The sequence below is a fragment of the Gigantopelta aegis genome, chromosome 14, assembly GCF_016097555.1.
Source record: "Gigantopelta aegis isolate Gae_Host chromosome 14, Gae_host_genome, whole genome shotgun sequence".
NCBI lineage: Eukaryota > Metazoa > Mollusca > Gastropoda > Neomphalida > Peltospiridae > Gigantopelta > Gigantopelta aegis.
This window is the reverse complement of record NC_054712.1, coordinates 43,623,789-43,685,566: the sequence shown is the minus strand read 5'-3', so window position 1 is coordinate 43,685,566 and position 61,778 is coordinate 43,623,789. Positions and strand designations below refer to the sequence as shown.

The 61,778-nt window shown below is 38.4% G+C and overlaps 1 protein-coding gene across 1 annotated transcript; it reads right to left on the bottom strand.

The window, feature by feature from the left end:
• Positions 1–1,651: 1,651 nt before the first annotated feature.
• LOC121389277 (sodium- and chloride-dependent betaine transporter-like) lies at positions 1,652–36,579 on the bottom strand. The gene is made up of 13 exons (XM_041520872.1): positions 36,327–36,579; positions 22,459–22,590; positions 17,889–18,249; positions 16,337–16,469; positions 15,047–15,181; positions 14,015–14,118; positions 10,766–10,890; positions 9,602–9,714; positions 8,923–9,054; positions 7,278–7,377; positions 3,562–3,662; positions 2,955–3,122; positions 1,652–2,031 (listed from the first exon to the last, which is right to left on the bottom strand). The coding sequence occupies exons 1-13, from the start codon at positions 36,577–36,579 to the stop codon at positions 1,930–1,932; spliced, it is 1,959 nt and encodes a 652-aa protein (XP_041376806.1). The 3' UTR covers positions 1,652–1,929.
• Positions 36,580–61,778: the final 25,199 nt, after the last annotated feature.

Sequence of the window (61,778 nt, the reverse complement as noted above, 5' to 3'; positions counted from 1 at the left end):
GCCCGGTACCGGCTCCCACTCAGAGCGAGTTTTAACGACTCAGTGGGTAGGTGTACGACCACTACATCCTCTTCTCTCTCACTAACCGCTAACAACTAACCCACTGTCCTGGACAGATAGCAGAGGTGCGTGTGTGTGTGTGTGTGTGTGTGTGTGTGTGTGTGTGTGTGTGTGTGTGTGTGTGTGTGTTTGTGTGTGTGTGTGTGTGTGTGTGTGTGTGTGTGTGTGTGTGTTTGTGTGTGTGTGTGTGTGTGTGTGTGTGTGTGTGTGTTTGTGTGTGTGTGTGTCCAGGACAGCGTGCTTGAACCGTAATTGGATAAAAGCACGAAAATCAGTTGAAATGAAAGGGTTTTCAAATATAGGAAAATATTATAAATAAAATAAATTTTGGCAAAACAAAAAAATAATAATGAGTTTATAGATCGAACCTTACACATGTAGAAGGTGGGGAAAATCTAAACATAGGTTAAATGTGTGGTTTTTGAAACGCAATAAAATGATTGTTCCTCAACTTAAAAAATATATAATATTCGTATGCAGTGTTTTATTCTCATAAAGGTCATATCTTGAACAGAAGTAGAAATAAACGTCTTCAAATTTGGGGGGAAAATATAATAAAATAATTTCTGGGACAAACAATCTGAAAATAGGTTATACGTGTGGCTGTGGAAGGCAGTAATAAATGATTATTTCTGAACTTTGGAATATAAAACCAGAAATATCCGTATGCAGTGTTTTGGGTCAATATCAAAATTGGTAACATTTTGGGTGACCGGCTCTAAATTATATTATTTCCCAATTTTTCAAAGAATATTACTTTGACATCAATACACAAAGCCACACATATTTGTAATATATTTCGGACATTAATTTTCTAAAATCTGTATTTTATTTAAGAAATTATGCCGAAATCTCATGTCCCTTGCAAGGGGTGAAGTAACAGTATGGACTATAATATGGACTATGGAATATAATAATTTTACAATATTTTAGCAATTATGTACACACGGTCAAGGTCAAATGTAGAATGCCTGGTTGGTACATAGTGTGCTCTTAGACAATATAATTTCCTTAAATGTTTTAAAATGTAATTTCTAATTTTGGCATATGCTAAGATAGTAACAGTATGGATGCTCAAAATTTGTATGCAAAGATATATACTTACTTGTTCAAAAATTGGTGTGTTCTGGTACAAGTTACTGAATTAAGGCCACATTCAAATGATAAGACAGAAAGTGGAAGATCCTTTGTAGAAAGTACAACAAGACCAAGTTCATGGAGATCCAATTATGAACATTTTATGATGGAGGTAACAGTATGGACATATATATATAAGGAACACACATATTTAGTAAAAAAAATGTGTAAAATATAATTATAAAAAATAGAGTATAATAGCACAGTATTGTTACTTAATATCTCATTATTACATTTATGCAAAAAATGTTAAAGAATAATATATTTTTTGACACAATATTAAACTTTATATAACTTCACCCCTTGCAAGGGACATGAGATTTCAGCGTAATTTCTGAAATAAAATACTGATTTTCTAAACACTAATGTCCGAAATATATTACAAATATGTGTGGTTTTGTGTATATATGTCAAAGTAATATTCTGTGAAAACAATTGGGAAATATATACATTTTATAATATAATTTACAGCCGGGACACAAAATGTTACCAATTTTGATACTGACCCTTTTATTCCCAATTGCCTTGACAAAATCACCATGTCAGTATTAAAAATGTTGAAAAAACACACGTTTTAAGTGGAAAACAGGTAAATCCAAAATGACCGCCATTTACTTCAACTAGGTCGAAATTTCGGAGTATTGTGAAAGAGCGAAATACGCAGAGGTGAATGAAATAGTGTGCGTCATCAATGAACCTGTCAACCCACTGGTCAAATCTGAGAATCACTCCTTAGTAAACTTCTAATGTTTGTCTCTGTGTGACATATTTCTGTCTCGCGTCCATGCTCTTCGGACACCAAGTATTATTTGGTAGTGTGGTTTGTCTAAGTCTCTGAAACGAAAACAAATAATGATAGTACAGTCATTGTTATTAATTATTCTATCCTTATTGTAATCATCATGCATATGACTACTTTTATTACTCAAAGCACAATTACAAATACACTACTATAGTAGTAGGTAGTAGTAGTTGTATAGTAGGTACTACTACTACAACTACGTCAACTATTTCTACTACTACTACTACTGCTACTGCTACTGCTACTACTACTACTACTACTACTACTACTACTACTGCTACTACTGCTACTGCTGCTGCTGCTGCTGCTGCTGCTGCTGCTGCTGCTGCTGCTGCTACTGCTACTGCTACTGCTCCTGCTCCTGCTACTGCTCCTGCTGCTGCTGCTGCTGCTGCTGCTGCTGCTGCTGCTGCTGCTGCTGCTGCTACTGCTACTGCTCCTGCTCCTGCTACTGCTCCTGCTGCTGCTGCTGCTGCTGCTGCTGCTGCTGCTGCTACTGCTACTGCTACTGCTACTACTACTACTACTGCTGCTGCTGCTACTACTACTACTACTACTACTACTACTACTACTACTACTGCTACTGCTACTACTACTACTACTACTACTACTACTACTACTACTACTGCTGCTACTACAATTCTACTACTATTACTGCTTCTACTACTATAACTACTTCGACTACTACTAATACTATTGCTTCTACTACTATTACTACTACTACTACTACTACTACTACTACTACAAATAAAAAAATACTAATATTATTACTGATTCATGATATCGCCGAAACTGAATTAATTAATTACGTTCATTCATTATATATTAAATAAATAGATAACTAGTTTAACGTTCTCGTATACCACTAGGTTTTCGAACACACCATTCCAGAGTCTGACCTCCGATAAGATCGGCGGTGTGACTCGTGGCAGGCTATATATTAGCCGTAGATTACCTGCCAGATGGGTCCCTTGGCTTTCCTGAGTTCCAGAGCCATGCAGATAGGAATCGGTAGTAAAGGTAGAAGAGCTAGGCTCCACCCGATAATTTCGGCATACCCGGGGTAGATATAGTCTCCATACGAGGGTGGTTTGTAGTTCGTAACGGTAATAATCATCCCCATCTGAAAAAGAATCAATTTTATCATTATCTGTCTCCTATTATCTGAGTAAATGTAAAGCACTTGGCTCAAGTGTTTGACTAATTATCTGACTTATTAAATGGTGAGACAGACTGTGACTGAAATTAGGCTGGTAACATATACATTTTGTTGAGCCGTCTGTGGGCTCATTGGGCTATGTCTCTTTCCAGCCAGTGCACCACGACTAGTATATCAAAGACTGTGGTATGTTGTATTCTATCTATTGGATGGTGCATGTAACATACCCCGTGCTACTAATGGAACAACGTAGCGTGTTTCCTCTTTTAGACTATATGTAAATTAGCAAAAGTTTAACGTCTAATAGCCAATGATTAATAAATCAATGTGCTCCAGTGGTGCAAACTTTAACTTTAATTTAGTCGATCGAAGCGGTACACGGAAATAGCTAAATATACGTTACCACCAGCATCAAGGGAGAAACAAAACGCCAAAGCAGTTTGATGATTAGCGGTGGTCGCCTTCCTAACATCAGTTCAATATCATCACCAAAGCGGTCCGCTCCTGTTGAAGGAGGAAATAAAATTAATTAAAAGGCTCAAGTCAAAATGGCTGAACTCCTACACGGGGCAGGTGTGCCTGACTTTTAAGTTGATAACAATTCGTAAATACAGTAGCCTACCCTAGAACCTCCCTAACCACAATCTCCGTACCTAACCATTGAATCACCATGTGCTGCCCTAGTGTTTCCTACCCAACCTTGGTGTCCATACCCTAGCCCATCCTAAGATCGATCTCTCTACTATGCCTTACCCTAGAATGTTCATACCTACTATAAAATTTCCTTATCCTAGAATCCCATTACCCTTTCCTAGAATGTCACTACCCTTACCCAGAATCATATCCTAGAACCTTCCTAATGTTCCCTAGAATCTCCCTACCCTACCCTAGAATTTCCATACCCTACCCTAGAATTTCCATACTCTAACCTAGAATCTCCATACCCTACCTTAGAATTTCTATACCCTACCCTAGAATTTCCCATCCCTACCTTAGAATCTCTATAAACTACCATAGAATCTCCCATCCCTACCCAAATCTCCCTTCCCTACCCTAGACTATTCCTACCATACACTAAACTTTCCCTTCCCTGCCGTAGAATCGTCCTACCCTTCCCTAGAATCTCCATACCCTACCTTAGAATTTCTATACCCTACCCTAGAATTTCCCATCCCTACCTTAGAATCTCTATAAACTACCATAGAATCTCCCATCCCTACCCTAAAATCTCCCTTCCCTACCCTAGAATATTCCTACCATACACTAAACTCTCCCTTCCCTACCGTAGAATCGTCCTACCCTTCCCTAGAATCTCCGTACTCTACCCTAGGATCTCCATAAATTACCCTAGAATCTCCCTTCCCTACCCTAGAATCTTTCTACCCTACCCTAGAATCCCCATACCCTACCCTAAAATCTCTTGTCTCTACCCTAGAATCTCCATAAACTACCCTAAACTCTTCCTTCGCTACCTTAGAATTCTTATATCCTACCCTAAAATCTTCCTTCCCTGCCCTAGAATCTCCATACCTACCCTGGAATTTCCATACCCTACCCTAGAATCTCCCTCTCCTACCCTAGAATCTCCCTTCCCTACCCTAGAATCTTCCTACTCTACACTAGAATCTCCCTTCCCTACCCTAGAATCTTCCTCTCCTACCCTAGAATCTCCCTTCCCTACACTAGAATCTCCATATCCTACACTAGAATCTCCCTCTCCTACCCTAGAATCTTCCTACCCTACACTAGAATCTCCCTTCCCTACCCTAGAATCTCCATATCCTACCCTAGAATCTCCCTTCCCTACACTAGAATCTCCCTCTCCTACCCTAGAATCTCGCTCTCCTACCCTAGAATCTCCCTTCCCTACACTAGAATCTCCCTCTCCTACCCTAGAATCTCGCTCTCCTACCCTAGAATCTCCCTTCCCTACACTAGAATCTCCCTCTCCTACCCTAGAATCTTCCTACCCTACACTAGAATCTCCCTTCCCTACCCTAGAATCTCCATATCCTACCCTAGAATCTCCCTTCCCTACCCTAGAATCTCCATATCCTACCCTAGAATCTCCCTTCCCTACCCTAGAATCTCCATACCCTACCTTAGAATTTCTATACCCTACCCTAGAATTTCCCATCCCTACCTTAGAATCTCTATAAACTACCATAGAATCTCCCATCCCTACCCTAAAATCTCCCTTCCCTACCCTAGAATATTCCTACCATACACTAAACTCTCCCTTCCCTACCGTAGAATCGTCCTACCCTTCCCTAGAATCTCCGTACTCTACCCTAGGATCTCCATAAATTACCCTAGAATCTCCCTTCCCTACCCTAGAATCTTTCTACCCTATCCTAGAATCCCCATACCCTTCCCTAAAAGCTCTCGTCTACCCTAAACTACCCTAAACTCTTCCTTCGCTACCCTAGAATCTCTATATCCTACCCTAAAATCTTCCTTCCCTGCCCTAGAATTTCCATACCCTAACCTAGAATCTCCATACCCTAACCTAGAATCTCCATACCCTACCTTAGAATTTCTATACCCTACCCTAGAATTTCCCATCCCTACCTTAGAATCTCCATAAACTACCCTAGAATCTCCCATCCCTACCCTAAAATCTCCCTTCCCTACCCTAGAATATTCCAACCATACACTAAACTCTCCCTTCCCTACCGTAGAATCGTCCTACCCTTCTCTAGAATCTCCATACTCTACCCTGGGATCTCCATAAATTACCTTAGAATCTCCCTTCCGTACCCTAGAATCTTTCTACCCTACCCTAGAATCCCCATACCCTACCCTAAAATATCTTGTCTCTACCCTAGAATCTCCATAAACTACCCTAAACTCTTCCTTCGCTACCCTAGAATCTTTATATCCTACCCTAAAATCTTCCTTCCCTGCCCTAGAATCTCCATACCCTACCCTGGAATTTCCATACCCTACCCAATCTTCCTCTCCTACCCTAGAATCTCCATTCCCTACCCTAGAATCCTCCTACCCTACACTAGAATCTCCCTTCCCTACCCTAGAATCTTCCTCTCCTACCCTAGAATCTCCCTTCCCTACACTAGAATCTCCATATCCTACACTAGAATCTCCCTCTCCTACCCTAGAATCTTCCTACCCTACACTAGAATCTCCCTTCCCTACCCTAGAATCTCCATATCCTACCCTAGAATCTCCCTTCCCTACACTAGAATCTCCCTCTCCTACCCTAGAATCTACCCTAGAATCTCCCTTCCCTACACTAGAATCTCCCTCTCCTACCCTAGAATCTTCCTACCCTACACTAGAATCTCCCTTCCCTACCCTAGAATCTCCATATCCTACCCTAGAATCTCCCTTCCCTACACTAGAATCTCCCTCTCCTACCCTAGAATCTCCCTCTCCTACCCTAGAATCTCCCTTCCCTACACTAGAATCTCCCTCTCCTACCCTAGAATCTTCCTACCCTACACTAGAATCTCCCTTCCCTACCCTAGAATCTCCATAAACTACCCTAGAATCTCCCTTCCCTACCCTAGAATCTCCATACCCTACCCTAGAATTTCCATACCCTACCCTAGAATCTCCATAAACTACCCTAGAATCTCTATACCTTACCCTAGAATCTCTATACCCTACCCTAGAATCTCCCTTCCCTATCCTAGAATCTCCATATCCTACCCTAGAATCTCCCTTCCCTACCCTAGAATCTCCATAAACTACCCTAGAATTTCCATACCCTACCCTAGAATCTCCATAAACTACCCTAGAATCTCCCTTCCCTACCCTAGAATCTCCATACCCTACCCTAGAATTTCCATACCCTACCCTAGAATCTCCATAAACTACCCTAGAATCTCTATACCTTACCCTAGAATCTCTATACCCTACCCTAAAATCTCCCTTACCTACCCTAGAATCTTCCTACCCTACCCTTGTTGAATTATATTAGAACATCCCCTTACTATTCGTAAACAACAGAGAAGTTGGTATATGTGTTTTGTTATTTTAAAAAGCATTTCCATTTTTATTTGACGTGAAGCCAAACTGGAATTATTGACCACAATCCACTGAAAAAAGCCCACTGAAAACGGTGTTTAGTAGGACACGTGATATTAGACTGCTCACCGTAAATCCATCCGATTATCACCACCTCAATAAAGCCGACAAACATCAGGTTGAAAACAGCCACGTACCAGTCTATTAACTGAAATATGTAGACTCCTCCCTGGAAGTTTGAAAATAAAAATATTTTTAATTAGAAATATAACAGCCACTTAAAAAATAGGCAGCGGCCTCCGAATCGGGGTGGTGTTTAAAAGCAGACAGGTACTGTGTTCGCATCTCGGCACCGATTCTCACCCAGAAGGAGTTTTAATGAATCAGTGGCTAGGTGTAAATCCACAACACTGATTTGTCTTTTACTAATATCAGATATCTGATATATATGCCCAGGACAGCGTACTTGAGATATAATTGGATATAAGCACGAAATAGTTTTCGAAGTGATATAAAAACAACATGGTTATAAACTAACTTTTCCAAACATTTTATTTCGTTTCAACTTATTTTCGTGCTTCTATCCAATTAAGGTTCAAACACGTTGTCCTGGGCACACACCTCAGCTAACTGGGCTGTCTGTCCAGGAAAGTGGGTTAGTTGTTAGTGGTTTAGTTGTTAGTGGTTAGTGAGAGAGAAGAGTGTAGCGGTCTTACACCTACCCAATGGGTCGTTAAAATTCGCTCTGGTTACGAGCCGGTACCGAGCTGCGAACTCTGTACCTACTAACCTTATGTCCGATGGCTTAACCACGACAACACCGAGGCCGGTTTTCCAAACAAACAGATAGCTTAATTTTGCCTCTTGTGAACGTTGATAACGCCGATCGATGATAGCAAGAAAGCTTGGAAACTCAATATTTGGTGGGTTTTTGCGTAGCCTGATCATTTCTACGTGTGTGCAATTTGTTGTTATATGCAACCCGTACACTTGAACGATTAATAGGGACATGCTAGAATTGTGCTGCAGGCCAGTGGTAGAGTGCTCGATCTTAATACGTCTGATTGATGTTTTGCACGGGGGTGGGGGGTGGGGGGTGGGGTTATCCGTCCTAACTAGTCCCCAACAACTAGTAAATTTGAGGACAGTGTATGTACTGTCCTGGCTATGGAAAAGTGTATATCAAGGGTCCCTCGCTGATTTGTCGGAGGAAATAGCCATTTTAGCAGCAGCGGGTTTCCTCTCTCTCTCTCTCTCTCTCTCTCTCTCTCTCTCTCTCTCTCTCTCTCTCTCTCTCTCTCTCTCTCTCTCTCTCTCTCTCTCTCACACACACACTCTCACTCTCACTCTCTCACTCTCACTCACTGTGTTAACTAAGTATCAAAATACTCCTATAAATACCCAAGTTTGAAACTAATCTTGAAGTGTCCTTGAACCAATTTTCCTTTATTTCCTCAGGGGCGGGAGGTAGCCTAGTGGTAGCCTGATGCACGGTCGGTCTGGGATCGATCCCCGTCGGTGGGCCCATTGGGCTCTTTCTCGTTCCAGCCTGTGCACCACGACTGGTATATCAACGGTTGTAGTGTGTGCTATCCTTTCTGTGGGATGGTGCATATAAAATGTCCATGGCTACTAAAGGTTACCATTTTATATGCAGCGGGTTTCCTCTCTAAAACTATATGTCAAAATTACCAAATGGTTGCCATCATATAGTAGATGATTAATTAATCAATGTGCTCTAGTGGTGTCGTCAAACAAAACAAACTTTACAAACCTGGAAGGATAGAGGCAATCCAATAAGAAAGCAGACGATACAGATAACCGCCGTCATGAGTATTCTCTTCTGGAGTAGCACGTGTGGGAAGCTGTCGACTATAGCCGTGATCACCGTCTCAACCGCAGCGAACTATAAGCACGAAGGTTCTTTGGTTATTTATAATATCAGGCACTATATATTCTGTTTGAACTGCCTGATGTTTGTAGCAGCGCAAACTGAATTTTACCGTCTACTATTTTCATATGTACGTATATAATATATTAACAAATAGATTAATGGTATGAACAATTACAAACATTGGGTCGATCACAATCACATCAGTCATAAGAAATGCATATTGTAAACAAACACTAATGGATTTAATATGTAATTTTCGCTGTTGAATGTTATATTTTAGTCGCTAACACATTGACAAACTTGAAAGACAGCAAACTGGGATATTTGTCTTAAACATTGACATTATACAAGTAAGATTTTGTAGGATGACTGACAATACCACAGAGTCGATACCAATGGTGAGCTATTAGGTAACATGTTGTAAGATGATCGACAATACCACAGAGTCGATACCAATGGTGAGCTATTAGGTAACATGTTGTAGGATGATCGACAATACCACAGAGTCGATACCAATGATGAGCTATTAGGTAACATGTTGTAGGATGATCGACAATACCACAGAGTCAAGACCAATGGTAAGCATCATCAGGAAGAACAGGATCGCCCACATCTGAGGAACCGGAAGTTGCGCCAAGGCTTCTGGGTATGCAATGAACGCCAAACCTGGACCTGAAAACAAACGTTACATGGACATGATATGTTATGGCTTAACTGTAAATTAATCTGTAAATTACACCAGCTCTCTTTAACGAAAGCCACGCCCAGAGTAAATATGGACATCTAGACCTTCACTCACGTGCATGTCGGCAATACGTTTACGATGCTTAATATAAACACCTGCGTTTAAAAAAAAACAAAAAAAACTAAGAAAAACAAAAAAACAACAACAAAAAAACATGCTTCGTATATTCGGGCCATTATCTTTTCATAAGTAACTCAATCAATACCAAGATTGTAATAGTTTTGTCACTCCACGTAAACACTGATTTCTTCAAAATTCGATGGCGAAAAACAATCAAAACATGAAAAAAGATATTGTGGATCCCCCCCCCCCCCCCGTACATTGGCGCAACCATGCACTCCATCCCCACCCCACCCTCAATTCACAGTCTTGACCCATAGTATGAATGACCTACAATGTGGATTGCCTCCAACTGCCCCAAATATATAACCTAGGCTATGACAGTGAGCCGGTGTGGCGATGTAAACCCAGTAACTACCTGCCTCATGGACGGAACTTAGCCCGGTGGTAAAGCGTTCACCTGATGCGCGGTTGGTCAGAATTACCAAATATTTGTCATCCAATAACCGATGGTTACAAAATCAATGTGCTCTAGTGGTGTCGTTATACAAAACAAACTTTAAGTAACTCAAGACTACTAAAACTGTAATCTTTTTGCTACACAAATCTTCAAAATCCCTTTACGAAAAACATTAAACACATGAAAAACATAGTGTGGATAATACACCCCGTGCATTGGCGCACCCCGTACACTTCACCCCTACGCCCACCCCCAATTCCAATTCACCAGTCACGACTCATAGTATGGATGCCCTCTCCCAATGTGGTTTGCCCCCTCTTCCTTCCCTTCTCTAAAAATATATAGCCCATGATACGATAGTCAGACGGTATCGGGATGCGAACCCAGTACCTGCCAACCTTAAGTTTAATTAATGAACTACTACAGCACCGAGGCCGGTAACATTCAACACACTGTACCTGCTTTGACCACTTCCGAGACAGGCACCTGCATCTGAGCAGCCATAAAACCGAGAACGGAAAACACAGCGAATCCAGCGAAGAAACTCGTCCCCTCTCCCAGCAGACATATGAAGACGGCATCTCTGATTACAAAACAACAGCAATGTATTACAAGTACATTAAAGCGGACTCACCCTCGAAATACGTTGTACCAGCCAATATTGTAATAGTTCTGTCAAATTCTTAGATTTACTCTGAAAACAAAACAACAGTCTTGTTAAAAGGAATTCACAGCAGAACTACCTCGACAGCTGTGGTTAAAGTACTAATGACGGGGGCCATCTTCGTTGCAGGATTAGCCCGAGTACTCTGTCGTACGAGAGTTAGACGGACATTTGGACTGTTATAAGCGATCATAATCTCTTTCTGAATCTCTTTGTATAAATCAAAATATGAATGAATGAATGAATGAATGAATGTTTAACGACACCCCAGCACGAAAAAGACATCGGCTATTGGGTGTCAAACTATGGTAATGGGAAAAACAAAGTGATGATCAACATCAATATAAAAATTCAACAGTTAAATAAAAACACAGTGTAAAGGATTCTGTAAAATACAAATATCACAGATAGATATAATTAAAATTTAGAATAAAATTCAGTATCACGTAAAAATTGTAAAATAATTTCTGGATGGAATCGAAATGATTCCATCACATTTCTTTGTCCAAATAAATCTCTTCGAGTTGCTGACAAATGAAATCAAGATATGAAACAGAGTTTATATTTTCTATAGTTTCCTTTATTTCTAACACTGGTTCGTAAATCAATGAAATGTAATTCGTGATATTATTATTATTATTATCATTATTATTATTATTAGGTTCCCCACGCGTTTTCCGCTGGGAACCTATTGCTTTTGTAGAGATTTGTTTTTAAAGCTGCCCGTTTAATCATTTTCTGAGAAACGTTCTGGACCGATTTCGTGGAGATTGTGTAGGTAATTAGGTCCCTCGGGGGATTAAATGTATTAAAATATTGTGTGTATAGGTTATTATGTGTATTGACTTCTATCGCGAATTATGTTAAATTTTGTGTATTAAAAACATTATTCAGCCCATCTGTTTTGTCATTTTGTGAAAAACGTTCTAAGCCCATATAGCTGAAATTTGGTAGGCAGTTAGGCACACCAGGAAGATTGATTATCTTAAAACATTGTGTGTAGGTTATGTCTATTGGCCTAATCGCGAATTTCGTATTGTATATCAGTTTCTATGAAATTTACACGTAAAAACACTTGAAATTCTAGATTCAATTATTATTATTATTATTATTATTATTATTATTATTATTACTGAATTATGTAAGATCACCAATATATCGACTTTTTCGTCTCTCTTTTGTTTTGATTTAGCCAGATTAGTTAGAAAATCTTATTCATATGCATTCATATGATATAAGATCACCAATATATCGACTTTTTCGTCTCTCTTTTGTTTTGATTTAGCCAGATTAGTTAAAAAATCTTATTCATATGCATTCATATGATATAAGATCACCAATATATCAACTTTTTCGTCTGTCTTTTGTTTTGATTTAGCCAGATTAGTTAGAAAATCTTATTCATATGCATAGAGAAACAAATCGGCGAGTAACGGAGCACAGGTGGTGTCCATGGGAATACCTACTTCCTGTCTATAGGGTCTATCCCCGAATCTGACATACATGTACCGGCCTCGGTGGCGTCGTGGTTAGGCCATCGGTCTACAGGCTGGTAGGTACTGGGTTCGGATCCAAGTCGAGGCATGGGATTTTTAATCCAGATACCGACTCCAAATCCTGAGTGAGTGCTCCGCAAGGCTCAATGGGTAGGTGTAAACCACTTGCACCGACCAGTGATCCATAACTGGTTCAACAAAGGCCATGGTTTGTGCTATCCTGCCTGTGGGAAGCGCAAATAAAAGATCCCTTGCTGCTAATCGAAAAGAGTAGCCCATGTAGTGGCGACAGCGGGTTTCCTCTCAAAATCTGCGTGGTCCTTAACCATATGTCTGACGCCGTATAACCGTAAATAAAATGTGTTGAGTGCGTCGTTAAATAAAACATTTTTTTCTTTCTGGCATACGTGTTGTCAATGAGGAAGTCCAGCATTTCACATACATGTATATGTCTTTCTCAGTATATTTTTGTATTGATTACTTTCAGTCTTAGCAAATTGTCCAGATCCATTGAAGATAGTTTTAAGGATTGTCTGTTATTTCTTTTACGTTCATTGGGGTATGAACAACAACAAACAAATCTTACGCAAACTGTGTGAACTAGTGTTGTCGATGGAGGGGTGGCCTCTGAAAGTGTAAGTAATCTACCTCAGACAGTTGTTGTTGATGGAGGGACGACCTCTGAAAGTGTAAGTGACCGACCTCAGACAGTTGATGGAGGGACGACCTCAGAAGATGTTAAGTGACCTATCTCACACAGTTGTTGTCGATGGCGGGACGACCTCTGAAAGTGTAAGTTACCTACCTCAGACAGTTGATGGAGGGACGACCTCTGAAGGTGTACATGACCTACCTCAGAAAGATGATGGAGGGACGACCTCTGAAGGTGTAAGTGACCTACTTCAGACAGTTGTTGTCGATGGACGGACGACCTCTGAAAGTGTAAGTGCCCTACCTCAGACAGTTGATGGAGGGACGACCTCTAAAAGTGTAAGTAACCAACCTCGGACAGTTGATGTCGATGGAGTGACGACCTCAGAAGGTGTTAAGTAACCTACCTCAAACAGTTTATGTCGATGGAGTGACGACCTTAGAAGGTGTTAAGTAACCTACCTCAAACAGTTGATGTCGATGGAGTGACCACCTCAGAAGGTGTTAAGTAACCTACCTCGGATAGTTGATGTCGATGGAGTGACCACTTCAGAAGGTGTTAAGTGACCTACCTCAGATAGTTGTTGTCAGTGGAGAGACGACCTCTGAAAGTGTAGGTGAATTACCTCTGAAGATGTAAGTGACCTACATCAGACAGTTGATGCTGATGCAGGGACGACCTCTGAACGTGTAAGTGGCCCACCTCAGATAGTTGATGGAGGGACGACCTCTGAAAGTGTAAGTAACCTACCTCAGACAGTTGATGGAGGGACGACCTCTGAAAGTGTACGTGACCTACCTCAGACAGTTGATGGAGGGACGACCTCTGAAAGTGTCATTTACCTACCTCAGACAGTTGATGGGGAGACGACCTCTGCAGGTGTTAAGTGACCTACCTCAGACAGTTGTTGTGGAACCTGTTGTAACTAGACATGGTGATCAGGCCTCCCCAACACATTCCCACAGTGTAGAATATTTGCATCAAAGCCTCCGCCCACACCTGAACAAATATAAACAGTATAGAATTAACACACAAAGAATAGGTATAGGTGTGCAGGTGAGGCGAGGGTTTATAGTTACCGACTGATCAAACACGGAAAAACAAAAAAGATGTTTTTGTATTGAATTTATTGCTGTCGTTTTGGTATTTTGTATGTTTATTCTGTCCAATTCTTGTCATTTTTTAAATTACGTTTATTATTTTAGTCGGTTCTGTTTTTATTTATTTTTTTATTTCAGAGGGTGGAGTTATTTTTGGTGTTGTTGCGTGTGGGTTTTTTATTGTTATTGATGATGATGATGATGATGATGATGATGTTGTTGCCATTATTATTATTATTATTATTATTATTATTATTATCGTTATCGTTGTTATTGTTGTTGTTGTTGTTGATGATGTTGACGCTGTTGTTGTTGTTGATGTTATTGTTGATGTTGTTGTTTTCCATTTTCTGTAATCATGTAATTTTCTTCGTGAAATAGATGCCCAACACTTGTAAATATATGCCCAGTATAACTGCTAGTCGCAGACGTAAACTTACGATGTTTTGTGAAATTGGCCACTAACAGATAATAAGAAGAGAGGAAACCCGCTGCCGCCACGCAATGGGTTCCTCTTTCAGATTAGCAGAAAAGTGTACATATATATATATATATATATATATATATATATATATATATATATATATATATATATATATATATATATATATATAGATATATATAGATATAGATATATATAGATATAGATATATACATATACATATACAGATACATATACAGATACATATATATATATATATATATATATATATATATATATATATATATATATATATATATACATTGATACACACACACACACACACACACACACACACACATACACACACACACACACACACACACACACACACACACACACACACCTGGAAGTCGAAGAGCCTGTTAAAGTCTGGATACACATAGAGAATCACCCCCTGTCGAGCTCCTGGCAGCATCAGGGTTCTGATGACGAATATTACTAGTAGAACATAGGGCAGGAGAGCGGTCACGTACACTACCTGTAACAACCACAAACACAACATGAATATTATTAGTAGAACATAGGGCAGGACAGCGGTCACGTAGACTACATGTAACAACCACAAACACAACATGACGGATATTACTAGTAGAATATAGGGCAGGAGAGCCGTCACGTAGACTACCTGTAATAACAACAAACACAACATGGATATTACTAGTAGAACATAGGGCAGGGGAGCGGTCACGTAGACTACCTGTAATAACAACAAACACAACATGAATATTACTAGTAGAACATAGGGCAGGAGAGCGGTCACGTAGACTACCTGTAATAACCACAAACACAACATGAATATTACTAGTAGAACATAGGGCAGGGGAGCGGTCACGTAGACTACCTGTAATAACAACAAACACAACATGGATATTACTAGTAGAACATAGGGCAGGGGAGCGGTCACGTACACTACCTGTAACAACCACAAACACAACATGAATATTATTAGTAGAACATAGGGCAGGACAGCGGTCACGTAGACTACATGTAACAACCACAAACACAACATGGATATTACTAGTAGAACATAGGGCAGGGGAGCGGTCACGTAGACTACCTGTAATAACAACAAACACAACGTGGATATTACTAGTAGAACATAGGGCAGGAGAGTGGTCACGTAGACTACCTGTAACAACCACAAACACAACATTACTAATATTACTAGTAGAACATAGGGCAGGAGAGCGGACACGTAGACTACCTGTAATAACCACAAACACAACATGAATATTACTAGTAGAACATAGGGCAGGAGACAGGTCACGTAGACTACCTGTAACAACCACAAACACAACATTACTAATAGAACATAGGGCAGGAAGGTGGTCACTAACAACTAACAACTAACCCACTGTCCTGGACAGACAGTCCAGATAGCTGCGGTGTGTGCCCAGGAAAGCGTGCTTGAACCTTAATTGGTAATAAGCATGAAAATAAGTTGAAATGAATGAATGAACGAACGAACGAACGAATTAATTAATTAATTAATTAATTAATGTTGTGTATATGTGTTGGTTTGCGCGAGTCTTATTGTAATTTGACATTGAGAAAAACTTTTGGAAGCGTAACATTACTAAGAACTTATACTGATCTTATTAAGAACATCAGTGTGTTTAGTAAGAACACCTACCTTCCCTACAGACTTCACTCCCTTTATGAGACAGAGAAAAATGAGAAACCAAGCTACCAGCATGCACAGCGCCATATGCAGCTGAATTGACCCTAGGTTTTCCATTCCATCTGATATGTTCAGCGTGTTGAATCTGAAGGGAACAAAAAAATATTCTTTTCGCAACATGACAGCGGTCTTCTAGATGTAAATTTATGGGGTGAGGGTGCGGGTGAGGGTGCATGTGAGGGTGAGGTGGGGGTGAGACTCACGAGAATAAATAAGTACTTTTTGTCGTTGGTGTGGAGGATATGCTGTCAATACATACAACTATATTTCGTTTTCTCGTTGTTGATTGACAATTTGCATATTTCATTTCCGCTTGCGTTTTCTTTTTCCTGTAATATATATATATATATATATATATATATATATATATATATATATATATATATATATATATATATATATATGTACAGTGAAACTCCTCTAAACCGGACAACCTAGGGAACAAATGAAAAGTCCAGTTTTATGAGGTATCCGGTTTAGAGAGGTTCTCTTCTGTACAGATATTTAAAAAGGGGGGGGGCGAAAAACGTCCAGTTTTGAGGGAATTCCAGTTTACAGAGGGTCCAGTTTTGAGAGGTTTCACTGTATGTGTGTATGTGTGTGCATGTGCGTGTGCGTGTGTGTGTGCGCGTGCGTTTCATTTCAGTTTAGTTCAGTTTATTTTATTTTATTGCTAGACTATCTTTAAGAACGCTATATGTTAAGGTTACTATCATTTGTTAAAGGGAAATTCCTGAGTTTGCTGCAATTTTTAAGATGTTATCGACTAAGAGAGACTTTTTAACGATTGTAATTACATATCAAATATATTTTTCTATATAAAATATTAGTGGAACGATCTTAAACATGTTAATATTTGTACTAGGTTAAATTTCATTTTATTTCCTAAAATATAATTTTTTCGTACAAAAATCCACTTTCGGCTTCTTACAAATATTAAGACGACCAAAAACACATTGAATATACAGACACTGATATTCTAAACAAGAAAATATATTTAATATGTAAGTTTAATCGTAGAAATATGTTATTAGTCGGAAACATCTTACAATGCAGCAAACTCAGAAATGTCCCTTTAATTACAGAATAACCTAGGAAAAAGATACCAAATTTGACATCCAATAGCCGATGATTATTTAATCAATGTGGTCTAGTAGTGTCGTTAAACTAAACAAACTTTAAAACAATAATAACAACAACACTAAACAAGCCACATATCTTTTGTTTTACCATAATGCCACAACTTTCTGAAAATTAACGGAATCGGGCGTTTGAGATGCTGCGTGCCATCTTATCCATTTGTCACTTTTGGTATCATCTATCGAATATTTTGAGACTTGTGAAATGGGTACAGACATTGTTATATTTGTTTTGGGGGGTGAGACCTAAATTCAAGAACTTTTCAAGGACAGTATAGGAAAGAAAATATTGTTCAGGATTTTGTACACTTGGATTTTAAAACCATGAAATGCAGACACTTTCCAGGATTTCCAGGATTACTTACTGCCAAAATTCTTCAACTGCGGACATTGTCCTATTTCCGCTTCCATTTTCAAGCGATGTGTTTGCAGAAACATTTCCAGGTATGTATGGTCCACTTGGAGGAGTGACGTCATCAAACACTGTGTAATTTACGAATGACGTATTTGACGCCAAACTCTCTGACGAACTGGAACTTTTTGTGTTGTTGGCCAGCCCAGAGTAGTCTGGTACAAAGCAAGTGGGCGTGTTCCACGCGTTACCGCATGTTGTCCATGGCAACGCAGACGCGAATGAACTGACCAGGTAGTAGAGAACCCATCCAGTGATCAGGTTGAAGTACGTGACATTGATCGCAGATACAATCATCATCGTTAAACCAATCCCTGGAACAAACATTTAAAATTTTCAAGTCAATGATTATTTATCATTTTGACAGGGTTATCTTCCCCAGTTTACGAGAACAGGGCCGTAGCTAGCGAAAATAATTATAGAAATTTAAAGAAAATTCTCGTCCGTTTAAGGAGTTTTAAACTATTAACTAGTCAGTTGCACCCTCCCCACCCCCAACAAAAAATCCTAGCTACGACCCTGGAGGACCTTGTTCCACGAAGCAATCTTAGCGCTAAGATCGCATTAAATGCATTCGGTAGTTATGGGCTTACGGTGATGTTAGCGCTAAGATCGCATTGAATGTATTAGGTAGTTATGGACTTACGTTGATGTTAGCGCTAAGATCGTAAATACATTAGGTAGTTATGGACTTACGGTGATGTTAGCGCTAAGATCGCATTAAATGCATTAGGTAGTTATGGACTTACGGTAACGGTAGCGCTAAGATCGCTTCGTAGAACGGGGCTCTGGTAAATACATTAATGTGGGGAATTTAAAGGAAAGGAATGTTGATTTAACGACTGTTACAGCTTACTGGCGCTGATCCAGAATTTCTTACGGGGGGGGGGGGTGTTCATATGCAACTAATTAAATGAAAAAGATTTAAGAGTGCCTATTTCATTCATTAAAATAAGTTTAAAAAAAAATGAAAATAAATGTTGTCCTGGATCCGCACCTGCCTTAGAATATTTTACACTATGACTATTTGGTGTCTAATATATGGTTCATTTGACATTTGGTCGATAGAGAGAAGAATAAAAAGAAACCCGATGTCGCCATGTGGACTTCTCCTAATGATTAAGCAGCAAAGGACAGACAGGATAGTACATACCACGGCACTGGTTGACCAGGGAGAAAACAGCGTCCACTGAGGGCGATCCATGCAATGACTCATTTGAATAAACCAATTTAACGTTTGCTACTCAGTTTTTAATTAACCGATTTAACTATTGCCGCCTATTTAGGAGATAACCATATGGGGTTTTTAGATTTGCGGGTGTTATTGTCTATTTGATCCCGCAAATGTCATTTTTGACCGAAAGCGTTAGCCTGAGGTTAAAAATGAAACATTTGCGTGCATAGTAGCACAATAGTATTTTAACTGTCGTACTACTATTGCAATGGTAAAACTGGCCGCAATAGTCACCCCTAATAGGTATTCTGTGTTGATGCGTATTCTGGTTATGTATTGTATCTATGGGTGGGGGACTCTATTTACGTGCCCTGTCACGGGGATCCTATAATACCCGTAACTGAATAAAACACGATTATCCAAATATCTCTCCTAACTATATATCTATTAGATCTCTCTGTATCGGACAGTCTATACCCGAGTGGCTCGGCTCTAGGTATAATCAGAGATACGATCTTATATAAATATATATATATATATATATATATATATATATATATATAGCACGTTTAGTTCACTAGAAAACACAACAAAACACAATACACTTTGGAATCTGTATTAACACTACGCTGACAAATGTACTTGCCGCAGTAGTTAATTAACAATAACAATATAATAACAACTCAGAACTAATCACTTAATTAGTTAATCACTAGGTGTCTAGTTTACACAATATTCTAATCACTTCACGGTGATACAATCCACACGCGTGTGATAATTGAGAAACGCTGCCAGGGGAACTTAATTAATAAAGGAATTACAACTCTATTCCTAACTGGTTAATTTTTAATTAACCCTTAACTACTCATTCAGTAACCTTGTAATACAGAATTAATACTGGTACATATCCCAATAAAGACAATAACCTACAGTTTACCTAGGTCCTCTAGGATGACCGGCTAGCTTTAATATTTTAGAACAGTGAAGCCTACAATTTACTTCGTCAGATTACCGGAAACACTGTCTAAATAATATTGGTATAATACAGTATTAAAATATTTAAAGTCACATCAATCACATCAAGGTTATACAACAGAGCAGAAAAATATATTTACCAGTCCAGACGGACAAACGTTCCCCGGGAGCCTTCCAATGTTTCTCCTCGATATCTCTAAAATCCTATCTATTTATTCAAAAATCTCAGAGACAGCGAATATCGCCTGGGGGCACAAAGCGGTACCTCACCTATCATGTGATAGAGACGGATATTTCCATAGATGGCCAGACTTACTGTCGCCTAGTTCGCCTAGCCGCACTACCGGAGTTATTACGTAACTACTGGCCACATGGCCTCCACACCTCGTCTGGGTGTGTATTAGGGGGTGCGGTCGCGCGGAGGTATTACGTAACCAAACACACGGCCCTCTAAAACAATTAACATCGCCACAGGCGAAAAGATAAGAACGTATTCCGTCACATGCCCCTATCCAATACGCCCCAGCCTCTGACATCGAGGTGGTATATTTGAGCTGGGCCTGTTTTATACCTCTGGTATAGTTTTTGCGGGGGGTATTTTAGCAATTGACGGACTGCCGAAAATAAAGGGTGTCAGACTATTTATGAAAAAAAACGTTTTTGAAAAGACAACCAAAAAGCTTAACGTCTGACTAAGTCCATACTCACGGAGGCAAAGGAGGTTGGTAGGGAGGTTGTTGTTTGCGGTGTCCCGATAAAGTTGGTGACGTCAAGTTGCGGGATGAACTGCCGGTGTAACAGCCCAAAATATACCCCCGCCAAACTATACCCGGGGTTAAAGTGGGCTAACCTGTTTTATACCCCTAACCCTAACCCTAAGTTTTGATAACTAACCTGTATACAAAATAAATAAATTAATAATAATAATATATAATAAACGCTTTAAAAGAAAAAGCAAATTGCTTTCCTGATTGAGTCTTTTAGAAGATATTTCGATATTCTCTAGCCCAAAATATAAGTTGACATTGGACTGAGAGGTATATTCTGGGCTAGCCATACCTCTGGTATAGTTTGGCGGGGGGTATATTTTGGACTATTACACCGGTAAACGGAGCCTGCTAAAATCATTGCGATGGAGCGGTAATCTTTCCCTGTGATGGTCTTTAATATCCGGCGTAAAGTTGGGTTGTCCATATCTGTCATTAGCAGGTCCTGATGGTATACGCCAAGCCGACGGACAGTGACACAGTCACACGGCGTTCCATCCCTCCTGGAACTTTACCTTATGAAGAGCAAAGTCTCCCTCTGCACGGCGTGTTGGTAGCTGTTGGTAAGTCTCGTGCCTCGGCATGCTGATAACCTGCATGATGTCCTCTAAGTTGGTCCTGGCAAGCTGGGCGTAGCGTTGATGTAACTTGCCGGTTTGCAGTGACCACTGCTCAGCTTGTTGGATGTCAGGTTTCGGCGGTTGGGTAGAGGGAAGGCGTGTCTTGTCTGGTTGCCCGCTCGGTTGAGTAGTTGTCTTCCTTTTTCCCCAACTGCTTGTTCGACTGGTCTAGCTAGTGTAGAATGACACCTGGGGTGCACAACAGAAGCCGCCGCCGGCAGTTGAACTGCCGACTTGTGGTGTGTTCACTTCTCTATCAAACGTTGGGTGCACCTCGAACTTTGACCCAGCCGGAAGTTTTTTGGTTTAGTACTACCTGTACGCGACGCGGTATTCGATCAACATTCCGTACGACTTGATACGTCCCCAGAGAGAGAGAGCATGTAACAACGTCTTGTCTCATCGTAAGTGAGAACAGGAATGCACGAGAAGAATGCGGTATCTGTGTCTTTGCACCGTCCACCTGTTACATATTGTAATGTGTTGGAGTGTTGTTCAGTCGGCAGCTCAAAGCGCGTCTCGAAGAAATAAATTAGAGCTGAGCATTGCCAGAATGTTACATTATCTAGGAAAAACAACACACAAAACCCCCCAGAAAAACAACAAAATAACACAACAATATTTGAACTGATCTGATGGTTTTCTGTGTGAGTTTACGGCGCATATTTATTTAGGTCAAACTGCTTTAGTGTTTTTCATATTTTGACATTTGCAATTCACTATTTATGATTTTGGGAAGTGATAATATATAGCTAGGTTAGCTACCAGTCACTACTGCATTATGACTTTATTGATTTTCTATCGTAACTTGCTTTAGGAGGTTATTAAATGTCTATTGCAGAATTCAAACTATAAAAAAACCCATTAGTTTGATGAGTCTATTGTTGTTTAGTTGGTATTCGAATATTCGCTCGTCATTTCCATCGAATATTCGAATACCATCTACAGGTCGAATACCGAACACTAGATTTAATGATTACCTCTTACCTTTAAACAAGGGGCATATGCCCCACGCTTGTAAGACACCTTGCCCTGAAAACTGACCGACAGCCACTTCCAAGAAGAATATAGGGATTGCGATCAAGACGAGGAAGATAAAATATGGGATAAGGAAAGCTCCTGAAATAGGAACAAAACATAACGTGAAACATAATAATAATAATAATAATAATAATAACAATAACACCAATAACAATAATAATAATAATAGTAGTAGTAGTAGTAGTAGTAGTAGTCGTAGTAGTAGTAGTAGTAGTAGTAGTAGTAGTAGTAGTAGTAGTAGTAGTAGTAGTAGTAACAATAATAATAATAATCATCATCATCATCATCCAGGTACTACTACTAATAATAATCATCCGGGTACGCTTATAATGGCAAACTGACTATTTATAGAAATAATAATAATAATTCAGCAAAGAAAATAAGCTAGACAATATTGCAATGACTTAAAAAAGACAAATAAAAACCACAGAAATTTTAAGAGACAATAAATTACGCATATTCATAATGACTTTTTTTTTTAATCCCATACTAAATCGCTTTAAAAACGCAACAGTTTTAGGTTGCTATATAATTTATTTACTCTCTGTTTTGTCGATCCATTATCGCACAGATGCGTCATGCAAATGAATCGTTCACGCAATTTTATCACATTTTTCGTTTGGGACTAAATAAACTTACACGTCGTCACTGTAGCGTGATATCACTAATGGAACATACTATTCTTTTCAACGGGTGTGTAAACAAGTTGGGAAAGCTAAATGAAATTTCCTATTTCTCGATGTGAAACTTCTTACCTCCGCGCACCCAACCCCTTTAATCTGTTTTGGGAGAGTCATATCCCATCTGCCCTACCCCGAATGTCAGCACTCCCCCAATATGGAATCCTGCTACGCCAATGCGATCATGAGGCCACCCCTCGTATATCAAGTTATCAATTCTGAAACATCAAAACCAATAACATACATGGACAGTATAGAAAAGCTACAAAATGCACATCAACTGGGATAGAGTAATGCTATCAAACCAGGAATCTAAGTAAGGAAATGATCTCGAATAAAGAAAAGGCCTGGTGCTACTAAAACCTCTAGAGTCTGGACTCGAGACTCTAATAGAGTCTGAGACAGTAATGTCATGACAACGCCATACAAATTGTATGCGTGTGACGTCATTAGATATTGAGTCTGGACTCTAAAAGTTTTATAAGCACGGGCCCTGATATAAACATGAATAGTGCAGCCGTCAGTCTGGAGGTTAGGAATGATGGTGTGACCGGTGTGGTGGTAGTTACTCATTTCGTGGCTCACAGACGTGGGATGGGTGTCAGAGGTGATGTGTGTCTCAACACAGTTTGAAGAAATTCTCAAAAGCATCTGTAAATTGTATTTATTTCCCCCAATTCGCCGAGAGTAACTCATTTCATTTCATTTCGACTTATTTTCGTGCTTATATCCAATTAAGGTTCAAGCATGATGCCCTTGATACACACCTCAGCTATCTGGGATGTCTGTCCAGGACAGTGGGTTAGTGAGAAAGAAGTGGGTGTAGTGGTCTTACACCTAGCCATTGAGTCGTTAAAATGCGAACCCTGTACCTACCAGCCTTATGGTCGATGGTTTAATCACGACACCACCGAGGCCGGTATAAACTTGGATGGTGCAGCCGTTAGTTTCAGGGTGACTATCTTTCCGGAATTTTCCGAAAAATCCAGAATTTTAATCCCATACCCGGATTTCTGGAATTGATGCCAGATATCCGGAATTTGTTTTTAAATTCACTAACAATTTCTTTTAAGCAACTAATTCTCATTACATTCTGCGTTCTCCATTTCAACCTGAACTCGATATTATCTATAGTTTTGTGCTATTACTAAAACGTTTGTCTATTGGCTGTATTTGTCAACAGCCGACCAATGGAAATGTTTTTGACACTCGAGTAAACTGAAGCCATGTATGGAATTTGTCTTACTTGTAGTTTATGTATTCATTTTAAAGATATTTCAAATATCGTATAGTAATTACTATGGGGCAGACATCGATTCTATGGCGATGCATGCAACTTCGCCACGGTGGGTAAAAACCTGAATATATAACAGAACATTTGTGATCGTACGAAAACAGGAAACGGATCCACAATTCTCTTCTTTTCGTATTTTTCACATGCAACATTTCACTAAATAATATTTGGCTACCAGTAATCTGTGACACATCCATGACATTAATATACCTACCGATCTTGTTTTAGTCAAGTAAGTTAAACTATAAACAATGTATTGTTAGATTTTGCCGCGATATTTTTCTTTACACTGGCTCCCCAAAAGTGCTACTCTAACAGCGTAATGCAGAACGATATCCAGTCTTAATGTGGGTACTAGACGTTTCGTCCCCAATTCAGTTAACCACAAATTAGTTCGACCCCACTGATGACAGTGCAAATGAGGCAATCTACCTACATAAAAATAACATTGATCCCAAGTTTGTTTGTCACTTTATTACTAATCTGTAGGTGGGAGTGAAACTGTACTACACTATTTGCTAATAAAGTGAGGCTTTTAGGGGTTTTTGTTGTTGATGATTTGGTCTGCGCGCGCGCGCGTTCGTGCGTGCGTGCGTGCGTGCGTGCTGTGTGTGTGTGTGTGTGTGTGGTAATGCTGTTAATTGCTGTACTAGGTATAGTAACTTTATTTACACTGGCGAATATATTTAGCATGTTTTACTAGACAAACCATAAAAGTAGGCTTATGCCTAAAAGGGAAGTAGAAAAATTCTGCCACTTATGTGGATTGATTTATACTTTTATTATTGAATACATAACATTCCAATAAATAATACAATTTTTTATTGTTATGTATCTTCTTTGGTTGTTGTTATTTTTCAAATATGTCAAACATGGCGCTGTTTAAATTATTTTTTTATATTATGAAAATGGCGTTTTCGCGTGTTTTAGACTATTGTTTTGAAGGGGCGTTCGCGCTCTTAAAAATGAAAATACTAGAAAATTCCGGAAAACAAATATCTCCATTAGGTTGGTCGCCCTGCAGTTTTGGGACTAGGAATGATGATGTGGCCGGTGTGATGGTAGTCACGTATTGCGTGCATCACAGACATGGACTGGGTATCAGAGATGCTGGTGTCTCAACACAGCTTGAAGAAGAAGCATCTGTAAATTGTATTTATTTGCCCACAAATCAATGAGATGAACTAAAACATCTGGGCTCTGTGCTTCGTGAAAGGATAACAATGCTCGTGGGTATCAAAGCTGTGAGTCGGGTGTCATCAATCACACATGGATTCCGAGCAGTGTGTCAGGGCGTCCCCGTTACAGGGGTACACACAGAACCGACCTAAAGCAGACTGTGAAAAACGCTGACGAGTTGGACAAAGCCAGGGTGGTTCTTAATGAGCTTACATTGTCGAAGATGTCTGTATAATGATGGACACACAGCCAAACCCATTTCATTTTCATTTCAACTTATTTTCGTGCTTATATCCAATTAAGGTTCAAGCACGCTGTCCTGGGCACACACCTCAGCTATCTGGGCTGTCTGTCCAGGACAGTGGGTTAGTTGTTAGTTGGTTAGTGGTTAGTGAGAAAGAAGAGGGTGTATTGGCCATACACCTACCCACTGAGCCCTTAAGAACTCGCTCTGGGTTGGAGCCGGTACCGGGCTGCGAAACCTGTACCTACCAGCCTGTAGTTCGATGGCTTAACCACTGCGCCACCCATTTCAAACAATACACATTCTAATCGATCAAGTATAACATATATGCTAATCGTCCGGGTAAACGAGTGCATTCACATCTTGTGTACACATATGCTGGCTATTTCAAAAGAGCCAAGGAAATATCTTGCAATAAGGAAATACCAGGAAACAAACACATTTGATGCTAATCAAATTAAATTCAAAGGCTTTCCTATGATTTGCAACTATTTTGCCAAACGTCCATTCGACTCTGCAGTGTGCAGAGATACGTTCTTGATCGCGGACAACGGTTTCGTCGTTCAGATTTGATGAACAAAATGGCGGAGTACACAAACTCAATAGACTCTCCACACAAACACGTCACTTTACAGTTTTTGATGTCAGATTCTAGCCAAATACTTTGGAAGAACTGAGTTGTTTTGGAAACTCTCAAAGCAAACAGTTTTATCAAATATGTAGTGATATACTTACTCCGGATGAAATAAAACTGATTCCAACAAAATAGCAAAGTAGCATTTTAAGGCGTAAGTATCAAGTATATAACATTGATTTAACTATGACATGGAGCGGGACGTAGCCTAGTGGTAAAGCGCTCGTTTGATGCGCGGTCGGTTTGGGATCGATCCACGTCGGTGAGCATACTGGGCTATTTCTCGTTCAAGCCAGTGCACCACGACTGGTACATCAAAGGTCGTGATATGTGCTATCCTGTCTGCGTGATGGTGAATATAAAAGATCCCTTGCTTTTAATGAAAAAAATGCAGCGGGATTCTTATCTAAGACTATATATGTCAAAATTAACAAATGTTTGACATCCAAGAGCCGAAGATGAATAAATCAATGTGCTCTAGTATAGACGACAAATGAAATGAATGTAACTACCATATGTATCATATATGTATATATGTATGTATATACCGGTATGTGTATGTATATGTGTGTATGTGTGTACATGTATATGTATGTATGTGTATGTGTATGTATATGTATGTGTGTGTATGCATGTGTGTGTATGTATCTATATGTATATATGAAATATGTTATAATTTTATTATTATTGTACATTTGTAAGACGATGACTCAAGGCACCCCAACCTTGACATTGCCAGTGATCTGGGGTAATAAAGTTTTGTTTTAAATGTGCTCTAGTGGCGTCGTTATATAAAACAAACTTTTCCTCTCTCCCTCCCTAATATATATTGACGATACCGAAACATATTCTGGTAATAACATATATGTTGGTATACCAAATCTGAACGATAAACACGGAATACGTGATCAGGGACGTATCTCTGCACAATCCAGAGTCAAATGGGCATGTGGCAAAATAATGGTTGATGATGCCATGATTGTCTATCTAGTGTCTCGTCTATAGGAGGACAGCCGCTCTCGAGGAGATCCTTTACTGGAGATTACATCATTCTGGCATAAAGAGGACTGCCACTCCCTGACTAAGTTACTAAATCAAAACAAATACAGGACAGTGCACATTTACATAAATACAGCTGTGATCACATGCAGTCATGAGTCACTGTCAGAACAGTGATGGTATCGTCCGCCATGAGTACTACCACCTCAGCTGGCAAATATGTCACTTCATATAAAACGATGAAAAAAAATTAAAAGTGCAAGAGTTTCACCAGATGATGATGATGATAACTTGTTTAACGTGCCCATATACCTCTAGGGTTTCGAATACGCCCATCCCGAGTCCGAACTCCGATAAAATCGGTGGCCTGACTCGGGATGGAGGGGGAGGGGGTATAGTTGAAAATGGGCAGGATTTTGATAGTTAATAGAATAAATTAAACAAATTAAAAAGTTACAAGCCAAAAATAAAAAGAATTGACTGCTCGGCCGAATATTTATATAATTTGGAGCATTTTAGAAGGACAATCAAAAATTAAATAAGAGAAAGAAGAGAGGATCGGACTATTTAATAATATTTTTAAAAAGTAAGTTCGACATAACATTTTGAACGCAGATCTAAATGTTTAAAGTCCGATCGATATGTCCACGTGAGTGGCCTCGTTAAGGCCGTTTGGGTGCACAGCTTATAGGGACGAGATGGGTTGCATCCCGTCAAGAAAACCCCTAGATTGACAGTCGAAGGTGTAGTGCTGTGCTGAAATATAGATCTTGAGAAGCCGGATCCGTCTGAACGAGAGAGAGTATCAGGGTGTATACTACCAAATCAAATCCCATAGACGACAATAGTAACATATGTGGCTAAAACTCCTACCTGCAACGTATCAACCGACATAAACGCCACGGATATAAATACTACCACCCCTTACACTTAAAGTGAATCAGAAAAAAATGGGGGTCAAGCTGCTCGTTTCTGAGATAACGGGTAGCGTCTATGACTACCCTAGTTTCGCACAAAATTCGAGTACTTTTTTTTACAGGTACCCCATACATGTTTCAAGCACAAGGCTACTTGACACATTGGTACTAGATGAAATAAAATTGCACATTTTTTTTACCCAGATGAAACTATTATTTTTTACAACCAACACACTCACATTTATAACCAATCACAGGACTTGTGGTGTTCACTTCTCTATCAAAAGTTCGGTGCACCTCGAACTTTGACCCAGCCGGAAGTTATTTGGTTTAGTACTACCTATACTGATAACATACATTTTTCAAAAAGTGTCCAGTTATGTGTCTTTATGACAACCAGGGTCTGGTGTATTCTGACATAAACTGACAACCTCACTGAAACTGTTGTTTCTACAGTGCAACCTAATATAATGTACACCTCATAAGGCTTATATATTGCACACAGTTTTGTACAAATGCAATATGTCATATTAAACAACAAAATGTTTTAAAATAAAACTCCTGAAGATATTTACTTTCAGTTGGGTGTGTGTACTCAGGTATATATGTAGAGACAACAAAGATAGTCAGAGTACCTCTACCCCTTTAAAGAATTCCATTAAAACACATGCACTTGATTGACCCCTACATTTTGAAGACCTTAACAGGCACATCAAAGAAATATCAGTATTAAAAAAATACACTGTCTGAAGAAGGAAACACAAACATGACTGTACCTGTATGAAGTAATGACTTAATGTCCTGGACATTAGTGTTGGGCGGAAATCCTGTATGCTGGGTGTGGGTGTCTTCAAGTTACCAGGTGTGGGAATTTCAAATCCATCGGCCATGCTGATTTTCATAATGAACCATCAAAACTATTGGCAGCCACCAATATTCCTGACTATATTTTATTTATAGCCTACTGTAGTTGGAGGTTTTAATAGTTGTGATATCTGGAATAATCATGCAGCTTTAACACATTTATTTTTGATTAATTACTGAAAAAAACTATTTTTAAATGACAAAATTACCCGAACATCTATTTTCTTGCATTATTTTCTTATCCGGATGAATACAATATGTACATTAGATGTATTCCTACAATCTGTAATCCAGCATTTTATTTAGCTAGTAACATTAGGTAATACAGCTTTACAATAAAATAAATTATCAACTTAATCCAAGGCAGATAATCTTATCTGAAAAAGATTGGTTCTGAATCTAGTATAAACTCAAAATGCTTTTCATGAGAGCTAACTAAGTGATTATTAAGAAAGAAAAAATGATCTGGAGATCTAAGTATATGTTTAACAACCTTATTGTTATGTACAAATAAGAACAGAAGGCACAATAGTGACAACAAATTTAATTATGTTTTTGGTCAAGTTTTTCTTCAAATTTACTTTACATTTTGCATAAAACTACAAATTTGTCTAAAATATAACTTAGCACCCTATAAATATGTCAAAATGACAATAAAAATCAACTTCTTTACAAATTTGAGTTTTCAGAATTTCATACATAAAAAATTAACAATGTTAATGGAAACTAAAGACATTAACCCACTATTGGCACATGCTATTTTTAATATAAAAATAAATTGCTATTAAAATCTTAGTTCAGGTTGCCTATATATAATACCATATTTAAGAGCAGTTGTATATGGCAAGTCAAATACCATGTAAAAAGAAATTATTGAAATCTTTACAGTACGAATTATAGGCCAAAACCAACTTTTCTTCAGTGATAACTTTGATTCAAACTCCATTCTGAGCCATGTACAGAGATTATTGTCAAGGTCAAGGTCATTGTGAACTTGCATGATCGAGTGATGGCTAATTAATCAACCAGTATAGTTTAATTAAATAAAATGACAAAATCATAATATTTTTTATTATGCACTGAATATGTGCTATAGGGTGTATACTACCAAATCAAATCCCATAGACGACAATAGTAACATATGTGGCTAAAACTGCTACCTGCAACGTATCAATCGACATAAACACCACGGATATAAATACTACCACCCCTTACACTTAAAGTGAATCAGAAAAAAATGGGGGTCAAGCTGCTCGTTTCTGAGATAACGGGTAGCGTCTATGACTACCCTAGTTTCGCACAAAATTCGAGTACTTTTTTTTACAGGTACCCCATACATGTTTCAAGCACAAGGCTACTTGACACATTGGTACTAGATGAAATAAAATTGCACATTTTTTTTACCCAGATGAAACTATTATTTTTTACAACCAACACACTCACATTTATAACCAATCACAGGACTTGTGGTGTTCACTTCTCTATCAAAAGTTCGGTGCACCTCGAACTTTGACCCAGCCAGAAGTTATTTGGTTTAGTTCTACCATCAGACTAGGCTATAGTCCAGTCGTCATGGGTTGGTATAGTGGTGCGGACGAGCCCGACTCCGGAGGATACGAGATGGTATCACTATAAAGCAAAGTAAAGTCTAGAAAAAGAGTAGTAGGGGCCGACCCCGCTTCCTATTTCTTCTTAGAGTGGGGCGGTCAATCTTCCAGTGCTGCTAGGACAGGCTCGGACATGTAGAGACTAAACGCGAACAACCGTGGCGTTCTGTAGAATAGCCGTCATACGAGTCACGAAAAAAATAAGTCTACAGTCAGACGGAGAAATGACGTGGAGGCAAGGAATCTCGCTAAAAAAGAATCCAACCTGGTGGTGCAGGCTGTCGAAATGTTTTTAATGTTACATGATATTCTACACGAAACAATGTGTCATAATTATAACAGAAAATTCAACACCTACCATTTGGCTAACACCATTATTAAATCTGGTTATACACACAACATTCTACTTTTGTTTGTCTGTAGGTGGAAGATGCAGTGTAATTTATTTGTTGTTGTAGTTGTTGTTGTTATTATTATTATTATTATTATTATTATTATTATTATTATTATTATTATTATTATTATTATTATTATTATTATTATTATTATTATTATTATTATTATTTCACCACAAAATATACAATATAGAACTGACACATATACGTATAAACATATACGTATGAAATAGAGTATGCATTATAAAAGAGTCTCGTAGGTATTAATATTATAAATATTGACATAATAAATCTGTAAAACAGTTCTATATATTCTGTAAATATATTAATGTACCTATATATAATTATGAAACATAAATATGCATTGTTTTCATACAATTAGTTTTGGCCAACAATTCCACTTTTCTTCCAATTGGATTGTTCTGTTATTTGTTATAGAAGTATACTAACCTGTATAAATGATAATATATGTTCAGGATATTCTGGAAGCCAGGTAACGTTAGTTGTTGACAATTGCATTTTGATTTGTATATGTATTGTTTGGCAATCAGAAGTATTAAATCCGTTCAACTGATTGGGTTTTTTCTCGTTCCAACCAGTGTACCACAACCGGTCAAAGGCTGAGGTATGTGCTTTTCTGTCTGTGGGAAAATGCATATAAAATATCCCTTGACGCATTAAGAAAATGTAACTTGTTTTCTCTATTGATATCAATGCACTATAGTGGTGTCGTTAAACAAACTATTGACTTTTTATATTGATGTTGACCATCACATTGTGTTTACATTTGCCATAGTTTGACACCCAATAGCTGATGTATTTTTCGTGCTGGGTGTCGTTAAACATTCATTCATTCATTCATTCATTCATTCATTCATTCATTCATTCATTCATTCATTCGTTAAACAAAACAAAACTTTACTTTGTTTGTGCATGTCAGAACATGTTTACATAACCAAAAAAGAAGTTAATTAAATCTTCATTAAACATATGACAAAATTCACATTTATCTTAATCTTTTATACCATATATTACCAAGTGCTTATTTGTGGTTAAAATAATTAACGAAGCCCTGTATCCGTAGTAAGCTTCAAAGGGAGAAGACATGCATTTCCCCACCATTTGTATGTATTTTTTCAATAATACCCGGAAAGAATGTTTACATCCATATTATTATATCCGACCAAATATATATAAATTTAGAGAACTTATGAGCAGTAAAAGAATAAGCACACTAAAAAAATAGCTAAATTCATGAATACAAATGTTCAAGTATTTAAACGCCCGTAACAATAACAATACCCAACAACAACCAAAATTGGCATACTTTAACCAATTAATGAAACTAAAGGTCAACATACATAAAACTATACTTGATGTATTTTAAATCGTATTACATTATTTTACGTCTTTAGTGTTAATTTATGAAACGTTATGTTATGTTATTTTTTTTACATCAAATTATACACGTTTATCAAAAGTTAAATGCACTAAATATTTATATCTATATATTGTAATAGCAAGAATTGTAAAGTACACAGATGTAATTGATATATTCTGAATAATTATATTTTACAATATATCTCTACTCTGTTACATCACGGAATGTATCTATATTGGTAATACACATATCCCTATAATGTAATATCATGTATCTATATTGTTAATACACGTATCTTTATAATGTAATATCATGTATCTATATTGTTAATACACATATCTGTATAATGTAATATCATGTATCTATATTGGTAATACACATATCTGTATAATGTAATATCATGTATCTATATTGTTAATACACATATCTGTATAATGTAATACACGTATCTGTATAATGTAATATCATGTATCTATACTGTTAATACACGTATCCCTATAATGTAATATCATGTATCTATACTGTTAATACACGTATCTTTATAATGTAATATCATGTATCTATAGTGTTAATACACGTATCTTTATAATGTAATATCATGTATCTATAGTGTTAATACACGTATCTTTATAATGTAATATCATGTATCTATAGTGTTAATACACATATCTTTATAATGTAATATCATGTATCTATATTTGTATCTGTATTCATATATGTACCAAGCAATGTAATCCTATTATTTGTACCCTCCTGTAAACCATCTTGTCTAAATCAGAATATGTATGTTCATCTTACGCCGTTGCATAACGGCATGAGTGTAATAAAGTTCTGTTCTGTTCTGTTCTGTTCTGACACAGAACTCTATTCCAAAAGTATTATGCCATTTTACTTGCGCGTTTAGTTTATGTTTAGGTGTTGATATATTCGTTTACACAATCATTGTAACACTTTTTACAAGCATTTGTTTTAAGAAGTTCTTCTAGGCCATTAGGTATCATCGGCATTTGTAATGTTTCTAATTCTGTATAGACATACAAAAAGCTGATGTAGAATGGCAGGTGTGTGGGACGGACAAGCCCGTTCGCGGTTGGAGAGACAAGGACTGGGATGTGGAGGTGTGCAGCGAAAGAAGTTGAAAGGTAGAAGGAGTTGTCAGATCGAGAAGAAATAAGATGGAATTTAAAGGAGATAATTCAAATGGGGGGCAGGTGGGGGAGGGCGGGGGGACAACAAAAATCCACCCCTTCCTTCTACTTTAGCTTGTAGAAGACCGGCCGCTCAAAATACTAGTTTGACTCATCTAAATAGTTGGGAGCGATTGTATTGCTTCTTTTCAAATATAAATAATGGCACTGTCATTAAAGGAGCTCAATCACGGATTTAGTGGGCCTTGTTTCTCTAAATATGCATTATAAATGGAAATTACATTCATTTGGAATACGAAACCTAGTTACTGTATGATCCAAAACATTTTAATTGAACTACGATCGAGGGAATTCCACGACGCGCTTTATTTTTAAAATTTGGAAGTCTTCTTGTAAAAAGTCATAAAAATACGGAAAAACAGACTCGTAGTGATGAGGCTATATATACGACAACCGTATAATGTATTTGTGGATTTTATATAAATGATCGCCATGTATAGAGACTTGGCAAATGAGGGCCGGCTATATACATGGCAAATAATAAAAAATATATTACTTCATGACGAAAATAACCGCGAATACGCTGAAATAAAATAATAAACAGTCGGAACATGGACTCACCATTTATTATTATTATTATTATTATTATTAGGTGCGTGTGCAAATTATTTTGACTGGTTCGCAAAGTGGTATTTCGGTTTTAATGTATAGCGTAAACAAAACAGTGTACTGTTGCATGTTTTGTCGTCCAAAGGTTGGCTAATTATTACTTAACCCAGTGCAGGGACAAGTTCAGCCTGCCGTTTGTACGTGTGTGCATGCATGTTAATCTTGCATTTTTATAGCCAAAACTCCTCCAGATAAAACACCGCCCCTTCACCCCAAAAGTAGTAGTAGTAGTAGTAGTAGTAGTAGTAGTAGTAGTAGTAGTAGTAGTAGTAGTAGTAGTATAGTAGTAGTAGTAGTAGTAATTAATTGTGTATTATTATTATTATTATTATTATTATTACATGTATTATAATGTTGGTAAAATCACGTCGCGGTGGGGTGGGGTGGGTGGGGGCGGTTGTTACAGAAACGTTACATAAATTTAGAGGGGGACCCGGGAGTGGTCTAAGCTTTACTAGTAGCCTATACAAAAATGTATTTTGAGTTTTATTGGCCCTTGCAATTTTGAGCATTTGAAATGTGACTAAATACAACAAAATAAACTTTTAGTCATATTTATTTACGGTAAAATTAACTTTTCATCATCATCATCATCATCATTATTATTATTGTTATTATTATTATTTATTTATTATTTATTTATTTATTATAATTAATTTTTTGTTAGTACTGTAGGGACAGTATGACGTTATTCATAGATCTTTGGAAAACGTACATAAAAGGGTTCGCTAAATTCATATACTCCCCCACCCTGTCCCCTGTTCAGAAAATGCACTGTTCGTACAGTACATATTGGCCAAGATATTATATTGGCCATTCTCAAAGAGAATGTTACACCCCTGCACCACGGTGAGGTTACAGCACACGCAGGGGTGGATCAATCAAATATATGTACTTATTTACCGCCTATATACATTTTTGCTGTGAATATAACCAGCCCTCGTTAGTGGAGGCTATAGACACGGCCTTCGTATATATAGTCACATCTTATATAAACACCGTCTAGTTCAGAGTATTTTTTTAAATTGTAACAATTCCTATCCCAAGTCAGCTGTTATAGCATATTTTGTATAATAATGAATTTAATAAGGTGGGAAATGACGGTGTTTGTGATCCAGATGTTTAGAGTTTTTCACGTACGACTAACGATAAATTTACCTAGAGATGCAAAGGCCTAACTAGTTGGGATTGTCGACGTTTAACATGCTTCTGTTACTAAAATAAATTAATGTATAAGCTTAATATCATTCAGTACATGTTTTTATTAATTTTTAATAACTTATTTCCATTGGGGTTTGTTTAGTTTTTTTCTATTTACCCTACGTCGCAGAGGACGGTCAAGCGTTCTCGTTACAAGAGCTTGGTAAATCGTTTTGGCACTGCGATTATTCGGGGAATGCCCGTCACGTGACTTAAAATAATACGTCACACCTCTGCTCTCCAAATAGCCGTTATTTTTTCTTAGAATTATGGACCGTACCTATAATTCAATTATTTTTTATAAAATATCAGTAATAAGTGTGATATGGTGGTTATGTAAATGGTTCAATAACGTACTTTTAGGCCCAAATCAAATGTATATATTGTCATATAATACTTTGCTGGGTCAATAATTAGGTCAACATCCGTGACAGAGCGCGTTTAACCTTAACTCTAACCCTAACTCCACTTATGATAAGTATTTATAATGTTTTTATACTTGACAGTGCCAAAGGAAAGTCCTACCATAATGAATATTTTAGGTAGCTTCTTTCTGTTTGGTTTTTTTAAATCAGCTTTTCTGAAATAAATAATAAGTGTTACCTCCACCATTTCTGTTACACAAATACGGAAACCTCCATATATTGCCCGGGCCCACACAATAGCCTACGAGCGAGAGCAAAAAATCCAACTGTCTGGTCCACTGTCCCCTTTCTGATGTCTCCTTCCCCTGCTTCTCCCTCTTCCCTATCTGTCCCTGCTCCTCCCACTCCTCCTGCCCCTCCAAGTTACGGAGGAGAACTGTCTCTGTCGTCCCCGCATCCCCCTGATGTGATACACTCCTCTCTGTGGCCATTGCTCCTCTACGAACTGTCGCGTCTAACTACGGAACGACCCTTCTAACCGGCTCTGTACAACTTCAGGATTTACTGGTATTGTTGAAAAAAACATTGTTATTCTACACATAAGGTTCCCTTGAAGCATATCGATTTCCATTGCCGGTAATGTTAACGTATATTAACAAAAATGATATGAACACTCGCAAGTACTATGAGACTACCCTTATAGGTTCCAATAGACCAAATCAATTCCTATTGCCGATAATGTTAACGTTTACTAATAAAACTGATATAAGTAGTGTATCAACATACCCAGTAAGTACAGCAATAAAAAGTGTGGCGCCTCACATCTAATCTGAATGCAAGAAAATGGGGGGGGGGGGGGGGGGGGGGGGTCACATACCATTTAAGAGATTTAGTTAATGTTTTTAATAACAACCGTCATTTTTGCTGAAAATTGCAGTTCCAGTTCAGGGATTACCCCGCATTAGTTTCAACCTCTAGTATATACTGCATAACAAATGTATAACAAATAAAAGTGTATTTATTTATTGGATAATACTATTTGCACAAATAATCAATATCACATATTACTACCAATCACACACCCACGACTGCTTTTACTCCGTAAATATTTGAACTTTGACACGGAACTCTCTTCTTTTGTACTATGCAACCTCTATTCAGCTCCATCCAACTTCGGGATTCAGTAGTCTCGTTGAAAAGCATTGTTATTTCACACACACGGTTCGCTTGGAGCAAATCAATTTCCATTGACGGTAATGTTAACATATTCTAATAAAATGGATATGAACACGGTACTATGCGACGATTTTTATATTCAGCTTCATCCAACTTCAGAATTCACTGGTCTTCTTAAAAAAAAACCTCGTTAAAGCCAGTGCACCACGACTGGTATATCAAAGGCCGTGGTATGTGCTATCCTGTCTGTGGGATGGTGAATATAAAAAGATTCCTTGTTAGTAATGACAAACGTGTAGCGGGTTTCTTCTGTAAGACTATATGTCAAAATTACCAATTGTTTGACATCAAATAGCCGATGATTAATAAATCAGTGTGTTCTAGTGGTGTTGTTAAACAAAACAAACCTTATTTACTTTCTTAAAAAGCATTGTTATTTCACACACAAGGTTAGCTTTGAGCAAATCAATTTCCATTGCCGGTTATCTTAACATATTCTAATACAACTGATATAAGCATGGTATCAGCGTGTTTCCATGCAGTACACCAACAAAAGGAGTGACACCTCACATTTTCCCCATTTGTCGCTGCATGTTGTCTAAAGGTGATACTGCTTTGCGACTATAGCGGGAAACTGGTGATCAATGTACAATCGACTTTCACCTGAGAGGAAAATTGTACGCCACTGTCTATGACGCCATTAGACATGCTGCTTCCACTCCTTGTGCTACTCTTATCTATTAATAGCAGGGATGTTTTATATGCACCATCATATAGACAGGTTAATACATACAATGCCAGTTGTGGAACACTCACTGGAATGACAAATAGCCCAGTGGGTCAACAAACCTATTTGCTGATAGTCGAAAGGAGACGCCTATGTGGCAGTAATGATTGTCTTAAATACAATAAACTCAACAGTCTCAAATTGAAGAAATGCGGTGAGATGTCGTTTAAGCACACGTTCCTTTCCATTTGTGTGTTATTACAATTCAAGTCGGAAGGAAATGTTTTATTTAACGACGCACTCAACACATTTTATTTACGGTTATATGGCGTCAGACATATAGTTAAGGACCACACAGATATTGAGAGAGGAAACCCGCTGTTGCCACTTCATGGGATACTCTTTTCGATTGGCAGCAATGGATCGTTTATATGCACAATCCCATAGACAGGGTAGCACATACCACGGCCTTTGATGTACCAGTCGTGGTGCACTGGCTGGAACGAGAAATAGCCCAATGGGCCCACCGACGTCGATCGATCCCAAAACGACCGCGCATCAAGCGAGCGATTTACCACTAGACTACGTCTCGCCCCTAATTCAAGGCAGCTAGTTTATTACAATTCAGGACAGTTTTAATTACAATTCAAGTCAGTATTACAATCCAGGGCAGTTTTTATTACAAATTAAGGCAGGTATTACAATTCAGGTAATGTATTACAAATCAGGTAATGTATTATAATTCAGGGCACTACAGGACGATTGGGCTCGAGCTGTGAGTTATGTTATGTTGTGTTATGTTGTGGTTGTGTTGTGCTGTGTTGTGTTGTGTTGGCGTTGTGTTGTCGTTGTGTTGTGTTGTGTTGTGGTTGTGTTGTGTTTTGGTTTTGGTTGTGTTGTGTTGTGTTGTAGTTGTGTTGTGTTGTGTTGTGTTTGTGTTGTGTTGTGTTGTGTTTGTGTTTGTGTTTGTGTTTGTGTTTGTTTGTGTGTTTGTGTTGTGTTGTGTTTGTGTTGTGTTTGTGTTGTGTTTGTGTTTGTGTTGTGTTTGTGTTTGTGTTTGTGTTGTGTTTGTGTTTGTGTTTGTGTTTGTGTTGTGTTTGTGTTTGTGTTGTGTTTGTGTTGTGTTTGTGTTTGTGTTTGTGTTGTGTTTGTGTTTGTGTTTGTGTTGTGTTGTGTTGTGTTGTGTTGTGTTTGTGTTGTGTTTGTGTTTGTGTTTGTGTTGTGTTGTGTTGTGTTGTGTTGTGTTGTGTTGTGTTTGTGTTTGTGTTTGTGTTGTGTTTGTGTTGTGTTTGTGGTTGTGGTTGTGTTGTGGTTGTGTTGTGTTGTGTTGTGTTGTGTTGTGTTTGTGTTTGTGTTTGTGTTGTGTTGTGTTTGTGTTGTGTTTGTGTTTGTGGTTGTGGTTGTGGTTGTGTTGTGTTTGTGTTTGTGTTTGTGTTTGTGTTTGTGTTGTGTTGTGTCAGAACAGGTCCTCTTACTGGACATCTGTTTCGAAGGAAGGAAGGAAATGTTTTATTTAACGACGCACTCTACACATTTTATTTTCAGTTATACGACGTCGGACATATGGTTAAGGACCACACAGATATTGAGAGAGGATACCCGCTGTCGCCACTTCATGGGCTACTCTTTTCGATTATCACCAAGGGATCTTTTATATGCACCATCCCATAGACAGGATAGCACATACCACTGTCTTTGATGCACCAGTCGTGGTGCACTGGTTGGAGCGAAAAGTAGCCTAATGGGCCACCTGACGGGGATCGATCCGAGACCGACTGCGCACCAAGCGAGCGCTTTATCACAGGGCTACGTCTCGCCTGTTGAAGCGCACAATTCATTTCCTATTGACCTGATAACACATCGAAATTTCATATAGAGGTTATCAGGCATAAAATTATTTATCCTGCATATATTTATGGTTTATTTCGTTTATGTTAGACATGTATTGATTTTGCAGTCATAAATAGTGCTATAACGCTCCCCATGCAATTACTATACATGTAACTGATTATGCCCACAGCTGTGATCGGGTAACAGTGTGCATACTGAGTCGCTGAAGTGAGTCACAAATTGATATTTCTAACATATCCACGGGCCATTTCTTGCTTTTTCTGCAATTTGTTGAATACAACTGGATGCCATTTATACATAAAGTGTATATTTTCAATGAATTTAAAATAGTACATTTAACTTTTCGCTGCAAAACTGTACCATCGGAATGAACCACATAAACCCAACTGAAATACAATGTGCTCTTTAAAGTCGCATACCCTAGTTTTAAACCTTAAAAAATGAACACCAAGTTTAGTTAATCTGAAAACCTGTAACAAAAGAGTGCAACAAGAGTCTTTGAAGTTGAAACTGTGAAATATTTTTAAAATAGACCAGAACTCGACTCCATAACCATTAGTTTTCAGACGCACGTGCGGTTTTAAAATATGAAAAATGCATTTTGTGATTTTTATAAACACCAGAATGACAAGAAACACTTCGGATGTACGAAAATGGATAATCTAAATAATAAAATATAAGCAATGTATGATGTCAGTTATCAAAAACGGATCTATGAAAAATACACTTTAGTGTTTAAAAACTAGGGTTGTCACTTTAAATTATTGTTATTGTTTTCAATATAGCATCTCTTAAAAAACACACATTCAAAGGTGTATATTATAATAAAATTTTAGGAGAGATACCGAAGGAATTTAAAAACTGATGTGATTTGTATTTTGTCTAATTGTTTTTGCAAACAATTGGAAGTTTGAACTAGTAGGGTGTATACCACCAAATCAAATCCCATAGACGATAATAGTAACATATGTGGCGAAACCTCCTACCTGCAGCGTATCAATCGACATATACGCCACAGATATAAATACTACAACCCCTCACCCTTAAAGTGAATCAGAGACAATGGATAGCATATATGACTACCCTAGTTCCGCACAAAATTTTAGTACTTTTTTTCACAGGTACCCCATACATGTTTCAAGCACACGGCTACTTGAAACAGTTCTAGATGAAATAAAGTTGAATACATTTTTTTGCCCAGATGAAACTTTATTTTTACAACCAACACATTTACATTTACATTATACCAATCACAGGACTGATCTACCAAAGTTTGGGTGCACCTCGAACTTTGACCCAGCCGGAAGGTATTTGGTTTAGTACTACCTATATTGATAACATAAACATTTCAAAAGGTGTCTATTCATGTGTTTCTATGACCACCAGGATCTGGTGTATTTGACATAAACTGACATCCTCACTGAAACTGGCGTTTCTACAGTGCAACATAATATAATGTACACCTTATAAGGCCTATATTTAAACGAATTATTTAAAGGAGTTGAGGTACTCTGAATATCCATGTGCTCTCTTCTTTTCTTTTTTTCTCTCTCTCTCTCTCTCTCTCTCTCTCTCTCTCTCTCTCTCTCTCTCTCTCTCTCTCTCTCTCTCTCTCTCTCTCTCTCTCTCTCTCTCTCTCTTTCTCTCTCTCTCTCTGTCTCTCTCTTAAATAATTCCATTAAAACACATGTACTTGACTGACCCCTAGATTATATTATGATGACCTTAAAAGATATATCAAAGAAATCCACTATTAAAAAATGCAATATCTGAGGAAGGTAAAATCAACATGACTGCACCTGTATGAAGCAATGGCTTAATGTCCTGCACATTACTGTTGGGGGAAAATCCTGTATGCTGAGTGTGGGTGTCTTCAAGTCACCAGGTGCGGGAATTTCAAATCCATTTGCCATGCTGATTTTAATAATGGATCATCAGAACCATCTGCATCCACCAATATTCACGACTATATTGTATTAATAGCCTACTGTTGTTGGAGGTTTAAATATCTGTTATATCTGGAATAATCATCCAGCTTCCACATTACTCAAACAAAACTGTTTTAAATGACATAATTACCCGAGCATCTATATCTATATTATTTTCTAATCCAGATGAATGCAATATGTATGCAATCCAGCATATTATTTAGCTAGTAAAATTTGGGTAATACAGCTTTAACAATAAAATAAATTATCAACTTACTCAAAGGCAGATAATTAAATCTGGAAAAAAAAATTCTGAATTTAGTATAAACTTAAAATGCACTTCATGGGAGCAAACTAAATGATTATTTAAAGAAATATATTTGATCTGGAGGCCTAAATATATGTTTAATACGCTTACTGTTATGTATAAATAAGAACAGAAGGCACAATAGTGACAACAAATTTAATTATGTCTTTGGTAAAGTTTTTCTTCAAATTTAAATAACATTTTGCATAAAACGACAAATTTGTCTAAACTATAACTTAACACCCTATAAATATGACAAAATGACAATAAAAATCAAGGTCTTTACAAATTGGAGTTTTCAGAATTTCATACATGACAAATTAACTATGTTAATGGAAATTAAAGACATTAAACCACTATTGGCACATGTTATTTTTAATATAAAAATGAATTGCTATTAAAATATAAGTTCAGGTTACCTAGTTATATTACCATATTTAAGATCAGTTGTATATGGCAAGTCAAACACTAGCTTCATGTAAAAAGAAATTATTCAAATCTTTACAGTATGAATTATAGGTCAAAACCAACTTTTCCTCAGTGCTAACTTTGATGTACAGTGGTTATTGTCAAGGTCGTGGTCATTGTGAACTTGCATGGTCAAGTGACACCTCATTAATCAGTCAGTATAGTTTAATTAGATTAAATGACAAAATCATAAAAAAGTTATTACGCAAATAATATGTGCTATAATAATATCAGTCGTGGTGCACTGGCTAGAACGAGAAATAGCCCAATGGGCCCACAGACTGGGATCGATCCTAGACCGACCGCGCATCAGGCGAGCGCTTTACCACTGGGCTATATCCCGCCCCTAGTCAACTACATGCAACACAGATACATGAGAAATTCATTACAGGCTTGTAGGTACTGGGTTCGGATCCCAGTCGAGGCATGGGATTTTGAATCCAGATACCGACTCCAAACCCTGAGTGAGTGCTCCGCAAGGCTCAATGGGTAGGTGTAAACCAATTGCACCGACCAGTGATCCATAACTGGTTCAACAAAGGTCATGGTTTGTGCTATCATGCCTGTGGGAAGCGCAAATAAAAGATCCCTTGCTGCTAATCGGAAGAGTAGCCCATGTAGTGGCGACAGCGGGTTTCCTCTCAAAATCTGTGTGGTTCTTAACCATTTGTCTGACGCCATATAACCGTAAATAAAATGTGTTGAGTGCGTCGTTAAATAAAACATTTCTTTCTTTAAAGCCAATCAATCGTATGTTTGTACTTTTTTTCGCGTTACGACCTAAATGTGGACTTGATTTTATTTCAACTCTGCGATAGTTTAGAATCATACATTCATTCATTCATTCATTCATTTCCATTTAAGGTTCAAGCACGCTATCATGGGCACACACCTCAGTTATCCGGGCTGTCGGTCCAGCAGCTCGAGTGTCTAAACTTTGACCACAGCTACAGGACACTCGAGTTATCTGTCTAGGACAGTGGGTTAGTGGTTTGTTGTTAGTGAGAGAGAAGTCGATGTAGTGGTCTTAGTGTGACGTAGACCAATGGTAAAGTGCACGCCTGGTGCATATTCGGTCTAGGATCGATCCTCGTCGGTGGGCCCATTGGGCTATTTCTCGTTCCAGCCAGTGAACCACGATTGGTATATCAAAGGTCGTGGTATGTGATATCCTGTCTGTGGGATGGTGCGAATAAAAGATCCCTTACTACTAATAGAAAAATGTTGCGGGTTTCCTCTATGACTGTGACAAAATGACCATATGTTTGACATTCAATAGGCGATGATTAATAAATCAATGTGCTCTGGTGATGTCGTTAAATAAGAAAAAAAGAAAAGAAACCCCACATCCCCACTGAGTCGTTAAACTCGCTCTGGGTGGGATATGGTATCGGGCTGCGAACCCAGTACCTACCAGCCTTATGTCCGATGGCTTAACAAGAAGGAAGGAAATGTTTCATTTAACGACGCACTCAACACATTTTATTTACGGATATAGGGTTAAGGACCACACATATATTGAGAGAGGAAACCCACTGTCGCCACTTCATGGGCTACTTTTTCCGATTAGCAGCAAGGGATTTTTATATACACCATCCCACAAACAGGATAATACATACCACGGCCTTTGTTACACCAGTTGTGGAGCACTGGTTGGAACGATAAATAGCCCAATGGACCCACCGACGGGATGGCTTAACCATGTCAGTTAGAAATTATTTCATTATGGCTAGATATAGTTTTTACGTTATGTGAAGGGAGATAATTATGACAGTGTGCATATTTAAACAAGTATAAAGGGAGAGAGAGGGGTACTAGAAAGAAAACAAGAGTATGGTTTGTACGTTTGTGCAAATTGTTGTAATTGTGAAGGTATATTGAGAATCGTGGATTAAAAACGTATTTGGCGTGTTTTCTCCCCCACCCACCCCCGTAATATCGCTTCAAGAAAGACAACTCTTAAAACATAAATTGTAAAACGTAATCATGATGACTTCCCTTTGATAACATATGAACGGTGATAGCACATTGGAACCCACCGAAAACATTGAAAAGTAGTCAGGAATTGACGTAGTAGCACAAAACATGTAACAGGTATTTAGTGTCAATCATATAATTATATAAGTGATATACCACTTAAGTCAGTAGTATTTAAATTTAACAGTTGTGGGAGAAGAGAGGGAGAGAAATCTGTGAACACAAATGTCGCATAGGTCTCCTAAGTAATTGTTAAATCATAGATCAAGAAAAGCCAAACTAGGTGGCCACAGACCACAATTAATTACGCTATATGTTTCTATAGAGCGTTAGTGGCTATAACATTTTTATAAATATCAGCAGGACCATGGATTTTTGTATGTATGTCTGCCTGGGAAAAACATACCCTGAAAAGAACAACCCCTGTTGTCCAGCTCTTTCTCCCAGGATATTGGTTTAAACAAACACACCCACTAAACTTGGCCGGAGTACACCCATTTTACACCCAAAAAAAGCAATATTTTTGCATGGGTCGGAATTACCACAACAAAGTCTTCATTGTCAACAAGTTACACATGTTTACAAACTATATGCTCTCCCCTGTCAACTTCCGTCAAATAGTTGGCACTTCAAAGCTGTTTGCCATGAAATAATCACAGTCAAACAGTAGACTACTTGCGCGGATATATTTTTACGGATGTTGGGGAGATAACTGCGATCTGAGGCCTATCACTGTTTTCCACCAGCATCGGTGACGTGGTTGTAAATATGTCGCATTTGAGGTTGATTTGTACTGGATTCGCATCCTGGTACCGGCTCCCACAAACAGCGTGCTTGAACATTTTTAATGGGATATAAGCGATATAATAAACTAGAATGAATGAATGAATGAATGAATGAATGAATGAACGAATGAATGAATGGCCTACATCCAGATATTTTGCGATCATAAATTTAGTTGACTTTTTACGTGGACGAGTGGACAAACATGTTTACAATGTTTTTTTTATAGTCTTATGGTTAGCTGACTTGCGAAGTGGAGGGATAAACACGATTCCAGTGGTTTTTGTAGTCTTATGGTTAGCTGACTTGCTAATTTAAGAGAAGAATATATACAATGTATACACTTTTCGTCCGTTTTGCCGCCATTACACGTAATATCCACTATAATGTTGACCCTCCAGCACGGCGAGAGGCAGTACTTAATAGTATAGGGGAGAGGTGCGAGGTCACTTCCCTATTACGACCTGTTAATCTTACCCTCATAGTACAGACACTAGGATGATCAGAAATACATTTAATATTCAGTATCCGGTATTTTATGCAAAATAATATATTTAATATGTAAATTTGTTTTAAGAATGTAAACGTTTGTTGGTTGGCAACATCTTAACAATGGCCGAAATATCTGGTTGGAGACTTTCGATGCTATCTTAGCGCTACGATATCGAAACATCACTGTAGGTTATGACGTCACTATAGCACACGCCATAATGACATCATAACTTACGATGGTTTTACGATATCGTAGATCTAAGACAGCTTGGAAAATATGGACCTAGGAGAGCATCTTTAAAGAGCGGATCCAATGGAGGAGACTAGGGGGACCTATCCCTCTCCCTAAAAAATTACTTTTTGAAGAATTTATTTATAATTTTCATTGAAGTTGGTCCATGTGCCCCTTGGCCCTTGGTCCCCTCCCTAAAATGTTTCCTGGATCCGCCCGTGATATTTAATAATGTTTGACAAATGAAAGAAGAGAGTAAATTGTTACATTATGAATTATCGCACGTACAAATTCATATTGAAATTACTGTAAGCCAAAATCTTCACTGAGCTACGTTAAGTTTCACACAGTCATCTATTCCACCATTTTTGCTTTATCTCCACCCATCAACCCAGGGCCGGATTTAGACACTGGGGGCCCGGGACAAGGGCCCGGGGCACTTCAGGTTCGGGGTGCCCCTCAACATAGAAATTAAATTACATGACCAAAAAAATTATCTAATTTTATAATTATTAAAAAGATTTTTATAAAGGAAGTCCTTAGTCTAGGGGCCCCTCTGGCAGGGGGACCCGGGGCATTTGCCCCCTTACAAATCCGGCACTGCAACTACCTACATCCCACATCCACCCACCCATTTTTGGAGCTTCACTCTCGAGTATATATTTTAATTGGAATTCATGTGGGGCTGTTTGTTTTTTGTTTGTTGTTCTTATATTTATTGTTTATGTTTGTTTTTGTTGTGGGTTTTTTGTGGGTTTTTTGTTGTTTTTTGGGGGTTCTTGGGGTTTTTTTGTTGGGGGTGGTAGAGGGGCGTTTTTGTTGTGTTATTGGGGGGTTTGTGAGGGGTGTTGTTGTTTTGTTGTTGTTGTTGTTTGTTGTTGTTGTTGTTGTTGTTGTTGTTTGTTGATGTGGGGGGTTTTGGGGGGAGTCGATGTTGTTTGTGGGGGATGGCGGGTGACGTCGGTATTCCTATATCACTTAAGATCTGACGGCGGCGGGATTAAGGTGAAAATTGGCAGTTAATGATTTTGGAAGTTTTATGAAAATTATACAGCAATGGGTTTTTTTTATGATAGTTTAATTGGTCTTTGAAGAAAGTGCTGCGTCATTATATACTCAACAATATTAATTCAGCGCGAAAAGACGTGTTGGTAAAGGTTTGCTGGTGTTATGATGATAATGATCATAGAGCTTGGTGCATGTACAGACATTTCCTTTCGGTTTCCACGCTAATACTGGTGCATAGCTTTTGTACTCTGACTTGACTTCAGTGGACTTGGTTTGAGTTTGGAGTTTTCCTTCTCCTAGGAGAGTTTCCTTACTAGGATTCTGAGCCTCTCCAGCCCAGTTTTGATTTTGGAGTTTGCTTCTCCTAGACAGTTGTCTTTCCTGACTCACGTCTGTTGAGGCCCATTTTGTAATAAAAAACGACCCATTTTGTAATATGTACCCATTTTGTAATAAAAAACGACCCATTCTGTATTAAACGTAGGTACCCATTTTGTAATAAAATCGGACCCATTTTGTAATAATAAATAGGTGCCCATTTTGTAATAAAAAAATGCCCATTCTGTAATAAAGGCTTAAAACGTCAGATTACAACATAGGTATAGGCCTTTGTTTAATATATACAAAGTGAAATAATATTAAACTTTGTGTTTAGATTTATTTCGATGGTCGATGGTTCGCCTGGGATACGAAATTTCTAACGCTAACCCCCTAAATATACATTGTTTTCTTGTTCCAACCAGTGCTATTCGGTTGGGGTATGAAGAACCAAATGTGTTCTACAGCTGTGTATCAAAAATAGTAGCTTGTGTGGGTAGTCTGTATCATAATTATCGGAACAGCAACAGCTGATTAAAATACTTTGTGATGTTAAAGAAGCATACATTAAAGATTTAATTAATATTGATAAGTATATTAGTTTGGCATAAAAATTATAAGTTAAGGCACTCTCTTGTCTAAAAGCATACTAGTTGTGACTTTTCTTTTATACTGTTTGTGAATGTAATACTTTTATGCATGTAGGTAACATTTAGTTTATATATTTCATTGTATTATTACCTAACATGAAAACCAAAAGCGTGTAATTGATGAATATAATAATTGAATTCTCTTGTGCGTTTATACATACTGTGTATATATGCTGTGCTGATAAGCTTACAGCTTAAAGCAATAAAATAATTGAATTGAAACACATATACATTTAAAACAGGAGATGATTATTTTTGTCGTGCATTGATTATACTCTCCGTATGGATGAAAATTTGGATCCTAGCTAAAATAATACAAAGGTGAATGAATACATATACACAATCCAATGAATGCATATGTAAGCTGCACATTTTTGTACCCCAGCCCTTGAATTCTCCTTAATTTGAATCAGTTTACTTTTAACTAAATGTTGTTTATTCGTACTATAGATTAGACATCAATTTTCTTTTTTCAGATCCTTTGATAAAGTAGCCGCTAAAGCAGCAAGTTGAAAACATAATATTTTGATGTTCCTTTCTGAACATGTTGATTGAAGGACGGTTTCTTTTGAAAACGCGAGCACACCAGGATGAAAGACAAAAAATATTGAAACCTAATTTCTTTGTACTTGATTGTTTCTTTTCATTTGTTTTAGGATTCGTCGTCATTGTAAACACGTTAACTTGGTTATTCTGTAATATTATTACACTGTATATATTTAAAATGTTCATATTTATGGGATTATTAGCAAATGTACATAGAAGTTTAGAAAGAAATATATATATATATATATATATATATATATATATATATATATATATATATATATATATATATATATATATACCTAATATTGCCGGTAACCATAACAAAAGAAGAATAAGAATAAGAAAGGAAGGTGTGGATATATATATATATATGCATTCAAGACCGCATATGAGCACATAGTCAGGCGACAAATTAAAGTACAGTGTAAGCGGTAAATCGGTTAATGGACAGTACCTGTACACAATAATTGTAGAATTAACTTCCACAACCATGTGTTTTATGTGTATTGTTCACTTTCTCGTGTTGGGTGGGGGATGGGGTAGGGCGGCTGGGGTGTGTGGGGAGGGAGTGTCAGTGGGAAATCACTTTTGACGAATACTAGTTTAAGTGTATTTCAGCTTAAGTAGTTGTCGATTAAACCCACTATTTTTAATCAGCTGCTACGGCTTTTACAACACATAAATGTAGGTTACTTTCTCTTACACATATCTACACTTAGATTATAATGTAACAGTCGTGGCGTAATGGGGGGGGGGGGGGGGGGGAGGAACTGGTTGGAACGGCAAAAAGCCCAATTGACGTGTTCACCGAGAAGGTTCTATCCTGTTACCCAAGTCCCCCAGGCGAACGTTCAACCGATTAAGCTAGATCCCGCCCCGATCATGATAGATAATACCACACGATGGGTATTTTATATGCACTTTTTCCATAGTCAGGATAGTACATACCAGGGCTTTTAGTATACCAGTTTTAGGGTACTGGTTGGAACAGACAAAAAACCCAATTTGTGTGTCTACAGAAGTTCGATCCTGCGACACAAGCACCTCAAGCGAGCGGTCTGGAGTAATGGATGAACGGAAAAACTGAATAGGTTCACTTACAGAATCAACCTTAAGACATATTCGTACCCCTGACGAACTCCCAACCACTGAAAAAAATCTAAACACAAAGTTTAAAATTATTTCAATTTGTATATATTTAACATCTATGTCGTATTCTGACGTTTTAAGCCTTTATTACAGAATGGACATTTTTTTTATTACAAAATGGGTACCTATTTTTTATTACAAAATGGGTCCGATTTTATTACAAAATGGGTACCTATGTTTACTACAGAATGGGTCGTTTTTTATTACAAAATGGGTACTTATTACAAAATGGGTCGTTTTTTATTACAAAATGGGTACATATTACAAAATTGGTCGTTTATTACAAAATGGGCCTCAACACACGTCCTAAGTCTGTCCGATCCATATTAGTCTAGTTTTTACCCTTTGACCAGTCCAGCTTGGGTGACCCTACCAGGAGCTGATGCTCCAGCTGGCATAGCTCTCCGAGTCATTGAGACATGCAGGCTACTTCACCACGTCAAGGAATGGACCATGAGATAGGCTGGTGTTATATTTTAGCACATTTTCAACACGAAAGACTTGTTTCAGTAAAATAGTACCTTTGATGCACATAAAATGTTTGCCTACTGTGAGTTTCTCGTGCATTTATGAGAACAGCCGAGTCGGCTAGGGGTCGCTAAAAGTTGTAATGTCACAATACTTGTCATTTTATTCGCTCTAAGTTGTTTGAATCACTAAAACAGAGGACTAAGCTGGGGTTGGGGTTGTGGTGTGTATTATTGTGCGGGGGGCGTCGGAAGGGGTACGCATGGCCGTACCACTTTTGGGGCTAGAAACGTCTCTCTCTCTCTCTCTCTCTCTCTCTCTCTCTCTCTCTCTCTCTCTCTCTCTCTCTCTCTCTCTCTCTCTCTCTCTCTCTCTCTCTCTCTCTCTCTCTCTATTTGTTTTGTTTAACTACACCACTAGATCACATTGAGTTGTAATAATTATTGGCTGTTGGATGTTAGACATTTGGTAATTTTTACATATATTCTTATAAAGAAAACCCGCTAAATATTTCCATTTGCAGCAAGAGATCTTTTATATGCTCCATCCCACAGACAGGCTGGCACATACCACGATTTTTCATATACCTGTCATAGTGCACTGGCTGGAACGATAAATAGCCTAGTGGGCTCACCGCCAGGTATCGATCCTAGACCGACCGGGCATCAGGCTGGCACTTTACCACTGGGCTACGTCTCGGCCACCACCGCGGAAGTTTTTATTTTTACACGATAAAACTGAATTTGTATGGCTGCTAAAAATATCTTGTGTTGTTTGGAAGATAGTATAATATTTGAGGTTGGCTATAAAAAGAAAGAAATGTTTTATTTAACGACGCACTCAACACATTTTATTTACGGTTATATGGCGTCAGACATATGGTTAAGAACCACACAGATTTTAAGTGGAAACCCGCTGTCGCCACTACTCTTTCCAATTAGCAGCAAGGGATCTTTTATTTGAGCTTCCCACAGGCAGCATAGCACAAACCATGGCCTTTGCTGAACCAGTTATGGATGACTGGTCGGTGCAAGTGGTTTACATCTACCCATTGAGCCTTGCGGAGCACTCACTCAGGGTTAACCACTAACCACTACGCCACCGAGGTTGGCTATGTTTGTTGGTATGTATAGGATTGGTTTGTCCGACAGATGTATCACGCTGCATGTTATGGCGCTGATCCTGTGACAACTTAAAACATTTTAGGGCAAATTCTTTCCGACCTCCTTGTACAGTGAAATCTCCACATAAACATTAAAACCTGTCATAATCGGACCCTTTGTAAACCAGAATTTCTTAAAACTAGGGAAGGAAGGAAATGTTTTATTTAACGACGCACTCAACACATTTTATTTACGGTTATATGGCGTCAGACATATGGTTAAGGACCACACAGATATTGAGAGAGGAAACCCGCTGTCGCCACTTCATGGGCTACTCTTTTCGATTAGCAGCAAGGGATCTTTTATATGCACCATCCCACAGACAGGATAGTACATACCACAGCCTTGTGGAGCACTGGCTGGAATGAGAAATAGCCCAATGGGTCCACCGACGGGGATCAATCCTAGACCGACCGCGCATCAAGCGAACGCTTTACCACTGGGCTAAGTCCCGCCCTTCTTAAAACTAGGGGCTAAATTGTATTCTGTTGTAATGAGGTGAGACTTTTTAATAAACTATCTGTCTGTCTGTCTGTCTGTCTGTCTGCCTAATTCACAGAGCTCTCCAAGGTTCTCTTGCGCAACATCACATCGTCCAGTTATGTCTTTTTTGCATTGCATTACGATATCGCAGAGTTGTGAGAGCTTATGGAGTTAGGCCCCAAATGTGGTTTTATGGTCTCTTAGCTATCAACACAGGACAGAACCTGTCTAAACCCTGTAAAATCGGTAACCGTACTGTTTTTCTTGGTCACGTGGGTGTACGGTTTGGAAAGGTTTCACTGTCCTGACATTACTGATGAATTACTTTTGTCAATTCTGTCCATGCGGGGAGACGGGGTAGGGGGGAGATGGGGGAGACGGGGTGGGGAGACGGGGAAGATGGGGAGACGGGATGGGGGAGACGGGGTGGGGAGACGGGGAAGATGGGGAGACGGGATGGGGGAGATGGGGCAGACGGGGTGGGGGAGATGGGGAGACGGGGTGGGGGAGATGGGGCAGACGTGGTGGGGGAGATGGCGCAGACGGGGTGGGGGAGATGGGGCAGACGGGGTGGGGGAGACGGGGGAGATGGGGGAGACGGGTGTAGGTGGCCAAACTTCTTTAAAAAAAAAAAAAATTAAGAAAATAAAAATAAAAAGTTAAAAAGACTACATTATTGTTCATTGATTCATTTCAAGTCCCCACCACCACGGCCGCTGCCACCACTATAACCCACTAGTTGTGCTAGGTAACTTATGGCCCTACTAGTTATGATACGGCCACATATCTCAGTTATCTCCCCTAACCCACTAGTTGTGCTAGGTAACTTATGGCCCTACTAGTTATGATACGGCCACATATCTCAGTTATCTTCCCTAACCTACTAGTTATGATAGGCAACGTATGGCCCTACTAGTTATGATACGGCCATATAGCTCAGTTATCTCCCCTAACCCACTAGTTGTGCTAGGTAACTTATGGCCCTACTAGTTATGATACGGCCACATATCTCAGTTATCTCCCCTAACCTACTAGTTGTGCTAGGTAACTTATGGCCCTACTAGTTATGATACGGCCACATATCTCAGTTATCTCCCCTAACCTACTAGTTGTGTTAGGTAACTTATGGCCCTACTAGTTATGATACGGCCACATATCTCAGTTATCTTCCCTAACCTACTAGTTGTGCTAGGTAACTTATGGCCCTACTAGTTATAATACGGCCACATATCTCAGTTATCTCCCCTAACCTACTAGTTGTGCTAGGTAACTTATGGCCCTACTAGTTATGATACGGCCACATATCTCAGGTATCTTCCCTAACCTACTAGTTGTGCTAGGTAACTTATGGCCCTACTAGTTATGATACGGCTACATATCTCAGTTATCTCCCCTAACCCACTAGTTGTGCTAGGTAACTTATGGCCCTACTAGTTATGATACGGCCACATATCTCAGTTATCTCCCCTAACCTACTAGTTATGCTAGGCAACGTATGGCCCTACTAGTTATGATACGGCCACATATCTCAGTTATCTTCCCTAACCTACTAGTTATGTTAGGTAACTTATGGCCCTACTAGTTATGATACGGCCATATAGCTCAGTTATCTTCCCTAACCTACTAGTTGTGCTAGGTAACTTATGTCCCTACTAGTTATGATACAGCCACATATCTCAGTTATCTTCCCTAACCTACTAGTTATGTTAGGTAACTTATGGCCCTACTAGTTATGATACGTCCACAGATCACACTTATCTACCCACTTACCGGCCTCGGTGGCGTCGTGGTTAGGCCATCGGTCTACAGGCTGGTAGGTACTGGGTTCGGATCCCAGTCGAGGCATGGGATTTTTAATCCAGATACCGACTCCAAACCCTTTGTGAGTGCTCCGCAAGGCTCAATGGGTAGGTGTAAACCACTTGCACCGACCAGTGATCCATAACTGGTTCAACAAAGGCCATGGTTTGTGCTATCCTGCCTGTGGGAAGCGCAAATAAAAGATCCCTTGCTGCCTGTCGTAAAAGAGTAGCCTATGTGGTGACAGCGGGTTTCCTCTAAAAAAAAAACAGTGTCAGAATGACCATATGTTTGACGTCCAATAGCCGATCATAAGATAAAAAAATCAATGTGCTCTAGTGGCGTCATTAAATAAAACAAACTTTACTTTTTTTATCTACCCATTTGGTTGGCTAAAATTCGGAAAAATATTTGCAAACATATGGCAGGCAGCTAGTGGCAACTTTTACATTGAGTGGCGGGACGTAGCCGAGTGGTAAAGCGTTCGCTTGATGCGCGGTCGGTCTAGGGTCGATCCCCGTCGGTGGACCCATTGGGCTATTTCTCGTTCCAGCCAGTGCTCCACAACTGGTGTAACAAAGGCCGTGGTATGTACTATCCTGTCTTTGGGATAGTGCATATAAAAGATCCTTGCTGCTACTCGAAAAGAGTAGCCCATGAAGTGGCTGCAGCGGGTTTCCTCTCTCAATATCTGTGTGGTCCTTAACCATAAGACTGGCGCCATATAACCGTAAATAAAATGTGTTGAGTGCGTCGTTAAATAAAACATTTTCCTTCCTTCCTATTCGATTGAAGTTAATAGGGGAGAGAATGTAGGCCTGGCTTGCAATGTGTAACTTGTGTTTTGAATCCTATTTTATTGTATTTTATTTATAGTGATAATTCTAGCTGTTACAAATGAGTACTTTCGGCGTAAAATTGGTTTAGTGTTAAAAAGAGCTGTCTTTTTAAGGATGTGTAGACAAAGCTGCTTTAAATAACTCACAGGCTCACTGATATTGGTTTAGTGTTAAAAAGAGCTGTCTTTTTAAGGATGTGTAGACAAAGCTGCTTTAAATAACTCACAGGCTCACTGATATTGGTTTAGTGTTAAAAAGAGCTGTCTTTTTAAGGATGTGTAGACAAAACTGCTTTAAATAACTCACAGGCTCACTGAAATTGGTTTAGTGTTAAAAAGAGCTGTCTTTTTAAGGATGTGTAGACAAAGCTGCTTTAAATAACTCACAGGCCCACTGATATTGGTTTAGTGTTAAAAAGAGCTGTCTTTTTAAGGATGTGTAGACAAAGCTGCTTTAAATAACTCACAGGCTCACTGATATTGGTTTAGTGTTAAAAAGAGCTGTCTTTTTAAGGATGTGTAGACAAAGCTGCTTTAAATAACTCACAGGCCCACTGAAATTGGTTTAGTGTTAAAAAGAGCTGTCTTTTTAAGGATGTGTAGACAAAGCTGCTTTAAATAACTCACAGGCCCACTGAAATTGGTTTAGTGTTAAAAAGAGCTGTCTTTTTAAGGATGTGTAGACAAAGCTGCTTTAAATAACTCACAGGCTCACTGATATTGGTTTAGTGTTAAAAGAGCTGTCTTTTTAAGGATGTGTAGACAAAGCTGCTTTAAATAACTCACAGGCCCACTGAAATTGGTTTAGTGTTAAAAAGAGCTGTCTTTTTAAGGATGTGTAGACAAAGCTGCTTTAAATAACTCACAGGCCCACTGAAATTGGTTTAGTGTTAAAAAGAGCTGTCTTTTTAAGGATGTGTAGAGAAAACTGCTTTAAATAACTCACAGGCCCACTGATATTGGTTTAGTGTTAAAAAGAGCTGTCTTTTTAAGGATGTGTAGAGAAAACTGCTTTAAATAACTCACAGGCCCACTGAAATTGGTTTAGTGTTTAAACCAAGAGCTGTCTTTTTAAGGATGTGTAGAGAAAACTGCTTTAAATAACTCACAGGCCCACTGAAATTGGTTTAGTGTTAAAAAGAGCTGTCTTTTTAAGGATGTGTAGACAAAGCTGCTTTAAATAACTCACAGGCCCACTGAAATTGGTTTAGTGTTAAAAAGAGCTGTCTTTTTAAGGATGTGTAGAGAAAACTGCTTTAAATAACTCACAGGCTCACTGATATTGGTTTAGTGTTAAAAAGATCTGTCTTTTTAAGGATGTGTAGAGAAAACTGCTTTAAATAACTCACAGGCCCACTGAAATTGGTTTAGTGTTAAAAAGAGCTGTCTTTTTAAGGATGTGTAGACAAAGTTGCTTTAAATAACTCACAGGCCCACTGAAATTGGTTTAGTGTTAAAAAGAGCTGTCTTTTTAAGGATGTGTAGACAAAGCTGCTTTAAATAACTCACAGGCTCACTGATATTGGTTTAGTGTTAAAAAGAGCTGTCTTTTTAAGGATGTGTAGACAAAGCTGCTTTAAATAACTCACAGGCTCACTGATATTGGTTTAGTGTTAAAAAGAGCTGTCTTTTTAAGGATGTGTAGACAAAACTGCTTTAAATAACTCACAGGCTCACTGAAATTGGTTTAGTGTTAAAAAGAGCTGTCTTTTTAAGGATGTGTAGACAAAGCTGCTTTAAATAACTCACAGGCCCACTGATATTGGTTTAGTGTTAAAAAGAGCTGTCTTTTTAAGGATGTGTAGACAAAGCTGCTTTAAATAACTCACAGGCTCACTGATATTGGTTTAGTGTTAAAAAGAGCTGTCTTTTTAAGGATGTGTAGACAAAGCTGCTTTAAATAACTCACAGGCCCACTGAAATTGGTTTAGTGTTAAAAAGAGCTGTCTTTTTAAGGATGTGTAGACAAAGCTGCTTTAAATAACTCACAGGCCCACTGAATTGGTTTAGTGTTAAAAAGAGCTGTCTTTTTAAGGATGTGTAGACAAAGCTGCTTTAAATAACTCACAGGCTCACTGATATTGGTTTAGTGTTAAAAAGAGCTGTCTTTTTAAGGATGTGTAGACAAAGCTGCTTTAAATAACTCACAGGCCCACTGAAATTGGTTTAGTGTTAAAAAGAGCTGTCTTTTTAAGGATGTGTAGACAAAGCTGCTTTAAATAACTCACAGGCCCACTGAAATTGGTTTAGTGTTAAAAAGAGCTGTCTTTTTAAGGATGTGTAGAGAAAACTGCTTTAAATAACTCACAGGCCCACTGATATTGGTTTAGTGTTAAAAAGAGCTGTCTTTTTAAGGATGTGTAGAGAAAACTGCTTTAAATAACTCACAGGCCCACTGAAATTGGTTTAGTGTTAAAAAGAGCTGTCTTTTTAAGGATGTGTAGAGAAAACTGCTTTAAATAACTCACAGGCCCACTGAAATTGGTTTAGTGTTAAAAAGAGCTGTCTTTTTAAGGATGTGTAGACAAAGCTGCTTTAAATAACTCACAGGCCCACTGAAATTGGTTTAGTGTTAAAAAGAGCTGTCTTTTTAAGGATGTGTAGAGAAAACTGCTTTAAATAACTCACAGGCTCACTGATATTGGTTTAGTGTTAAAAAGATCTGTCTTTTTAAGGATGTGTAGAGAAAACTGCTTTAAATAACTCACAGGCCCACTGAAATTGGTTTAGTGTTAAAAAGAGCTGTCTTTTTAAGGATGTGTAGACAAAGTTGCTTTAAATAACTCACAGGCCCACTGAAATTGGTTTAGTGTTAAAAAGAGCTGTCTTTTTAAGGATGTGTAGACAAAGCTGCTTTAAATAACTCACAGGCTCACTGATATTGGTTTAGTGTTAAAAAGAGCTGTCTTTTTAAGGATGTGTAGACAAAGCTGCTTTAAATAACTCACAGGCCCACTGAAATTGGTTTAGTGTTAAAAAGAGCTGTCTTTTTAAGGATGTGTAGACAAAGCTGCTTTAAATAACTCACAGGCCCACTGAAATTGGTTTAGTGTTAAAAAGAGCTGTCTTTTTAAGGATGTGTAGACAAAGCTGCTTTAAATAACTCACAGGCCCACTGGTATTCGTTACAGTGCTATCGCCACTAATGCTACATAGACACATATAGCGCAAACAATTGTGGCCTGTAACCCTACATTGCAATCTGATGTAATAATTTTTCCTGTAAAGTCGGTGACGCGCGAAACACAGATAGGCAGACAGACAGACAGACGGTCGGACATAATACACCAATCTGCAAGTCCATTTCTGTTTTCTTTATTTCGCCAGGTAATGAATAAATAGAACGTCAGCTATCAATGATCGTTAAATGCATCCCACGCTAAATTAACTCGAAAAGCTGAAATCTGATATTTATAATATGGAGTATTAATTTCTAATTCATCCTCTCTGTCGGTGGAAAATAATCAATTAACTGCTTTCTATATTTTATTCAATAAAACATTTTACACTTGACATTGCTGGAATCCCGGGCCTAACAGGAACCATACCTGAACAAAAACGCCGCGCACCGTGAAATCGACAAATTCCCTATAATAGTTCATCATGTTGATACAAATGTGCCATGTTAATATCATGTCTATTACCGGGTCGACATGAAATCAACATGAAATAGATCTCCAGTTCTAAGTGAGTTTTGATCACAGATGATAAAAGAGGGAGGAAATAACCCCGGCGGAATATAATGGAAGTGTGTTGTTTGCCGGGCAATCTTCGCGGCCATCATGCGCGGTTATTTCCATATTCGACATTAGTTAAACCTGTTATTATATGGCAATTTATCATACCCAGGATATTGTATTTTCTTCGTCAGATGTGTGGTGAAATTGACTTGTCACCGATCGCAACCTTTCGTACTGAAATAATTTCCGTGTCTTGCCTTCGTCACCTGTCGGCGTAGCTGGGAGCCAGGGTGAAATTGGCACCTAATGATTTTGGTTTTTTCATATTTCATGGAAATTATACATCATTGCTTATATCTGGTTGCAATTTGCGAATGTTTGGTTGGTCTTTGAAGAAAGTGTTTGGCCATTAAATATGGACAGATGACGGGCGGTCTGAAACCTGGGGTCTGTAATTAGCGACGGGTTCAGCGCGAGAGAAGACAAAAAGTGGCCATTGCTAACAATGTAATCTAATAACACATAATAAACAGTTATCTCTATTTATGAATGAATATTCACGAGTTGCGACCCGTAACAGGATCCATGGATAGATGGATTAGTGGATGGACGGAAAGGTGGGGAAATAATAGATGGATGGATGGATGGATTGATAATTAGGTGACTGAATGGATGTCGATGGATTGATAATTGGATGAATGGATAGATGGATGGGAAGGTGGAGGAATAATGGATGTACTGGTGGGTGAGTGGGTGGATGGATGGATGGAAAGGTGGGGGATAATGGATGGATGGAATGGTGAGTGGATGGATTGATGGATGGATAGATAGAAAGGTGGGGGATAATGGATGGATGGACTGGTGGGTGGATGGATGGATGGATTGATCGTTGGATAGATGAAAAGGATGGGGGGGGGGATAATGGATGGATGGATGGGTGGGAGTTGTATTGATGGACGTGTTTTAATGGATAGATTTGGATGAATGGATGGCTGGGTGGCTGGGTTTCTCGTTGCGCCATTAGGTGGGTACGTGGTAGCCGAATTGGACGTAAACAATGGGTCGGGGTGTTTTTACGTGGGTGGATGGATGGATGGATGGAATAATGGGTTTGGGTGGATAGATGGGTGGGTGGGTCGTGTTGTGATTATGTGGGTGGGTGGTAGTCCTAATTGGACTTAGACAATGGGCGGGGGTTCTGGATGTTGTGGATAGATGAATGGATTTGGATGGGTAGATAGTGGGGGGTGGGCCATTGTGCTATTATGTGCGTGGATGGATGGATATGAAACGGCATGATGGATAGTTACTATAGTCCGTCCCACCCCACTAGAAAAAAAATGTTTGTAAATAATTTCAGTTTTGTGTGACGTAAGAAAAAAAAGTAAAAATGTTATGGAGAGAGAATACTTTTAACATGCCCATATACCACTAAGGGTTCGGGCAGTGTGTCCAATTTAGAAAAGAAAATCCACTCAGAAATAAATAACTTGTAGTACATTCCATAGCATGAAAAAAGCGTTCTCTGTGGATGGATGCCTGCATGAATTCATACGCGTACGGATGATGGGTGAATGATTGGGTGGCCGGCTCAACGCGTACTTGGGCGACTAGACAGATGATTGGGTGGACAGGGAACTTGGTGGTGAGCATGGGTCAGTGAACGGATAAATATATAACATTATCTTGCAGGCATTTCAAATTTACGAAACAAACCCTGTGGACGTTTTTCATATACTTTTATCAGCCGTAAACATGCATTAAAATATAATACATGTATCATTAAAAGGGCAGACCCTAGTTTCAACCCGTGAAAATTATCACTAAGTTTAGTTCATCTACAGACCTGTAACACATTTTGATAAAGTTACAATTGAAAGAAACATAAGTCTGTAAATTTGAAATGGTGAAATACCCTCTAAAAATAAACTAAAACTCGACTCCATAACTGTTACTTCTCAGACACACGTGCGTTTTTAAAAATATGAGAAATGTATTTTGTGATATTAAAAACACCATGATGACCAAAAACACTTCGAATGTACGGAAGTTGATCATCTAAACCACAAAATCTATGTAAAGTATGATTTCAGTTATCAAAAAACGGCTATAATAGTAAAAAATATCAGAGGCCGTGGTATGTACTACCTTGTCTGTGGGATGGTGCATATAAAAGAACTCTTGCTGCTAATTGAAAAGAGTAGCGCTTGAAGTGGCGACAGCGGGTTTCCTCTCTCAATACCTGTGTGGTCCTTAACCATATGTCTGACCAAATAAAATGTGTTGTGTGCGTCGTTATAGAAAACATCTCCTTCCTTCCAACCAACAAACTGTGTATAGCATGACAGTCACGTGTTTCAGAATACTAAGAATTTTACATGGATATTTTTTTATCGTCAAAAACAGCAATATATGCGAGTATAGCACCATTGAGGCATAAAATGGAACCAATCTGATTAAAATTAGCTCCAATGGTCAATTATTAGTAGTAGACCAGTAGAGCTAATTTTAATCAGATTGAAAATGGAACTGAACTTTTTTTAAATCCGCTCAGACAGTAGAACTGTGGTCATGGGTTTGAAGCCCATCGATAGACCCATTCAATAATTGGAGTTTTTCCCATTCAAACCACTGCTACTGGACTGGTATGTCAAACGTTGTGGTATGTGCTATAAGAAAATACATATTTAAAAATGCATCACTGCTAATCGAAAACATGTAGCAAGTTTTCTCCAAGACTACGTGTCAATGATCGGAAATTAGTGGTATGTGCTATAAGAAAATACATATTAAAAATGCATCACTGCTAATCGAAAACATGTAGCAAGTTTTCTCCAAGACTACGTGTCAATGATCGGAAATTTAAATCAGTGTGCTCTAGTGGTGTCGTGAATCAAAACAAATGTTAACTTTAATATCGTGTTGCCATTTGGAAGAAGGGGCGGGGCGTAACCTAGCGGTAAAGAGCTCCCCTGATTCGCATTCGCTCTAGGCTATTTATTTTTCCAGCCAGTGCACCACGACTGGTATACCAAAGGCAGTGGTATGTGCTGTCCTGTCTGTGGGATGGTGCATATAAAAGATCCCTTGCTACTAATGGAAAACAAAGTGGCGGGTTTCCTCTCTATATATCAGAGTTGTCAAAAAATAGACATACAATAGTCGATGACTAATAAATGAATGTGCTCTAGTAGTGTCGTTAAACATAACGAACTTTAACCGTTTGGAAGGACTTCCCCGTGTATAGTGTATCGGCACCGTGTTCCCCTCTCACTAACTAGGGCAAACGTTAAATGTTTGTTTTGTTTAACGACACCACTAGAGCACATTGATCATATCCCAAAGGTTAAAATGTGCCCAGGTGTTGTTAACCGAATATTTCTTCTACTTCAATTAAATTTCTGATTAATGCTTCGTATATAGTGTAATAAATATCTAATATCATAGCATTGTATTTTTAAAATCTCTCATAATTCTGTATCTATTCAGAAATCCCTACTTTTATAGCGCTGTATATACATATTATTAGAACTATAGTAATTACCCGTGGAGTAAATACCCATAAACCTGGAACAATTTGCTAAAGAAACACCTTATCAATATTCTTTTATCATCTGTATTTTCAATTCTAATCTAGTGTACA

Excerpts from the sequence above, each read along its gene's own strand:
- LOC121389277 (XM_041520872.1), bottom strand. The coding sequence starts at position 36,579 with ATGGCCACAGAGAGGAGTGTATCACATCAGGGGGATGCGGGGACGACA. Across the intron at positions 22,591-36,326 it reads GTGTAACAGAAATGGTGGAG|GAGCTTTCCTTATCCCATAT; the intron begins GTAACACTTATT and ends TTCCTATTTCAG. Across the intron at positions 15,182-16,336 it reads GAGTGAAGTCTGTAGGGAAG|GTAGTGTACGTGACCGCTCT; the intron begins GTAGGTGTTCTT and ends TGGTTGTTACAG.